The sequence below is a fragment of the Castanea sativa genome, chromosome 10 (genome assembly GCF_040712315.1).
Source record: "Castanea sativa cultivar Marrone di Chiusa Pesio chromosome 10, ASM4071231v1".
NCBI lineage: Eukaryota > Viridiplantae > Streptophyta > Magnoliopsida > Fagales > Fagaceae > Castanea > Castanea sativa.
The window spans coordinates 22,587,148-22,648,095 of NC_134022.1; the positions used below are offsets into that span (position 1 = coordinate 22,587,148).

The window sequence follows — 60,948 nt, forward strand, 5'->3', positions numbered from 1 at the left end:
AGCAACTCTTGGAATCACCCATGCCTCTCAGAAATGTTAAGAGCATTTGTTGTGGAGTACTAACATCATCTTTGTAGCCTCACAATTTTCAGCTAATGATGCAAAATCCCTAATGTTTTACAGTAAAATGTTTCCTTTTGTTTTTTTGGATGAATGAGAAGATTGTATTGCACCAAATGAAAAGAGTAAAAGTTAAAGTAACAACACCTAATAGCAAAACTGGAATTCCCCATACACAACACAAAACTCTGTTTTGGACAGAATTAGTAAAATAGGGTCCCTTCAATTCTACTTCTAACTTCCCATTTGATCAAGTGAAGGATATTTTCATTAACATAAATTCTTACTTGATGAAGCACACCATTTCTATTGCATCCTCAAACAGATAAGATGCTGCTTGTTGATTTGTTGAATCTCTGCAAATTGAATCTAGTACTTGTATGTGTCGGTGACAACTGACAAACCAGTCAATGAGACAAAACATCATGGCTATCTCATCCTTAACCAAGGTGCAAGACCTTTTTAGATGATTTACTAAGCCATGTGTGGACAAATCAGAATTTGTATGAACAATTTCACATTTTTAGAACTTGTATAAAGTGAGAGGAGTAGAGGACAAATCCAATTGCTTTGAAACTGTCAAATGCCAAAAGTGCACATATGATCAATTGTATGGGTATCCAACAAGTAAAAGGTGAGACAAAAAAAGAGAAGAAATTAAAATAGGGGTAAATCCAAAACATGATGTTTTACTTTACAGAAAACTAGTGAGCATGCGCAATTACCTCGACCAAAAAAACAATTTGACTTTGTCATGATATGATTTCAGTCATTGCCACTAATTTCTGTCATTCTGATTTTTTATATTGGCTTTATGGTTTTGCCAAAGTGATTGGTGTTTCGGTCCCCCACACCACCCCCCCCCCCCCCCCTGCCACACACACACACACACACGAACGTGTAATTCAACTGACACTTGAGATAAGGAAATGAAACTGAATAGGTTGTGTTAAAGGGCACTGAAAGGTGTCCGTTAACAACAAATTTTTTTTACTTTTTTTGGTTAACTTTTTTTTTTTTGCAGCTTTATGTCATTTTTTTAGCTTTATTATAAGTAATTTTATGCTTTTTTTTCCTTCATTTTTCTCATTTTTTATTACGTAAGACCCACGTTAGAAAAACCTTAACAAGCACTGAACACATTTCAAAACTGAATATCAGTGTTAGTTCCCCATGTTTATGCAAGCAAGACAAGTGATAGAATGCATCATAACAAAATCAAAATGGTGTGCACTAGTATTTACCAAATCAAATAAATATTCATCTAGGAACAAATCACCATCACCATAAGATTATATCCACATAAAGTGGACTAATAACAAAAAGAGTTCTTAATGAATGAAGAAAAAAAATAACCCAAAACCTCACCTCCAAAGACACCCAAAATTGTATTGGTATCTAGGTGTGAGTCCCAGACCAGACTCCCAGAATATATTCAAAACTTGGGTCAAATCAACGAAATATGCTATTAGTGTAAAAAGGTGAAGCTTGGCATCAACAAAGGACTTCATGGCCCAATGGATAAGGCGCTGGTCTACGGAACCAGAGATTCTGGGTTCGATCCCCAGTGAAGTCGAAGCTCATTCGTTTTTGGATTCTTTCTTTTTTTTTTTTTTTAACCAAAACGCTCCGTTTTGGTTATTCGAATTAAACGGCGTCGTCTCAAACTTTAAGCATAAAAAACTCAAAACGCTAAAGCCAAAAGCCATTGATACTCCCTGAAAATCTTCAGCACTGAAACGCTGCGTTTTGTGGCAGTAGAATAGACATGCCGATATCTATATCTCGTATCGGAAACTCCTTGCCCTTTTCCAAGCTCTTCAGGTACTCTCAAATCTCTGTTTGGATTCTGAGAAAATGTCGGAAAATATGTTTTTATAAGTACCAGACCTTATTCTATTTACTCATATTAGGGTTCTGCAATTTCTGTGTGTGTGTGGAATACTTTCAATAATAATAGAAGATACATTTTGAAGAACTAGTAAGTATGAATTCCATGTTTGTAGAATTTGGAGGACTCCATTTGGGGGCTTTACTGGCTTGTAAAAGTGTGGATTTATATATAAGAAATGTGATGTTGTACTACACCTCTAACATGTTTGAGGATTTGACGCCGGTTAAGAACCCGACATACATACATGTGAGAATGATGTTGCATATAGCCGTTACATAAGATATCACTTCTTACTAGATGTTGTCATTTTAAAACTATTGCTGACAGTTGTTTTTTGATGACGTGAATCTGTCAATTGAAAAAGGGTTAGATTTTTCATAGAATTTGAAATGATGAATTGGGTCTTTAGTCTTTCCTGGTGTTTTGTATGTTGTGGGATCACATAAGATATGTCATGTCATCACAGAAGATCAACTGTTTTGATGGCTTTGGTTTTGTTTAATTGCTGCTGCTTGACATTTTGGCATCCAAGAGATACTACGTCCCAACAAATTATAGCCGGTTAATTGTCGTTGGTTTAAATTTGAATCTAACATTAAGATTACTTTTTTATCTCAACAATAATAACCAATAACAACATGTCACTTAGGATGTGTTGTAAAAATGTTATGAAAATGTTATGGACATATCATTTCTCTTTGGCATCCTGATGTATAGTAAGGTATGATAATGACCGCTGTATGTTTAAAGAGAAATGTTGCCATAATATTTTCACAACAAATCATGTGTGGCAAATTGTTACGGTTGTTATTGGTAGGTAGAAAAGTAATTTCAATGGTAGGTTCAAATTAGAACCAATAACAATTAATTATCTATGATTTGTTGTGAAAATGTTATGGACATAACAACTCTCATGTTTAAATGACTGGAAGGGTGAATGTTTTGTAGAATTTGAAGGGCTTCATTGAAGCGTGCATGCATTGTCTAGTTAGCTGCTTGGTTTGGTTTTAAGGTTCTGTTGGATTTCCTTGCTTGAAACTTAGTTCTATCAATGATTTTGATGGCTTCCATTTTGTTTTATTGCCCTATAATACATACACACTCTCGCGCAAATGAAAGTGCAGCAATCGTTCCATGTTGTATTTGAATTGTGCAATGGATTGTTTATTTTCTTGTTATATTTATGCAAGTTATACTCTTAAAGGATCTAGTGCTTATTCATTGCATATTTTCACTCATTTGTACAAGATGTTTCCTGTTGGTGCAGGCAGCTGGAGCAAGAGATGGAAACTGTGGTAAAGGTTTTACAGCCTGGACCTTTGGGAATTATAGAACACAAGTTCTCTGCTGAGGAGATACGAGAGGCAAATGCTACAGTTCATAGAGCAGTAGTGAATTGGCAAAGGAATGCAAAGCTAGAACCAAAAAACCATATCTTAAAAGATTTCGTGCATAAGTGAAGCCGTGAAGAGTTACCCAAAAAAGAAAAAAGATTTCGTGCATAAGCTGTGGAGGAATATTTTTGTTGATTTTGGATTATTAATATTCAGTTAAACATGTAAACTCTTTTCTATGAGAACTCTCTCTGTGGCACCACATCAAAATTTCTCTTCCTTTATGATGTTCTAATAATTTTCCTGTTAGATACAGACATCTGAATTCAAAATTCTCTTATATGATACTACTAGGATCATACCCGAAATTCGACAATGCCATTTCGCAGTTGGTTTGGGCAAAGAAATTTTTTTTTTTTTTTAAGATCCTGCTTTAAGAATAATTTTTGTAATGGTAAGTTTAGGTAAGGTTACGAAATAATTTTGTCAAGTCAAAAAAATTGGAGATGCAAGACAAATTTTCATAATAAGTCTTTACATTTTTCATTCTCTACCAGAAACACCTGAGGATTTTCCATGCATATTTTTTACTCTAAGAAAAAGGACAACCTTATTACCCTAAAAGAGTTAATATATTTCTTAGGCCTGTCTTTTCCCATGCAATTAACTTATAATTGTTTTCTCATTGTTCCTGATCAGATCCGTGGTTGATGATAAATTTTCAATACACAATTTCCTAATTTTCAGTGCATATATTAGCAATCATATATAACCAAAAGAATCCTAAACTCAATGTGTTACGGCCTCCAACCATACAAAAATTCTTGTTTATAAGGCCTTTTTTTTTTTTTACTAAACCACTTTTCAAAAACACTTACATCACAATATCTATTCTAAATTCTATTTTATTATAATATTAATTCTTTAATTTTTTTTTAATTGTTTCTTTTTCTTCATACACTACCGTCATTATTCATTCTTTTCCTTCACGTAAAGAAAAGGATTTTTTTTTAAAAAAAATAACTCTGAATAGGTTTTGCACAATTTTACGTAACTATTTTGCACAAACCGATGCAAGTATTTTGCACAATCTGATGCAAGTGCTCACAAAGGGAAGATTTTTGAACAAACTCAAATGCTAAAGCTAGTTACAGTTATTTCAAACTTTTAGGGTAAAAGTGAAACAATAATTCTCATCTCAATAGTTAGACTTCCACCTTTGATTTCCTAAATTAAGTACCTATGAGTTTGCCTCTCATCAGTCATCACCACTAACGTTCTCTCATTATAACACTTCAAAATCAACATTGATTTTCGGAGCAATTAATGGATCAAAATGGAAAGCCTTGATGATCAACTGTCACTCATTCATCAATTACGACACCACTGTTCTTTCTCTGTTGCAAGTGTGATGGGGTCTGGGTTAGGACTTCTTTTTTTCACAAATCCTTGTATCAGTGTCTGTTTGATATATAAGAATAAAAAGCTATAACTCACTACCTCCTATTGGTGAGGTTGTAATCATAACTTTATAATGACTAATGTTCTTTGACATTTTTTTCAAGATACTTTGCATTTGTTAATTGAAGTTTTGAACTTTGAAAACTACTTCAAAAATATTGCTCTCTCTCTCTCTCTCTCTCTCTCTCTCTCTATTAAAAAACCCCTCCTTTCATTACATGAAAAAATAAATGAAACCCCATCACCAGCAAGAAATAGGTTTTGGACTTTTCCTCCAGTTAGCATTCATGTAAATAGCAGCAACCACCTCAGGCCTTCTTGACAATGTCAGCAAGTGGGAAACACCTTTAAAGACACTTCCTCAGTTTTATATAAATGTATGAATACTATAACGTATAGATATTCATGGATGTATATAGATGACATGAGATGATGAGTCCAAGTGTGAGGTAAACCAAATTGGTTGATTGTCCTTAACAGTGCAAAATGAAACTACACAATTGAGAGAATTGACTAGTAAAGACTTACAGAGATCTATAAACAGAAGCACAATTATGCTGCTGAAACCATATTCAGAAGATAATGAAGAATGGCTCTTTTAGGTTTTGCATTAGCTTGAACGACGAACCTCACCACCTTGTCTTGTGCTTCTGCCACCGCTTAAAGGGGAAGAAATTTGACTTGAATGTTGCACTTCAGAAAGTGAAACTGACCCAGTTTGAGAAAAAATTAAACCAACTGAACTACTGGTATTCCCAGAAGAAGGCATTCTGGTTGGATAAGAACCTGAAATCAGTTCAGGTCGAAGCTCTGAAGAAGAGGATGAAGGAGCCACAGTAGCTAGCAAAGACCCAACTGTGTAGGGAGCAATTGGGATATCGATGAGAGATGATGCTGACGGACTATATGTCTCCATCGGATGATCAAATTTACATGTTGACCCAAACTTGCAATGACCATTTTGCATGTAGAATGCACAATGTTGTATCCCCTGTTTAAAAAATATGAAACAAATATTAAAAAATGTTCCAAAAAAATCATTTTGATTTGGAAAGCCTCCACGGCTAAGCATAATTAGAATATAGTCGGAAGCAAGGGATACATTCGTTGTTCAAGGCATCAATATGAACATTGGAAACTAAAATGGTGCAGAAAGAAATAGTGAATAAAAAATTGAAGGCAATCTGTTCATAGCTAATTTGAGGTGTAATACATTATTGGGAGACAGATGTGGTGCACATATGAGGTGTAGAGCTTGATAAGTTCATTTCTTTTTTCTTACCCAACAGAGAAGAAGGGGGAGGGGATGTACAAAATAGCAACAAGGTATACTTATGATGAGATTGGTAACCAACCTCTTCTACTCTCTCTCTTCTTCCCTATTACAAGTCATGCCTATAATAATGGAAAGAAATTATCACGAAGTTTCAATAAGATTATCCCGAGGCTCAGCACTTAACAATCCTTATGTTTATACTCACAACTCACAAGGGTGGGGGAGAAGCAATGCGTTCAAGACCACTAGGGCATACATCATACGTATATTTACCAATAAAAAATGAACTATAACATGAAAGCATTTTCAGAAGCAAAAAGTGTTGACAACAACAACAAAAACAAAAACAAAACAAAACAAAAAACCCTCAGTATTATAGTAGATCTATAAATTGAAGAAAGAAAAACAATATTTTGTTTTGTATTGCCTTTTTTATTACAACAAACTATTATAATAGCAACATCCAACACAACTGCTCTTGTGAGTCAACTTGGGTTTTTTCTTCGATACATCAACTTGCCTTAGTAAACAATTCATCCAGGGCCACAGTAATTTTCTATTACAATGTCTTTTTAGCTCACTAACTATTCCTAGTAAACATAAAGACCAAGAAATAAACATGATTGAGTCAATCATTTAAGAGTGCCACTCATAGTTTTTTTTTTTTGAGACCACACCTGCCGCAGGGGGAAGGGGGGTGGGGGGGTGGGGTGGTTTATAAGATGGATTTTGATAGCCAAGTCAACCTGAATTCACATGCTCTCTAACATACCCTCCTAATCCAATCAATTCAATTGCTCCAAAACAAAAAATAAAATTGCTAACTTACCACCACATACTCATTCCCCAACTATGATACCAGAGGTCATTTTCAATATTAAGTGATTTCTCAAAACAATTCCAGTCAATGCTAAAGCCCCATTACATAAATTTGCATGCTCTAGATTTTGTGGGAAGCAGTGGGTGTTATTCATGGACCAAAAATGCAATGCTATGAAAATAGACACAAGCTAAAATATAAACCATGTGATTGATAAACGATAGAGCTACCTTCTTGTCATCCTTACTCTAATATTCAACCAAGCAAAGCAAAACCAATCTATATTCTAACATATAATTCTTTTTTTTTTGTTTTGAAAGCACGTATACAGATCAAAACCACTTCTTTAACATACAAGAACAGACATTCTTTTTGATAAGTTACACATACAGCTAGTGAGCTACAAGCATGACTTCACTCTCCACCCCATTTCATGGAAGGAAGTGCTATTTATATTACAGCTCATTGGCAAAATTTCATTATTGACAAAATCCCCCATTTAATCAAGATATTACCAAATGTCTTGTAGTGCACCCTTCATTGAAATATAAGGCACTTCTAAGTTCAAATTGATATTTACTGCTTCATAAGCGTTACATGTTCAAAACAAAATGATATTATAATCTACAAAGAAGAAGAATTAGTAAACCCATATTTAGTGGAGAAGCACTAATGACTAATGAGTACTGAGCTTCAAATCAAATGGCACTTTCCCCTCCAACAAGAATGAGACTGGAGGGTAAGATTGTGGGCTCAAAACCCTTTCATTGTGTACATAACTTACCAATCAAAAACAAAAGAAAGAAAAAAAAAACATTTAGTAAAAAAGAAGCAACTTCTCAAACCTAATAAAGCATAATCAAGAAAACAATTGTGCCAATTCAACAAATGGCACATCTTCCTCTTGTAAGAATAAGGTAGAGGGTGAGGTCATGGATTAAAAGCTCACCAGGTGTGTGTGTGTGTGTAACTTCACAATCAAAAGAAAATCAAAACAGAAATTTCACTTGCACTGGTACAATGCAAGTTTTCCAGGCATACTAATTGAAACAAGAGACATATATAGCACAGCAAGACGATACGCCTCAAAAATCATTGTCCAGGACTTTGATACAGCCTCAGCCATCAAACATTTTTCTGAACATTTTTTTTTTTTTTTGATAAGTAGCCATCAAACATTTTTCTGAACATATTGATATGCTCTATCATTTTGAATTCTTTAAAACATAGAAAACACTTTACAAGCTAGAAGGGGAAAGTATTGGTCTAAGTGAAACAACTAACATTTCATACCGGACGCAAGGGGAGACCATTGGGACTGAGAACAGTACTGGGAACAACCCGGTCACGAGGATGATGATATCGACAAGATGATCCGAATTTACAGTCCCCTGTTCTCATATAGTACTGGCATTGAGGTTCGCCAGGTCTCTCAGGAAACGACTGTTGATTTTGGTTACTGCTTGAAGGATCAGCCGAAGAAGGGAACGAGGGATAAGGTCTTGCAAGTGCAGGAGTTGATGAAGATAATGGTGTTACTCCATATAGAGGAGTTGGTCCAACTGCAGGTTGAGCACCAGGAGATAGTACAGGGCTGAGAGGTGCCTGCACAAAATACGCCAATGGCATAAAGAAAAAGGTACATACTTTTGGCATATCTCAATCTCAACATGTACTTTATAGCATACCGAATAAGGATTCCAACTCTGAATAGGAACAACCCCTGGGGGAAGTAGCAGAGGACCATAAGTCCCTTGCACAAAAGAACTGGGTATTAGAGGAGGCCTAGGAACTCTCAAGCTGGTAGATGCACCCCCATACTGGTCAGGCGTAGGAAGCGAAGGAGACTGCACCGGTGGATAAAACTGAGGTGCAGACGCTGGCATTGAGGTGCCAGCTGGTTGAGGATGATGGAATTTACAAGTTAGACCAAATTTGCAGTGCCCCGTTTTCAAATAATAGGAGCATTCTTTCTCACCCTGATGAAAACATAAACTGGTGATTCGATTGTACTATACTCAAGCTTCCACAACATATTGATATTAGAGTGTGTGTGTGTGTGTGATAAAGAAAAAAGGAAGTCAAACCGGTCGTAACGGGTATCCATAACTATTTGGTGGAGCTTGGCTCAAGGATCCACCTCCATCTTTTGGATGGTGAAATTTGCAGGACGCACCAAATTTACACGTCCCAGTTTTCAAATAATACTGCACATTAAGTAACAAACACAATAAATATGAAAGATATATAATGATTCCACAGTATACAAGCCAGATAACAACAATTCTAAGTAGATTCCCCAGGAATCTACATTGTGAAGTTATCAACCATTACAAGCCCATTTAAGGTGCCACAATCCATAATTACAGAACTACATACCTGACATGCAGGTTCCCCTGGTCGCTCCGGGTACTCCCCTGTAGCTCTTACAGCTTCTGCAACCTATGAAGCATTAATCCCAGTTTACATTTAGAAACACAATTCTCAAACTTTAATGTTCAAATACAAGTTAATCCAAAGGAATGAAAACAATTAATATTTGAAACACAAACTTCTGCTTCATTGAGCCAATCATACAAAAAAACCATTCTCAACCCAGATGAAAATTTGTTCTCTAAAAACTAAAACAAAACAAGACAAATAAACAAACAAACAAAAAGGCACATAACTCATTAAATTCCAATCTTTACTTCCTTTCTCTATCCTCAGATTCCACAGCAACCAAACATACACCGAGTTTCTGACAAAACTTCTCACAGAATCAGAGCACAACATTCCAATTCTACACAATTAAGCTAGATAACATAACTCATTGCATCAATAACACCTACAACTTCAAAATTGAGATCCACAAACACAATATCGAAAACCCACATTAAAAAACACATCCAATTCTGCACAAATAAGCTAAATAACATAATCCATTGCAGCAATAACACCTAAAAGACTTCAAAATTAAGTTCACTAACACGCACAATATCGAAAACCCACATTAAAAAAAAAAAAAAACACAAAAAGAGCATAAATTTACAACAAAAAGAGCTCAGTTTTACCGCAGCGCGATCATGAGGGTGATTGTAACGGCACCTACTACCATATCCACAGAACCCAGTTCTCATATAGTACACACAATTGGGTACCCCCTGTCTCTCCGGGTACGATTCACTACCCCTCAACCCCAAGTGCCACATCGACTCTACAAATTTCACACACAAACAAAACCTCAAATTAGTATCAATTATCACAAAACCCTAACCACATTGCAAAAACCCTAGAAAACAGCCCCAAATTCCCAAAAAAAAAAAACGAAATTCGAATTCAAAAGGCGAATGAGGAAGTACCTTCGAGTCCAGTCTCAGTACCAGAAGGGGTCCACTCGGGTTGCTGTTGTTGTTGACCCGATTGGGACCCATTTCTCGCCGAGTTTCGTCCATACAATTCCATTTCGAAACGGGTTTCGTTTCTTCTTCTTTTTTTTTGTGGGGGGGGGGGGGGGGGGGGTTTTTTGCTTTTCTTGTTTCTTGTTTTGGTTTTGGGTTCTGTACAAGGTTTTAACGAAACGTGTGTTGTTGTTTTTGTTTTGGGTTGTACGAGGAATTCAGTTCTACAATGGTCCTATAATGTTGTGGGAGGAACAGAGAGCTCGATCTCTAACTAGAAAAAACGCGTATTGAAGAAGCAGAAGAGAGATTAGTAAGAGTTTTTATTTCTTCTAGGTTTCACTGTAATGGAGCTCTCTCTCTCTCCTCTCTCCTCTCTCCTCTCTCTCTCTCTCTCTCTCTCTGTGAGTGTGTCTTAAAACTGTACGGTCTGGTTTTTGTGCTTTTTAAGCTTTGTGTGTGCGTGTGTCACTTTTTTTAAGATTTTTTATTTATATTTTTTTATTATGTTTGTTAAATGTAAAATATCTTCCTCCAATATTCATCTAGGTAGGAATATTAGGAAGAAAGTTTGTCAAAAATGACAGATACTTTAATTTTTATATTATCATATAGATTTTTATATATATATATATATATAATTCAACATCATTTCACATCAACAACAAAAAAAAATCAACATCAGTTAAGAGGAAGATTTTTTTTTTTTTTTATGTGAGTTAAGAGGAAGAATTTAAATCCTGATTTATTCGTTGGAAATATTCAAAATGATCAATTAAGTTATAATAATATTATTATATAAATTTTACATACATATGAAAATAACATTGAATATGTATAACAATTTTTGTTATTTATATATCTCCGTTGTGGTATTTATCGAATTATGAAAAAAAAATTGTATACATGATGGATAAAAAATCATAAAAATACCATCTCACTTGTGTTTTTTTTTTTCAAAGTGCTGATATATTTTCAATTTATTTTGTTGTTTTAGATATATTTTCAATTTACTTTTGTTAATTGTTAGTGTTCAAATGCACGAATTGAAGTGCATTTAATAGCTTATTATTTAATGACTTATTTTTATAAAAATAATATCAAATTATACACACATATATATTTGATAAACATTTAGGGTCTGTTTGTTACCTTTGTTTAAACAACAATTTTTTGTATTTAAACAACATTATACATATTTTTACATACTTTTTCACACACATATTTTTAATAAAATATAAATAACGTTACAACAACAACGTTATCCAACGGGTCAATATTTTCTTCCGGAAATCCTTTTTAATTTTTTTTGGCACGTGTGAGTGTGTTAGTTTTCGTACCCGCCAAAAGGGTGCAAACACTGACCTAGGAAAGGGCAAAAAATTTTAAAAAGCGAAAATGGGTTTCATAGAATAAATAGATGACCGACACTGTATGAAAATTACGAGAATGTCCTTGTCTCACCAACACGTGTGGTGGGATTGGCAGTTTATACTTTTGGGTACGAAACAAACAAGAAGTGGGGTTTGGTGTTAAATAGAGTTGTGATGGTTAAAGTGGGACAAATGTGTCATTTTGGGGGTGCTGAGCAGAAAAAGCAAAAAATGCTTCTATTATTGGTCTGTCTTTATTGACAATGAGGGACTTGGTGGTAGACTGGTAGTCAATGGCATATTCATTGTGGGCATATTTATTTTGGAATTATTTTAGCACCACAAAATCTTTCTCACATTTGTACGAAAATTATAGCGTAGTGAAGTGGGATTGGCGAAAGGAAAACAGTGGATTCATACGTAACAGTAGGAGTGATAGTTAATTATTTACCGTTTGTCACGTTTGAGTTGTGGCAAAAAAAATTATAGAATAATTCGTGGTCTTGAAACTGATCTTCATTGTAGGTTTCCCTAGGTTAGTCTATACTCGTTTAAAACTTAAACACTTTACAGACTTTTTTCTCATCTTCACAGAGAGAGAGGGCCAGGAATTTTTTGCACTAGGTTGTGAGATGAAGTGCCTGTCTTTTCATGTCTTATGTGGCGTGGAGGTTTAATAGTTAGCAAAGCAACAAGTGCATGATTGAACCATGAAGATGATAAGCTTTTTTTTTTTTTTCTTGATATATATGTGTAATAAGTGGGGTATGATTATGGCTTTGAGTGGAAGGTACAAAGTTTATGTATTCAATTGCACAATTATGATTCCATCAATATTGATTTAGATTTTTCTTGAGATGGGAAAAAAAGACATTGAAAGATTTTTGTTTTTAAAGTAAATAGTAATACATATTAGAACCACTACAAGAAAAAAGACCTATTATAATAAGTAATATTGCAACAACAAAAATAATTGAAATAATATATATACTATTACATCTGTAGGTTGTTTTTTGTTGTAATTGTAACTTAAATTTATTACATCAATTAAAATTGTTGCAAGAATTACCTCGTTACATCTAAATGTGTTGTTGTAATAACTAAACCTTATTTTATTTTGAAATATGTCGTTGCAATAAGTAACCACTTATTTCACATCAAAAATATTGTTGTAATAAGTGAAAAAAGACTTGTTACATGTTTTTGATCGTAAACTCAACGTGTTATGTATATATTTGTGGTTTTTGACATATTAATTTGATGAAGTACTTTGACTTTTGCATTTTTTTATTTGTATTCTTAATTTGTTATTGTAGTTTCTCAATATAATGTTTATATTGTCTTATAATGTGTATATTGCAAGATAGGGTAATTGACAAATTAATATTAAATAAATAAAAAAACTCAACCTATTGCAATAAGGTTGTTTGTTGTAATAAGTAATGACATTTTTCATGTATTACAACAAAAGCTTTGAAGCAGTAAACTATTGCCACAAAGTTATTTGTTCTAACAAAGACGTTATTGCATCAACCTACATGTTGCAATATGTAGAATTTATTGCAATGAGATCTTTGTATTGCGTAAATCTATTGCCTCGAAGTTTATTACAACAGCTCGCAACAACTTTTTCGACATTACAATTACACCTTATTGCTACGACTTTGTAGTTATTGCAACAATTTTTCCCATTGTAACAGGCCTTTTTTTTTTTGTAGTTAACAAAACATTCTTCTTATCCCTGTAAATGATGTACAGTACCATCTGAGAAATTCCGAATGTGAAACCTAGTATGTTTAGTGTCTAATAACAAAAAACAAGAAGAAACAAATTAATGAATTTCTAAGGAAAGAAATTAAGGAAAAGAATAAGTATAACATTTTTTTTATAAAAGATAGAATTCTACTATAGCCTAATCTAAGTGTATATGTGTGTGAAGCTCTCTCCTGGATACTTGAACTCCGACCTTTGCCCCCCACACTCCACAAGTATAAGTACTTGTGGGGTGACCATCGCACCAAAGGTGTGCGGCGTCAATTTATTATTAAATGGACGGTTTAAATTTTACCACATTATCAATATTTAAACAAACATTAATTAGGACTACTTTTGTACCCTTATTAAGATATTGATGATCATTTAAATATGAATTTTGAGGATTTTAAGAAGTACACAACGGAATCATCCTAACATATTATCATGGGCTAAGCAGAATATATCTTGGTCTTTGCCATGATACCATGACTCTATGACAAATACTTTTCAAACTTCATTTTCAGCATGCTGATATCTGACTGTTTTGCATTGAATACTACAGAATTTTAATTCGATAGGGACAAAAAAAATCATAAATCTTTTGTCACTACCTTTCTATCATTGTTGCAAGTTGGATAATACTATCCCATTCAAAAGTTATGACATGTTGAGGCCTAGGCACTTGGCAAGTAAATTTTTCTGCACAATAATGACAGTACATAATGTTTTTGGAAGGAAACCCCAGTGCTTGACCAGCTTGGTCCTTATTATATCTGCTCTTAACTATAGAGGAAGCTGCCATGGTACGTAGCAACATAAGAGTAAGCGATCATTCTTGAAACTTGAATAGAATAATATCATATATACTTCAAAATAATCTCACTTACTTTAAAATAATCTCACTTGAGGGAAGTCGGAGACCAATTCATGTATTCAAAATTATTGAAAGGATACCAAAAATCTAATGGTTCAACTTATTAACACTTTTTAATATTTTTAACTGGAATATTATAGTTCAAATTCGTAATTTCTAACTATCGAATTATATATTATAGGGGAGATGAGCTGTTAAAGCAGTACTAATGAGAAATGAAAGCAACAAGGTATTATTAGTGGGCTAACCTATTATTTTTCAAAAGTAATTGCCCTTTTAATATTTTGATTTGTATATTAATTTAGCAATGAGCCAAACAAATATTTATAAAATATTGAAACCCAGCACGCAGACATGGGTACCAACGACCTTTTCTACTTTCTTTCTTTCTTTCTTTATTTATTTTTTCTTTATAGTTCTTTTTCATTCAGGCCAAAGTTGTCGAGGGCTTTTGGACCATACCCAATTGGAAGATGCCACGCAGGGAATCACAAGTCAGCAATTTGGAAACTTTTAGCGGTTTTGGGAGAGAAGAAAGGTATTACGGCGGCTGGCATTTCCAAATCTCATTCGTAGTGACATCATTTAGCAACATAGACGGCTCCCAATCTTAATCACAAAATTAAAGTGACAAAAACCCATGCCTTTATGGGGTACATTAAAGAGTTTTTATGATGGACCAACACCAACTCTAAAGCCACCAACTTCGCATTATTAAATGCACTAAAAAATAAAATAAAATAAAAAACTTCACAATATTCATCCACCACATAAAGAGTTCAGAAGATATTCCCATTAAAGGATGTGTACACTATATTCAATTTTTGCAAGACACTTGTGGTGTAGTTGTATTATTCGGTTCTCTCAAAGGAAAATATTTAGGTTTGAATCTTACCTTTGATCATTGAATATTTAAAAGCCATATATTTTATTACATCTTTTTAACAATTATTTTATGTGATTATCTGTTTGCCATTTTAATATGGATCCATCACTTTTTTTCAACTACTCTTAAGGGTGTCTAACTAGCCCCATAAACTAATCAACTTGCCCGAACTTTCCAAGCCAACTCGAAAATTGGCCTACCCGACGCCGATAAAAATCATAAGTGGGTCTCCAGCTCCAACAACTGATTCATGCAGGTTGGTTGGCAGGTCTTCTCATGAAAATTAGATTTCAACCAACCCAACTGATATCTACGTCAAAATCTTGTCTATTTCTACAAGTATGAGCAGTTTTCCAGTCAATTTTGGCCAAATTTAATGAGATCCGTCAAGATCTCGTCAAGACCTAGCGAATTCAACCAGTTCGACTTCGATCGAAGACTAACTATTACCCGAGTAGGTCTACCTGAACAAACTTCTCGAATTGCTCAGCACCAAGTCCAGATCTTGGAGACCCAAGTGATCGAGTCGATTTCAGCCCTTCCAAATTGGATACAAACCCAGCTCGGCCTAACCTGTGAACAACTCTACTCACAGTTTGTCATATTAGAGTTGATTGCATTTTTTTGTTTTTCCTTAATTCTTTGGAGAAGTAAGTTTTGAATTCAACATATTTATTAATACTAAAAAAAAAAAACCAATTGAGGTATAACTCATGACAGCCTCATTACACTTTAATGGGTTGTTAATTGTGTATTTTGCTATCATCATATCAAAGATTTAAAGATTCGTGGAGGTTGAGGAAGGGGGGGGCCTCACCACACTTTAAGCTTTAAGGTTCAAAGCAACAAAAGAAATCAGAAGCAATAAACATGTGATCATTAATGGTTCTATTGATTTGATTATTAGCTCGTGGACTAGCACTAAAAGCTCTATATAAATCTTATCAAGCAATTTTGGAATGCCCAGTTGCCCACTCAAGCAACAAAAGGAAAAAGAAAATTTCCATGTGCTCAAATTATATGCAATAATTATCAGGGGGTTAACTTAAGATGATATCAAGATACTACAACTTTCTGAAGGGACCATCCTATACTATCTGTGACATCAAATGACAGTCCATTTATTGAAAAGAAAAAGGCTTATTGAGTGACGTGGGGTGTCGTAATTAATTGTGAGCCACTTCTCTTTTTTTTTTTTAATAACAAAACGACTTTCGAGATTTTTTTTAATAATAAATAAACAATGGATGGATGTACAAAAAATATAAGCAAAAAGTGAGATACATGAATTAGGGATTTATGCAGCAACTTAATTTGGTCATAGTTTCAAAGGTGATTTGTTTATTTTTACTAAAAATTCAGTATGTTTCTATTAACAAATAGAGCTTCATCTTAGATTCTTAATTGATATAAATTGTTGAAATTCTTATTCGTTTGTGAGTTGTTAAACCTACTTTGGACAAAATATATTTATTGCAGTTATTGTTGAAGACTTGAAGTACGTTTGTTTGGAGGGGTTAATGGAATTGAATGGAATTGAATTTTTTAAAAAGATATTTTTCTATTGGGTTTGGTTTATTTTTAGTACTTTTTTAACTGAATGTGTTATTTTGTTTGAAATATACAATAACAAGTAATAGTGTGTTTAATTTCCACATTTTATTTAATTAGTGAGTAATGCGACAATTTCGTATTAAAACAAAAGAAGATTTCAGTTAAAAAACTACTGGAGGTAAGCCAAATCCTTTTCTATTTCTTTTGTTTGGGAGTTTTAATGAAGATAATGAAAAATTATTTCCTTGTTTGGAAATTTAAGTGAGAGAGTATGAAAATGGTAGAAGGGGACACTCATTCATCTATATTCCCTCAAAATATTAAATTTTTATTCCCAAAATTAGAAGGAATTGGAGGAAATGAAATTATATTTAATCAATTTTTTACCAAAATTCCCAAAATACCTCTATGTATTTAGCATTTAAAAAAAAAAAGGTTTAATAGTAATATTGTCATAAAATTATTCTATTTTATTCTTTTATGTTACTCCCAAACAAAGTTACTTACATTCCATTCATTTTTCATTCATTTATTTTAAAACATCCAAACAATATTACTTAATTTCATTTCATTATTTTCAATTCATTTCCTTAAATACATTCTATTCTATTCAATTTTTTTCCATTCATTTTTTTTTACTTAAATACATTTTGTCAGACCGTGAGCTGTGCTATTTTATCTCAAAACCAATTGGTGATAAGGAAGACACAATCAAATCTTTTATGGCCTTTAACATCACACCACGCAGGCATGTTCTTAAAAAGGTTGTAGAAAGTAAAATTGTAGTCCCTCCAGTAATCTCTCCCTTATAATTACACTTTAGTGACTTGAACTCGTGATCTTAACTTTGATACCATTTATCAGACCATGAGTTGTGTCATTCCATCTCAAAACCAATCGGTGATAAGGAAGACACACTCAAATTTTTTACGATCTTCAATATCACACCACTCGATCCTATTTTTAGAATAGCTGTAGGGAGTCAAATTGTTGTTTCCCAACACATTTCATTCCATTATATTCTTTTTTTTTATGATTATTCTATTCAATTCTTTTATTAACTCCTAAACGAAGACTTAAAAGTAGTGAAAATTTTTGGTAATCAAGAAATTGTGCTCTTCATGTTTTTGTTGCGTCTATCTATTATAAATTCCATTATTGTTGTAAACACATTGTTTAAGTGACGCAAATTTTAATTTGAATAGATTCCGTTGTTTTTCTTTATCGTTGGAGGTTTTTTTTTTTTTTTTTTTTTGTCCCCACTCAAAACGTCAACATCTTGCTTGGGGGTTGGTAGGTGTTTTAATTTTAATTTTAATTTTATTTTATGGTGGTGGTGGTGTGCTGTAAATTATAGTTGTCTATTTAATTTGCATAAAGAGACGTTGCATATTGCTAATTGGTGGTCATCCTAAACAATTCTTTGACTTTTTATGCATATGATGCACTTGACACTATGATGCTTCCAAAAGAAAAACAAAACAAAACCCAAGATATGGTGTTTATAATTAAATGATTTGGTATTAAGAAAAATACTAAAATAGTTATAAGGTTTAGTTTGAGTCCTCTCTCTCTCTCTCTCTCTCTCTCTCTCTCATTAGGGGAAATAAAAACTAAACCTCAAAGATTTGTTTGTTTGTTTGTTTTTTTTTTTTTAAAGAAAATTAATAATAATTCAGCAATTACAAAGGTAAGAAAAATTTGAACCATGATTCTCTAAAAATAGGAGAGCAAGTTATGCTATTAAGTTAGACAAATCGAAGTCAGCAAAAGACTGTACCTCTTGGATAGGTATTGAAATCAAGACAAATCTCTAGTTTGCCTGTAGGCTAGGCTAGCCAAAGCATTTGCACTCTTTATTAGCTTTCCATTATTTACATGTGCTTGACTTTGATCTTCCTTACCATTCGATGAAGGAGGTACAGCAATCAACAATAGATTTTAGAATTAGTTTAACATCCTCAGGTGTCTTCATAAGCATAACGACTAGTCCAAGGTGTTCAATTCAACTTCAAAACTAGTAAACCTCGTACTCTCGCAGTGTTGGAAAGATGCTAGCCATCCCTAAGAACCTGCAACTGGTAGTAATTCAAATTTGCCTCACACAACTACAAATCCAATGACCAAGCTGATTCTTAATAAGATTGCCACCTCTAACTAATCTTAGGTTGCTCACATATGAGCCATCGATAATTCAGATGGCAAAAATGGCCCCACCATAGGTGGGTTTTTCGTTCATTCGATAGGGGACAAGAAGATAGGAGCATATTTTGTATCTGGAACTCTCATTAGTCGTATCGAGTTTTGAGTCTAATACAAGCTTAGCACTAAAGTCAAAACTCTTAAGTGTGAAAGTAATTTGTGTTAGTAAGTTGTGTTTATGTTATGTCCATGTAAGGATAGTGGAATGACCTATTTGATAATAGTATCAAAACCTTATAACTCTAACATGACCCATATATTAAGCATATTGATCAATTAGTACACAAGTTGTATTAAGTAATATGGACATGACCCATTTCCATTCCTTTAATAAACATGTATTGGGTTAATGCGAACATGACCCATTTCAACAAATTTTAAAATGACTGAAAATGAAGAATTGATCAATATAATTATTAAAATCCTTTTAATTACTCAATTATATTTGGAATTCAAATTTGTTGTATAAAATTAGAAATTAAATTCAATAAAGATGTAGTGTAAAACCCAACATGGTATATCATCATATTAGATATTAAAGAATAGACACAATCACACTCAATTAATTCTAATACTCATTTGAAAATTTAACTTACTTGAGAGTTTATTGAAATATTATTATATGTGGTATGCTGTATTGAATTTTAAGTAAAAAACTGATATAATAATTTTTTTATTGAATGGTGTAAAACATAAATTTTACACTCCATTCTTATCAAATTTGAACTATAGAATTAACATTTATATGATTGGGTCATTTTGCATTAAGCAAGTCAATAGTCAACACAACATCAAGTCACTTTAATAGAGACACTTTAATTGGGTAACAATGGGTCAATTCGTTCCACTAAACTTCAGGGGTGTTTGTTACTATTGTTTAAATAACAGTTTTCAGTATTTAAACAACATTATATATATTTTCATACATTTTTTTACTTACATGTATTTTCACAAAATAACAACATTATTAAAAATCTCTTATCAAACAGGTCTAAATTAGAACGACTGACAGATTTAGATACACCTGACCTGTATGGGTATTATCTTGAGTTCCCAAACTGGGATTACCGTAACTCACTGCCCAAACAGAATACCAAACACTCCCACTCTTTTTCTTTTTGTTTATCCTGAACTTATAGCATAGAAGCTTTATATGTGCGCCTCACAATCCTGCTAAAACTGTGAAGGCAATGGATGGCTTAACAATGAGCTCAACAGCTCGGATTTTGACTACTCTGACCCAGTTCCCAACACGACATGACCACCGACCCAGAAGAGGTTGTCTTGTCCTTCGACCTTCTCATACACTTCGCAGAGCTCCAAGTATCGTTTGCATGGCGGTCAGTACAAAAAATCCCAGAAAAATTTTGTTTTGTTTTTGTTTTTGTTTTTTCACTTGGGTTTTATTTATTTTGGTGAAATGCAGGAACCATATTTGATAACGAAGCTGGAGTCTGCTGAGAAGACTTGGAAAGACCTATCGGTATGCCTGAAAAGCTTTGAGTGAATTGTTTCACTGTTAATGTGTATCAGTGTATGTGTGTGTTTTTCAAGGCCAGTCATATATTTTTTGAATTAGTTGTTGTTTTGTACTTGTAATTGTTTTTTTAATTGCTAAGTTCTACATTTAATCAGTGTGTTTTGGACCCACAATCTCACCCTTGGCTCAGAGGAAGTGCCATATGAGTTAGAACTTATTGGCAATTGTACTCATAGGATATGGAAGTTTTGTGATGATTTGCTATAAAATGGTCTAAGAGGGAATTTGTATTTCCAAATCCGAGTATTGGGGGTTTTTTTTTTGGGTATGGTTCGTCTAATTGGGATTTTGAAGTAGTTTGCAAAATAATGGGGATATAGTCTTTTGAAGATTTGATTGAAACTTAGCAAAGTCCTCGAGAAGAAGGTGGGGAGGCGGATGATAATTTAGCTTAGGAGATGGTGGAGATGACCAATTATCATGGACCAATTGTTAGAGAATCATACATACCATTTCTGTGGAAGGAATCACATTCTATGTAGAGAGATAGTTTTAAATAGGATGTAATGGTGGGAAAAAATACATGTAGCCGATTCTGATTAGCCAATGAGCATAACCATCTCAACTTTAATAAGGATTCAGGCTTTTCTTGAATTCTGCTGATTTGTAACAAATCACATTTTATGCATAAAATATGGTTGATTGAAGTGATGAATCACAAAGTAAGGGTTAATTTGTCCTATTGAGAACAAGAGAATGAACTGTCAATAAACACATGAAAAGTGCCAGAGTTAGACATGATTATGTTACTGAAAGCAATAACCTATAAAAAAAGAGTGTATTATGTTACCGAAGGAAATTATGGAAGTATAAAAAGAGCTTCCACTATGGGGACTAGATTAACATATATTGTAAGGTTAAAACCTAGGACTTAAATGTACTTTTGAATCAAATTCAAGACTATTTATTTCAAATTTGGTTGAAGGTAGACCCATTATAGTTAAACCCATTCATTGTGTCCTTTCCTCAGATAGCCTTTATCCCTTTGGAACTCTTTGCAGCCACTGGTATGTGCAGATCATGGGCTTAATGGGGAATCTGAAGACAAGTATAAAACTAGTGTTACTAATTTTGCAAGGCAGATTAGTAGATGTATTATCTTATCTACAATCTGACCCCTTATTTTTTAAGGAACTTTATTCGAGGCTTTCAGTGATTGACCTATGAAACCTAGTTTCTTATATCCACAATGTATAGTCCCTTGTTATGGTGCTGCCCTGATAGTTGATCTGGTTTTTAACGCTGGATTTGAATTTACCCAATAATATTTTTTAGGTCAAGTTAGCTGATCCAGAAGTTGTCTCAAATCCCAGTGAATACCAAAAGCTGGCACAATCTATGGCTGAGCTTGATGAGGTACTGTATTTCACTTTACTTTTTATAAGGGTGGGTTTTACTTTTAACACTGTGTTGCAGTTAGTTGCAATTTTTACTGACATAGTTGTTCTTCTCTTCTGTACTTGTAGGTTGTGTCAACCTTTCGAAGTTTGAAGGACTGTGAGAAGCAGTTAGAAGAGGCAAAAGGTTTACTCCCTCTTGTTTACTTTTGCAAAAAATAAAAATATTAAGGCTTGTGTTAACAATCATCTACCTTCCTCTGCTCGTTTCTCATTTCAGCTCTAGCAAAAGAGAATGGCACTGATGAGGATATGGCAGAGATGATAACTTATGAAATTAAGTCTTTATCCAATCAACTCAAAGAGCTTGAGGAGAAGCTAAAGGTTATCCACTTTGTATCAGTGATATATGTTTTAAATATATGTATACGTTTTTGAAATGTTTTATAATTATATGCTTCTTCAAATGCTTCATATTTTGTTTTATATATATTCTTCTCTCTCGCTCTCTCTCTATTCTTCTTCTTCTTCTTTTTTTTTTTTATTATTTTTTTTTTTTAATGTTTTTTATGAAGCTCTTTCCCTAAAATTTTATTTGACTAAGCAGTATATATTTTTACTAGATTCATTGTTTTACCTGCTGCTTCACTCATGAAATGACAGCAGCTTCATCAAATTGGTACTAATAGACTTGATCTGAGATCAATAAATTATTAATTTAATGAACATTCTAAAGTTGAGCTTTAGAGAAAACTCCAAGCTTTTTATCCTCATTTTCATTTTGATACTAATCTTTCTCTTCTCTGAACTTGGAATGCCCTATTGTTTTTCATCCTCCCTTTTTTGCATTTCTCCCTAATTAGGAAGCTAAAAACATGGAATTTCCTTTTACATTAATAGGTGCTACTGCTACCCTCCGATCCTCTTGATGCAAGAAATATAATGATTGAAGGTATGTTCTCTTCTGCCAGTGATAAATTGTACTATCTGATCAATTTTTAACCAAATATCATTTAGGCTATAGCTGTAGTAAAAATGGATCCTCATATGTGGATTAGCTGATCTTGATTATAATTTTTACTTATGATAATGAGCCATGGCTTGGGTGATGTAATCCATCTATCAAGCATTGGTCTAATTTAGGCCGAATGCCTTAGAGGTTATGAATTGGTTGATTTCAAACTTTGGAATTGTTTTCTAATGCTAAACATGCAGCCTTAGCTCTGCTGACAAGACATTAAAAAGTGGTGTGCATATTTCCTTGTGCTTAACTAGTGTTGCTTATATTCTGCAATTTCTTCTGTTTCATCCAGTCATTCTTGAATTTTTCTTCTTTTACAGTAAGGGCGGGTACTGGTGGCGATGAGGCTGGAATATGGGCTGGTGATCTTGTAGGTACATGCTTCTTTTATCCTTCCAAATTTATGGCATTGATTCATTTTAGTTGCACACAGAATTGGAAAATAGAAAAAATATTTACTATTGACATATGAGGAAGATGCTGGCCATGCAGTCAAAGTTTTTACCATTGACAGGAGATTAATGGGTCTAGCTTACAGAATATATAGAATATACTTGTTTTGTTAATGATTTCCTGGAATACGAATTAGTCACATGCTTCTGTACTATGTTTCATCCTTTCTGAAAGTGCTTCTGCATGCATTCTAATGCTCCTTCCATTTGATTTTTTTGCTCAAGGTCCGTATGTATCAGAAGTACAGTGAACGAAATTCTTGGAAGTGCACCCCCTTATCAAGCTCAGATGTATGTCTTCCTAACTTTCCATCAAAATTATGCGTCTTATTGTTTCTATGTGACTTGTAGAATTTTTATTTATGTATTTATTTCTCTATTATTAAGGCTGAAAAAGGAGGATTTAAAACTTTTGTGATGGAGATCAAAGGGAATCGTGTCTTCAGCAAATTAAAATATGAGTCCGGTGTTCATCGGGTTCAACGTGTTCCTCAGACAGAAACGCAGGGTCGTGTGCATACATCTACTGCAACTGTAGCCATAATGCCAGAGGTAGAGTGCATTTGGTGTGCCACTTACATCTGTGGTTTTGAATAAAATTCATATCAAATATTTTTAGCTTCAACTGGAATCTTCAATGTCAGAAGCAGTGGGAGGTAATCAAGTTTTACTGGGTTTTTATTGTCTAGTCTGGGGGATGGCAACCATTTTCTACTAGAAAATTTTGCATGCAATTTCTCTTTCTTAAAATGACTCACAAATCCTTAACAATACCTCATAATGTTGATATTTGGATGCATATTTGCGGACAATGCTTTAAAAAACATTAGTCTAAGGCTGCTTCAGAATCTGGATGCTTGTTCTTGTGGCTGTGAATGTGTTGTAGTTAATGCTGTTTGTCTTGTCTTTTATTTTCTCTCCTTGATGCCTATTTATTTTACTATATCCTTCGAGCTTATGCTAATTCTTGATTTAGGTGGATGACGTTGAGGTAGTGATCGACCCAAAAGATATTGAACTAACAACAGCAAGGTCTGGGGGTGCAGGAGGTATGAATCTGCAAAATTGCAAAAATAAATATTCATATAGTGATTTGCTTTTCCATGCTTCATTTTCTGGAGGAAAAAAAAAAAGGAATGAAAAATCCTCTTTAAGTCATTTCTTTTGCGTGATCATCATGCAGGCCAAAATGTCAACAAGGTGGAGACAGCTGTTGATCTTGTCCACAAACCAACAGGAATTCGCATCTTTTGCACTGAAGAAAGGACTCAACTCAGGAACAAGGATCGTGCTTTTCAGTTGTTGCGAGCAAAATTGTGAGCAATTCACCATGTGCTAATTCTCATTCTATCATTCTCTCTCTCTCTCTCTCTCTCTCTCTCTCTCTCTCTCTCTCACACACACACACACACACACACACACACTACAATTTGAATTTTTAGTATTCCCCTCATTCCTAAATGTTTCATTTCTCCTGAATGTGTCCATAAAATAAAGGTTTGAATCTTCTGTGAGGTGTGTGTTTAATATTATTTTTAATGGGGACTGACCCATCATATATGGTTGTTTCTTGTTTATTAGTTATATCTTGAAGGCCTGGTCTGTTATATCATACATGCAATTGACAACTATGAATTCCATATATTCGCTCTAAAATTGCATGTTTTGTCTTCTTCCCCCCTTTTTACCCTTTTAAGTATTGTTGTTTGTTTATGATGATCCCCGAACTTGCTACAGGTATGAGATGAAAGTAAGGGAGCAACAAGAAAAGATAAGCAGTCAACGGAAATCACAGGTATCTCTCAGCTTAGAAAATATTTGAGATGTGTATGAGATTGCAACATTAAGGAAACAAACAACACTACCTTGGCATATTAACATACTTTCAATCATCAGTTTGATTTCACATTGAAAGTTACTTTAATATACTATCAATCTTTAGTGTCTCACATTTCACATTGATTTCTTTAGGTGTTGATTTGAGTATATTATTGATAAGTTGACCTAATGTACATTAGTGACTCTTAAGTTAAGAAACATATAATATTTAGCAATAAGTTACTTTAACATACTTTCAATCTTCAGTTTGTCATTTTGAAGGCATTATTGCTAATTTTATCATTGTTCAGTTGCAACTAGTGCAGAGAAGTTATACTATAAGCTAACCACTGGAAGAAACATTTAGATAACTAGAGATGTAATAGGGGAACTTTTAAAATGTTGTACATGTGTTTGCACATCAATGTGCTCTAGTATGAGAGTCACTGACATTATTTTTAGTGCTTGTTTCCTGCCTCTTTTTTAACAATCCTATCTAGTATACCTCCAAATGCATCAAGAACTACATAATGTTGTGCCCCTTTTTTAAAAAATGTTTTGGATTGACCTAGAGAAGATGAATCTTGATATGTACGCATCTAGCTGTTCCAGATGAATGACGATAGGAGTTGTATTGCTTTATGTTATCAGGCTTAATTGCTTTTTTTTTTTTAATACAAATAATCGATGATAGTGAGATCCTAGATGACCAGCAGTGTTCTTGCTAATTTCCACCCAGTTGCCATTATATATGCACTCTCCAACTTTTGATGTGAGGTTATAGTCCTTATGGAATGAGCTGTGGAACTTGTTTGCCCAGATATTATTTGATTGTGTTTTGGATAATTCTTATTTTCTGAATAATTTTTTGTTCAAATGTCCTAAGATGATGCTTTTTGACATTGGATCAAAGTATGATTTATGTTTATTTTGAAATGCAGGTTGGCACAGGTTCTCGTGCAGAAAAGATTCGAACATATAATTTTAAGGTATTTATTATTGCATTTACCATTTTTCTTTGAGATTACTACTGGGACCAGTTTCTTGAGATTGAGGAGACCACTTTATACCCTAATTACACGTAATGAAAAATTATCTGAATTAATTAACAGTAAGTGGAAGAAAGGCAAGAAATGCATGGATAGTGTAAAAAGAAAAGAACCTTTTTATCAGTGTATTAGTGAATAAATAAGACATTTCATTGGGAGTCACTCAGTGCAGCTAATCACAACCCAATTGCTCATTGAATTATAAGCCTGTCTGGCTGTCTTGTCTTGAAGAAGGGTAGTTTTATATTGAGATAAGTCATATAAATGTCCATTTTGGTGTTGATAAGCTTGGAAGGTTTTGAGGAAGTTTATAACACCTCATTATTTTTATCAGGACAATAGGGTTACTGACCACCGGCTAAAGATGAACTTTGAGCTCACCTCTTTCCTTGATGGTGATATAGAGACTGCAGTCCAGGTACTGTTTTTGGCAGCCATAGTCTCTTTTTATTGATGTGCAATTTCTTCTGTTTTTTTTTTTTCCCTAATTTTATTTTAATCATAGTTCATGTTTAGAAATGTAATACACATATTAACATTATTTAGAAAAGAGAAACAGCACAATGATTTCCCTGCCACTGAAATGCTTGTTTCAGGACTCAATTTTTTTTTTTTTTGCTTGTTTCCTGCAGGCTTGTGCTGCTACAGAGCAGAAGGAACTACTAGAGGAACTCGCAGAGTCCACAGTTGCTCCAACTGGCTGATTAGCAGCATTTATGGCAAGTGATTAGTAAATTCAGGTTATTAGATCAGATACGTAGGGAACCATTAATCAAGTTTCTCTTACTGATCAAAAAGAAAAGAAAAAAAGTTGCTCTTAGCAAATGAAGGAAACGAAATCTGCTCCCAAAACCTGTTTACATGAAAACATTCTCCTGTAATTGGCTGATATGTTTGATTAGAAGACCCTTATTTTATTTTATATGTATGTACAGATGAAATGAGGAAATGGTTTCTGTTGAAATTGTAAGATAAAGGGTATTCATATCTGAAACAACCCCCCCCCCCCCCCCCCCCCCCCCACCCAACAACAATAATGAACTTATTCTTCTTCATGAACTTTGGACATTAGCTATCACATGTATTTAGCTCTATTTTTGCAAATTTGCTTAGAAACTTGCATGTCTGTGTTGTTTCACCCTGGCCTGAAACACTGGCTAGTATTTAGAACTTGGAAGAGCTTTGTCTAATCCCAAAACAATTAAAATCCACAAATTGTCACCGCTAATTCAGAATCTATTAATCACATAAATTAGAGCCTGTTTGAATTGAGGGGGGAGAGAAGGGGAGTGGAGGAAGGTAGAGTAGAATTGGTTAGAAATAGAGAGTATGGTTATGACTTATGAGTCTTATGACACAGCTTTACAAATGGTCAATACCTTGCCATTATGGGCCTACTCCTCTCCCAGATTGCAGAGCAATTAGTTGGACCCACAACCTGACGCTGGACTATTGGTCTCTCTGTTGAACCGGTCCTACTGCCCAACTTCCGAAATGGCCCTGATGGGCCCATCCCAGCAGATTGGACTGGGGTACCCACCATGATTTAATAAAATCATGTAAGTAGAGAATTAGTCAATTAATGCACTTCTCTTGAATGAAAAAATAAATAAAAAAAAGAATTTAAATTACATACTACAGTATCTTTTAATTTTGTTTCAGATAACCCTTATATTTTAAAAAATTCTTATCATGATTTATGGATGTAAAGGTCATTTTAATGATATAGGGTTAATAATGTGACATAAATTCATTTGAAAGGTTATCATTTTTATGGATGATAATAAAGATCTTTCATTTTTTTTTTTCGATGGAAAACAACTTTAAAAATAGGTAAAAATGCAAAACTCACTCTCTAAATTTCATCACTTTTTATTTGAGTCATTTAAGTTTGAGTTTTGTCATTTCAGTTCTCTAAGTTTCATTTATTCTCAATCAAGTCCTCTTTTAACAATCTGTTAAATGTTGTCGTTATCTACCTGTTTTGTCATTTTTTTAAAATTTTAATTTTAATTAATTATTTTAAGAAAACGTTAATTTAAAAATAAAAAAAAACCCCCCAGAAATTATACTAAGAAACGACAAACAACATTGAAGAACAAAATTGAATCCCTACCTCCATACCCAGCCCAATACCGAGAGATTGAGAAAGAGAACGGGAGATACCACAAAATCTCACCGGAATTGAAAATCATGAAACCCATTTTGTTGCTTTAAGAGAGAAGAACTTAACACCCAAAATTGAAAATCAAGAAACCCATTTTCCAAAATGTAAATTAGTTGCTTTTAAAGAGCTGAACTAAACACCCCTAAGATTGGGTTTTGAAAACAAAAGGCAAAGTAGTTCCAAATAACAAAGTGGGGAAAGAAAGAATAGTAAACAATTACTGGATCTCTTGGTCCTCATGCTCCCACTCCTCGGTTTCCAAGGCCCAGGCCAGCGTCGTGGGCACGGAGTTGTGGTGCGTGGCGAAGAACTACGCGGAGGACGCGGCGTTGCAAACGGCACTGGACTGAGCCTGCGAGCTCGGCGCCGTCGACTGCAGCCCAATACAGCAAGGCGGGCCCTACTATGACTCAAGCGACATAGTGGTTACGGCTTCGTATGCGTTCAACGACTATTACTTGAAGCACGGCTTAAGCACCAACAGTTACTCCTTCGATAACACTGTTGCCCTCACTTCTTTGAACCCTAGTTAGTCCCAAAAACTCTCCTTCTTTTTATTTTCTTTTCTTTTTTCCTAATTGGGAATTTGAATGTTTGGAAGGTTATTAGATCTGATTTTTGTAAAACCTTTGTCTGTTTTTTTCTTTTTCTTTGTCCTGTTAACACCCAGAGATCCGGCAGTCGAGAACTTCGTCAATGAATTCCAAGGAATCGGTGACGATCTTTAAGAGTGGTTTTGCATTCCGAGTAGAGTACAATGTAATATCCCTGTTTTTTAAGGGAGGGAGTTTATGATATCCGGAATGGAATTCCGGTGGGATTTTGCGGTATCTCCCGTTCTCTTTCTCAATCTCTCGGTATTGGGCTAGGGTATTGGGGTAGGGATTCAATTTTGTTCTTCAATGATGTTGGTCGTTTCTTAGTATAATTTTTGGTTTTTATTTTATTTTATTTTATTTTTTGTTTTTGAAATTAACGTTTTCTTAAAATAATAAATTAAAATTAAAAATGACAAAACATGTAGATATCGACAACATTTTACATATCGTTAAGGGGGGACTTGATTGAGAATAAATGAAACTTAGAAGACTGAAATGAAAAATTATGGAACTTAGAGGGTGAATTTTGCATTTTTACCTTTAAAATACATAGACATTTTTATTGTTGGCAAAACTTTGTGTTAAAACTTAAAAGTTTCAGTTGTAACTGCAATTTTTCCTTATATTTGAATTTCATTTAGTTTGTAATTGCATCAAGTCATTGAGATTCAAGTGCAAAAGAAGTGATCAAATTATTACAATTGGACAAACGAGATTCAATATGTTAGACGAGATTATGAGCGAGATAGTTAGAATTTGAATCTCAGTATACTAAAAATAGTTCAACTCAAATTCACCCAAAACTTATTGGAGCAAGTTTGTCTAGGAAATCAATTTTTATTTTTCCACATTATTCTTGCAGACAACCAATCCTCAATTGTAACTTGAATAAAAACAGAAATTTATTACCCTAATCATATAGAATGAAGCAGAGACTACCAAGAATCTTGAGAGATAAATCCTTTTAACTTCAATACCTTCACCCTTTCCAAATTAACATACCTTGAGAGGAGAGTTTATCCAAGCACTGTTAATTAGTTATGAGTGTAGAGGATTGTTGCTGAGAACCACAAAACGAATCACAAATATTCAAATAACATGGGAGTATTTGAGAGATTGATTTGCAATTATTGATACTTGAGTCATTGGATTGCTATGAAGATAAGCAATTGGGGTAGCTCGTTGCTAACAAGAGCAAGGAGCTCGGATACATTTACGTATATTAAAAGTTTTGTAAGCTGTTTTGTATTCACGTTTTTTATAAAAATGTGCGTTAAGTCTTTTAGAACAGCTTATTCAAACGGGCTCATATACAAACTATCTTCTTAGTTGATTTGGCAAATTGGACATGGGCATTGAGTATTTTTAACATACATTGTCCATGTTTTGTGATTGCTTTATGATTTTCACGTTCCCATTATCCATGAAATGAGTTAACTAACCACTTTGATCATATTTTATAAGATGTTTAATTTTTTTTTTTTTTTTTGGAAAAGAAAGCATTCATTCATTCAATAGTATGTAAAGAGTCTTGGTACAAAGCCTCCACCGCCGACGGTAGTGAATCCTCTATCCAATAGATTACATCATCAATATTTTTTGCATACCTAGCTAAAGAATGCGCAGCCATATTCCCCCCTCTCTTAACACAACTAATTGAAATCTGCCTCATCCTATTCAGATAAACACAAATATCATCATAAATATGTCCAAGCAAGGAGTTACGGTAGGACATACTCGATATAGCTCTCATTACTGTGTTGTTATCGCCTTCAACTACAAGCTTTGAAAATCCAGCTTCCATGGCAAAAACTACTACTTGTCGACACGCCAAAGCTTCAGCCTCCTTGCTATCTCTCACATAGGACCCCTTAGCCGACATCCCAGCCATTACTTCCCCTTGAGCATTTCTAATTATTGCTCCAACCCCAGAACACTATTGTTCCATGAACACAACTGCATCAAAATTCAGTTTATACATATTTTGAGGTGGAGGCTGCCAATGGTGTCCACTTGATGTTGTGTTCAAAACAGCCAGCTGCTTTTGCGCTGTTCTATACTCTTCCATGTAATTTGCTGCTCGTCTGTTCAACCAGCAAGGATGCTTCATCTGTCTGCCATGCACCAAAGTCAAAATTTAGAACTAATGCGAGTATAGTATGCCACTTAAAGATAAATAAAAAACTATTTAAGTTTAGCTATAGTAACATAGGACACATTACCTAATCTGTACTAGGTGAGATCCCATTTTTAACCTAACTAAACATGTTGCATTTGAAAACTTAAATTTGGATTTGAATTTGAATTTTAAATTAATAGAATTGAATTTCTTTAATTTCAAATCTTAGGATTATAAAGATTTAAAATATTTGGTAGATTATGCCAAATCTAAAAATCTAGATTTTTTAAAACTATCTAAATTCTTGATATTTTAAAACTATCCAAACACACCATAAAATCACACTACAACTTAGGACACTTGTCTACATGTATGCCACTCCAAGAGTCGAGTACAACCAGACTCCACATGGCACTTCCGAGTTCCGACTCACCGTTACCTTCTCACATATGGCAAGTCCTCCTAGGACCAACAACCTCTTCCTTTACAAATGCCTTGTCTCTCTTATTCTTTGCTTCTCCAAAATTCTATGAAAAGGACTTTACTCCTTTCTCCTTCTCTCCACCGCTTTCTCTCTCACAAAACTAAGTTACTATCATCAACCTCTACAGGGTACCCTTGTGCAGCTTGTACTCGCTTTCCTTCACTTTCTTTGCCTTTCTCAACCATTTTCCCTCGACCCTTTCACTCCCTCAAGGTCCTGGCCATGGCTGAACGACCCTCAAGTCCAGCAACATCATCGCATTCTCACAAATTTACCAATCGTCTAGCTGCTGAGCATAGTCCTTATCTTCTTCAACATGCCCATAACCCAGTAAGTGCAATTCATCTTCATATTGGTTTATTTATTATTGTGTTTTTACTTTGTGCACAAAGGGTAGGAAAAGAAAAAGAATTTTGATTAGTTTTGGGATATTTTTTTAATTGGGGAGGAGAAAAGATTCCACCTTGATTGAGGCTAATGATGTTTGTTGGATTGGTTGAGGTGGGTTTTCCATGATTTTGATTCTCAGTGAGTATTTGAGATAGGATATTTGTTTTTCCTTCGCTTTTTCTTGGTTTTCTCAGCAATCCAACAGGGATAATTGGATAACTTATATGAATTTCTTGGTTTTCATAAAAAAGGGGTACTTTAGTTTGTCACACTGTGTTTATTATGCATTGAAGGTTGATTGGTATCCATGGGGTGAAGAAGCTTTTGCTGAAGCACGAAAGAGAGACGTGCCCATCTTCTTGTCAAGTAAGCTCACCCTTGATTTGAATGTTTTATTTTCTTATAATATCAAAGTGAATGCACTGAAGTGTAATTTATGTTTATCAATTTGCTTGTTGGTGATGAATGACATTTGTTTTTTCATTTGAAGTTGGATACAGCACCTGCCACTGGTTAGTCTCTTAATCCGTTTCTGGGAATTATTTAACTTCTAGCTTTCTATATCTGATATCGTTGAATGAATGTTGGACTTAACTATTGCATGGAATTATTCAAAAGGTGTCATGTTATGGAAGTGGAATCTTTCGAGGATGAAGGGGTTGCCAAGTTGTTGAATGATTTGTTTGTCAGTATTAAGGTGAGTTTTCACATCAGTTTTATGTTCTTTCTTACTTGCATTGAAGGATCTAATTTATAAAACAGTCAATTTGGTAAGGTGAAATAATTTAGGGAAGAATCCTAAATTATCATACTTCCAGTTAAATCAACTAGTAAACTCTCCCAATGGACCTGCACTTGCACCCAAAAACCTAAATAAAGATTAATCATCATATGGACGCCATAGGTTCAAATCCTATCCTAATTATAAAAATGTGGGGTGGGGGGGGGGAATGTTCCACTTTATAACTATAATTATTATACTATTATTCATTATAATAATAAATTATTATCATTAAATAATGAAATTGAATGATCAGGTTTGTTAACTCACTGAGCCAGGATTGCTAACTAATACTAATATAATAGAAAATGCTAATACAATAGAAAAAATTTCTTCTCTAATGATTCTAACATGTCAGTGCAACAGGTGGATCGAGAAGAGCGACCTGATGTTGATAAGGTAAATCAATGATTTTGTAGCTATATCTCTGTGAAGATATCATGATTATTTTCCAATAGTTAATCTATACTCTAATTGAATTTGTGTGTTCTCTTAGTTCTTTATCAGATGCTCTTTCTTGTTGAACCATTTTATGTGATTGTGGTGACCTTCTTAATTGACTATATTATTTCATCTTGATAGGCACTTGAATGTTTGTGAAGATTTGTTATTTTAATAAAATTCTTCTAAACTAATCCGGTATTTATGGCTGAAGCTGCTTTTTAGTTAATTTCATTAACAGTGATTAACATAGACCCTTGGGTAAGGATAGGGTTGGGATTACTTTCAAATTCTGCATAGCGTCATAAGTGTAAAAATAAAAAAGGTTGAATTTACATTCTAATGCAGTTTTTAAATTCCCTGGTGCTCTTGGGTTTAGTATTTTCAGATTTGAAATTTCACCAATTACAATAATTTGTTTTGGGCTGTTCATCTTTTCAGGTATACATGACTTACGTGCAGGCTTTGTACGGCGGTGGAGGTTGGCCACTTAGTGTCTTTCTTTCACCTGATTTGAAGCCATTAATGGGCGGAACTTACTTTCCACCAGATGACAAGTATGGGAGACCAGGATTTAGGACTATACTTAGGTGAGAATAAATCATCCCTTGACGGGTTAGCATTTTCCCACTGTCCATCACCCTCATGATGCTGGTTGCTGGTCTTTTGTCATTCTGTGTTCCATCGAGTAGCATTCTTAACTGCAACAAAAGAAAATGTTGGAAGTCTGGGCTCCTGAATTAAAGTGAGTTATCTTTGTGGTTTTTTGTGACTGATCCCTTTATTATTTTGCTGGTCTTGTGTTGTTTCAGAAAGGTGGAGGATGCTTGGGATAATAAGAGGGATATGCTTGTTAAGAGTGGAGCCTTTGCTATTGAGCAGTTATCGGAGGCATTATCAGCAACTGCAAGTCCTACTAAACTGCCAGATGAACTTCCACAAAATGTGCTGCGTCTGTGTGCAGAGCAAGTAAGGTTTCATCATAATGAGATCTGCTTTTTGTTTATTCTATGACTAAGGTGTTAATTGCATAGGTGGGATTTAGTTTACTATAAGTTTGCAGTATGTCAGAAAGTGTCGATTGCATGAGCAGTCTAATCTTTTATTATGATTTATGAGTTTGCAAAATCGGAAAGTAATAGGTCTGTTGCATTCAACCATCCTGCTCCTGATTTTTTTTTTAAGGGAGCAACCTGTTCTTTAGACTCTCTTTAAAACATAAGCACGAAATGCAATATTTTTGTCAAACAACTTCTATAATATTTTACCCTTCCTTTTGGACTATTCCAATTTAGCATTTGTGCTACCTTTAAATTTTTATGTATTTATTTATAATTTGATTATTAATGTTTTAGTGAAATATATTTCTTGTTTCATTTCTATTATAGCTTTCTGGAAGCTATGATTCAGAGTATGGGGGCTTTGGTTCTGCCCCAAAGTTTCCTAGACCAGTCGAGATTCAGCTGATGCTTTATTGGTCCAAAAAATTGGAGGACACTGGAAAGTTGGAAGAAGCAAATGAAGCTTTGAAAAAGGTCTTCTTTAGCTTGCAATGCATGGCAAGGGGGGGCATCCATGATCATGTTGGAGGTGGCTTTCATAGATACAGTGTGGACGAGTGCTGGCATGGTCAGTTTTTCTTAAAAAATAGCTATTTCTCACAAGAACCTAGATCTTTTAACTCTAATTGAAATGGAAAACTCGTTAAGATATTATTTGGTCCATTTCTTTCTTTCTCAATCTTAGTTGATGGCTCATTTTCTTGTTGGGTATTTTGATATTTGCCTTAAATAAACCCCCTATCCTCTCTCCTCTTTCTGGGTGGTTGTGATGGAATTGTTGAGGCAGTATTGTTTACTTGCAGTTCCCCACTTTGAGAAAATGCTGTATGATCAAGGCCAGCTTGCTAATGTTAATTTAGATGCTTTTTCCATCACCAAAGATGTCTTCTATTCACATGTATCTCGGGATATTCTTGATTATTTGAGGAGAGAGATGATCGGACAAGAAGGTGAAATATTTTCAGCAGAGGATGCTGACAGTGCTGAGTATGAAGGTGCTTCAAGAAAAAAGGAGGGAGCCTTCTATGTATGGACCAGCAAAGAGGTTTGTTTCTCATCACCATTTTCTTAACATGTGCATGTTTTGTCTTTATCTTGAATGCTGATATGTAAATTTTGTGCATGATCTGTACTCCACAATGTCTCATTTCTGAAACTACCCTTTAAACTGGTATTATGTTGTTTAATTACATCTATTATGCTTTGCATGTGAATATTGACTCCTGTCTATAATTTATTTTCTTGTTTGTGCCCATTGTTTTGCTTAATGGCTGAAATTGAAATAACTACCCTTTAATAAGTAGCATTTGGTGCACTCTTCACCATTGTTGCTTGCATTTTTCCTTGATTAATCATTGGTTATATATATATAGAACAGCATGAAAGTTTGGGTAAGTAAATGAATATCGTAAACTTGTATCTTTAGTATTTCAGTTGCTGATTTATGCACTCTCCAGAGAGTCTAATGTTCAGCATAGATGCTATATAGATGAACTTTCAAATCAAGATAATTGTTTCCTAGAGTAATTTTCCATTGATGCTAATTTAGAAATGAGTGTCTATATTTTAAAATTTTTCCTACTTTTGTCCACAAATTTTGTCAATCTCAAGGTGATACATCTTCTGTGAAACTGGGAACCTTTTTTTCCACTCTTTATTAGTGAGATTAGTGGTTATTTTATTCTGACTCTATTTTTTAACCTGGTTTCTCTCTTTTTAGGTTGATGACATACTTGGAGAGCATGCAACTCTTTTCAAGAACCATTTCTATATAAAGCCTGTGGGTAACTGTGACCTTTCTAGAATGAGTGACCCTCACCATGAATTCAAGGGAAAAAATGTGCTCATTGAGAGACATAGCCCTGCTGAAATGGCATCAAAACTTGGTATGCCTGTTGAACAGTATCTTGATATTCTGGGTGAGTGTAGGCGAAAGCTCTTTGAAGTAAGATCAAGTCGACCCAGACCGCATTTGGATGATAAGGTAGTATTTGTTAAAATAATGAACATAAAGAATACATCCATCACTTTTATTAGCTTATCTTTTATTTGTTATGCACAATTTAACAGAATTGGTGCTTGGTAGGTAATTGTATCATGGAATGGTCTGGTAATATCATCCTTTGCAAGGGCTTCTAAAATTCTGAAGGGGGAAAATGAGGGGACCAAATTCAACTTTCCTGTTGTTGGCTGCGATGTAAGATTTTATCATCTTTGGCTTAATTGTGCTGGAAGCTGTCTTATATGCTTTTTTTTTTTTTTTTTTTTCCTGATAAGTACCAAAAAATTTCATTTAAAAAAGAAAAGAAAAGAAAGCCAACCCAAGCACACTGGAAATATACTATTGGGGGCAAAATAATCAAGAACCCAAATACAATGGTCAATTAAAATAGGAAGGGAAAAATAAGAATATATCTGTAAAGCTAAACTCCACTCTAGGAGAACTTATATGCTTTTATCTTTTGGAGTAAGATGCTCTAGCTGCAGTCATCATATCCGTTGACTAATCATGCTATCAATTTGAGCAATTTCCACTTCATATCAATTGCTTTAAAATTTAGATGTTTAGATTAGAGATAAACTCTCTAGCTGAATTCTCCATTAGTGTGACTTCTGTAGTGTTTAGCATATTATTAAATTTAAGCGCATTCATTTACTCATCTGATGGAAAGGGAAAGTATATGAACAAGTATCAAAGTTGCCATTTTGGCTGTGAATTCTCCATCAGATTCTCCCAAACTTGTGACTCTACTTGAATGTAGGAGTGAGTAATTATTTCAAATGAATTTACAACTCCAGAGGGTGGAAGTCCCAGAAGTTTAGTTGTATTTTGAACTCCAATGGTTACAACATGATTGTGGTCTAAATGTACTAAACGTAAATGTCTTGCATTATTACTATTATATTGATTGAGTGATTTTCATTTCGTGTTATTCAACTTCAAAGTTTCTAGATTGGGCGATTCACATCATGTATTATATTTCCAGCCTCAGGAGTACATGGAAGTTGCTGAGAAGGCAGCATCTTTTATCCAGAAGCAACTTTATAATGAGCAAACACGCAGGCTACAACACAGCTTTAGGAATGGCCCATCTAAAGCACCTGGATTTTTAGATGATTATGCTTTTTTAATTTCTAGTTTGCTGGATCTCTACGAGTTTGGTGGGGGAATTAAGTGGCTACTCTGGGCAATGGAACTGCAGGACACCCAGGCAAGAACTGATAACCATTCTTTTTCAAGTATTAATAGCCTCCCATTTTCTATTTTGTACTTCTGTCAAATTTAGTAGAGAACTTTCTTTGCAGGATGAATTATTTCTTGATAGGGAAGGAGGAGGCTATTTCAATACTGCAGGGGAAGACCCTTCACTTCTTCTCCGTGTAAAGGAAGATCATGATGGGGCTGAGCCCTCTGGGAACTCGGTTTCTGCAATTAATCTCGCAAGACTGGCCTCCTTGGTTGGAGGCAGTAAGTCTGATCGTTACAGGCAGAATGCGGAGCATCTTCTGGTATGCTGTTGCTTCACCATAATGTATTGTCCAATCAAGTTTAAGGCTTGCAAGCCCAATGAGCTATAACTCAACTGACACTTATTTCTCTAGTTCTCCTATAGAAAATAGAAATTGGTTGGAGAGTGAGGATGTGGGTTCAAGACCCACTCGGTGCGTGTATAACTTACCAATAATAAAAAAAAAAACTTGCAAGTATTCCTGATTTGAGCTTATTGTCTCTCATATACAGGCAGTTTTTGAGACAAGACTGAAAGATACGGCCATGGCAGTGCCTCTGATGTGTTGTGCAGTGGACATGGTCACTCTTCCCTCGAAGATGCAAGTTGTCTTGGTTGGCCATAAGCCTTCTGTGGAGTTCAAAAACATGCTTGTTGCAGCTCATGCATCATATGATCCAAATAAAACAGTGAGTGTAGAATGTTGTTATCTCAAGTATATACATATTCACTTGATCAATGTGTCTCCTAATAGTCCGATTAATGACAGGTCATTCACATAGACCCGTCCAACAAAGAAGAGATGGACTTTTGGGAAGGAAATAATAGCAATATAACCGTCATGGTGAAGAATAATTTTGTTGCAGATAAAGTGGTTGCTCTCGTATGCCAAAACTTTACTTGCAAAGCCCCTGTGACAGACCCGGAGTCTCTTAAGGTTTTGCTCTCCGTGAAATCCCCTTCTCCATAAATTGCCATTTGCTAGTAAGTTCAATTACAATGTAATACCATGTAGTGACGTATATAAATGTAGAACCACAATGATAATTCAAGATGATGGTGTGTTTTAAGTTTAATTCATCATTTTGTATGTATTTCTGAAAAGATAGATGGATCAGGTTCATAGCTATCTGTTGGTAGGAATGGGTGGGATCACGTATCTTGCATTTGTTTGCAATTGGTGGTCGGAATAAATGTTGGTTTCATTTATGTGGTGATGACTTCAACTTGCAATACACAATAATTATACAATAAATATTCAGTTGGTATCAAATGTACTTGTTACACTATCTTTTCTGCAACACTTCTAATGTATAATCTAATGTAAGCAAAACAATCATATTTTTGAAGGAAAATTTTAAAGTTATTACTAATTTTATTACATGTTTACACATTGATTTAGCATTAAATGTTATTGGTACATTAGTTGTAGCATGCTAATTTCATTTTTAAAAGTTCTGATATGTATACATTTAAGTCTTATTCCCTTTTACGGGAGAATGCCCATTGCTCATATATATATATATGTTTGTATGGGGATAAGAGAACCGAGTAAAGGTATTGGGTCGTGGACCATGCTTGAGGACGCTAAGGAGCACGAGGACGGTTGAGCAGTAAGAAGGGTAGGTGGGTTAGTGGGCTGAGGACAAGGGCCAATAACGAGTAAGTGATGTCTCTTGAGGAGCTAGACTTCCTCGAAAAGCATTGTGAGAGTTGGGAGCCTAACCACCCAGTGAGTACTACGCAAGAGGCAACCATGCTTGGGAGGATAAGCTTCAAGGAGAGAAGTCAACAGTAAACTAAGAAATATTTGAGAAGAAGGTTGCTACCACCACATTAAATGCTTTGCACTTAATCAGCTGGCCACATTTATGTGAAAGTGATGTCTGAACAGTGATATTCAGCCTTACAACTACACACAGAGGCCTCATGAAGGTTTTGATGGGACAAGCACGCAAGCAATCGCCTATTTGATCAACAAGTGGAAGGTTAGGATGTGAAGAAGGGGAAGAGTATATAAGGAGGAGGGTTCCTTGACAGAGGTGAGGGTGAGGGTGAGGGTGGGGGGGGGGGGTTCTAAAAAAAAAGAGAGAAACAAGAAGAACTTTGTGTATTGAGAACATTTGTGTACTTAAAGAAGGTGGGAACATTTATAAGAACAAATCTTCCTCGGAGTTGACTGAGGAATATCTTTCTCTACAAATTTACTTCTTAATCTTTCTAACACAAATCTAATCCATTGTGGCATGTACTTGATCCATTAAGTCTTCGCCTGTAAGATTTACTTTCTAACAAATCTATTGGGATTATTGGGCCGTGACTCCCTTTCTTAGGACTAAGGACCAATCTCAGTCCTTACAATATATATATATATATATATATATATATAGAGGAGAAAATGGTCTTTTGCCCTTATTTTTAAAAATATCTAGCACAATGTGTCTGTTTTGAAATTATATAGAGATATGTCCCTATTTTGAAACTCAATTTTCTCAAAATCGAGTTATAGCCAAATCAAACTTGAAAAAAAAAAAAAAAAATTTGTGGAACTCGAGTTTAACTTGAAAATTTTCAAGAAACTCGAGTTCCAAGAACTTGAGTTTTACACTGAAACTTGATTTTAAGAAAATCGAGTTTTTTGCCCTTATTTTTTAAAATATCTAGCACAATGTGCCTGTTTTGAAACTATATAGAGATACGTCCTTATTTTGAAACTCAATTTTCTCAAAATCGAGTTATAGCCAAATCAAATTAAAAAAAAAAAAAAAAAATTTGTGGAACTCGAGTTCCATGAATTCGAGTTCAACTTGAAAATTGTCAAGAAACTCGAGTTCTATGAACTTGAGTTCTATGTTGAATTCGATTTTAAGAAAATCGAGTTTTAAAACAGGAACATATCGCCATATAGTTTCAGAATAGGGACATTGTGCTATATATTTTAAAAAATAAGAGCAAAAGCCCATTTTCTCCTATATATATATATATATGTACATCTTATTATTGCTTATACCTAAATACATTCCATTGTTTTTTTTTTTTTCCATACCTCCATGATTTATTCATTCCATTCCATTCCATTTTATTTTATTCTTTTATGAACTTCCAAACAAAGTTTTAGAGAAGAAAGAAGTCATTGGCCATAATTTTTCTCAAAATTCTTTTGCTCTCATGCTTTTAAGGGCTCGTTTGATAATGTTGTTTTAGTAACGTTGTTTATATTTTTTGGAAATATGAGTGGGGGGAAAAAGCGTGAAAATACGTATAATGTTGTTTAAACACTGAAAGCTATTATTTAAACAACAGTAACAAACGAGCCTAAATAATTTCATCTCTTCTACTTACAGGAGTTAATCCATAAACCCCACAAAGAATATTTGTCAGCAGTTAATGACCAATAAAAACGTTAATGTTTTTCCAAGATTGCACTTTATTGTGACTTATTGAGTATGAGGTTAAAGCTTCAAATATTGTTATAACAAACACAATCTGTAACGAGTCATGCAAAAACTTCTTCTCTCTATAACGTCGGGTATGTTGACATTACTTGTCGTAGTAGTTGACTCTAACTCTCATTGCTGACAAGAAATTAAGTTACACAAACTATGGTGTGTAGGTAAGGAAAGCATGACTGTGATAGAAGCCACCGTTAGGTTAAGGGAGAAAGACGAGGAGTTGCAGCGTAGTACAAAGAAAGTCAAGGAAAACCATAGCACTAAAAGCGTTTTAGAGAGCACCTTTCCATAGACTGAAGGGAGGCGAGGCTCTTACAAAGAAAGGCTCATTGGCGAGATCCCTGGGGCTTATGAACGAGCCTTCAGATTTGAGTATGATATGGAGACAGAAGTTGACTCTAATGATGAAAGTTCTGATCTTGCAGCAGGGATAGCAGCGGTTAATCTCTTTGGAGCTAGGAAAGCAAGCATCAGAGCACTATGGACTAATGCACTTATAGTCAAAGTGGTAGGTAAGACAGCAGGATACCAATTCCTTACTTCATGTATTAGTAGCCTGTGGAAACCCAGCAGTAGGTTGGATTGTGTGGATTTTGAGAAAGACTTTTTCTTAGTCCGCTACTCGTTGAATGAGGACTATAAAAGAGTGTTGAAGGATGGTCTGTGGTTTGTTGTAGGACATTACCTTTCCATTAGAAAATGGGAGTCAAACTTCAAGCCATTTGCAGCCAGTGTGTCGTCGGTCGCTATCTGGGTACGGTTGCCTGAACTACCCATTGAGTACTACGAGCCCTCAGTGCTACGAGACCTCGGACAAGCCATAGGCCCAGTTTTAAGGATTGATATGCATATGACATCAAAAACAAGAGGGAGATTCACCAGGATATGTGGTTAAGTTAATCTTGAAAATTCCTTCATTAAAATCATCAAGATTGGAGGTGTCGAGCAATTGGTGCAATATAAGGGGATAAACCCCTTATGCTTCTCTTGTGGCCGGGTGGGGCATAAAGTGGATGGTTGTCCATACATGGCTAGGGCAACATGCAAAGATGGTAAAGACAAGGTTGAGGAGGATAATTTAGCAGTAATATACCGTTCTACCCCTACTAAAGAGACCTATTGGCCATGGGTACTTGTTACACGGAAAAAGCAAGCGGTTAGAAAAGGGTATATAGACCCAGCCCAATCCTCTCAATTTGGCTTACATCAAGAACCAAAGGCGAGGGCCCAATCCCCTATCCATTCTAGAAACCCACCAAACCCTAGGTTTGACTCATCAGGCTTCTTAGATATAGTTGGATATTCCTACCTACAAAGATCAGACCCTAAGGGAAGGCGAGGAAGCAATGACTACTGAAGATTCAGAATCAATGCCGTCCCAAGTTCCTCTGAAGGACATCTCTAACGAACCTACTCTCTTAAAGGGGAATATGAAGGATCCTGTGGCCTTAGCATCACTGAAGGTCTCCAACACAATCCTAAAGAGGATTGATCCCAAGCTCAGACTTTCAAGAACGGGAGCTAAAGGTGGTCCAAACCTAAGCAGTGACCAAGAAGAGGTTTTAGTGAACCAAGTGATCGAATCCGATGCCTCCCCTTAGGTGTGTTAGAATGAGGACACTATTGGTATGCAAGTTGATGATGGAGGTGAATTCTCTACCTCTGTTTGATCTAGATCTCCCTTCTCCCCCATATTTAGATATGAATATTGTCATTTGGAATTGTCGGGGTGCTTTAAACCCCTCCTTTCAAAATTTTGTTCATGATATAGTTCAGATACATTCTCCTGCTATTATGATCATCACGGAGACTAAGACTAATGGTTAGAGGGCTAAGGATATTACTGATTGACTCCATTTCGATGGGGCTATTCATGCCAATAACATTGGATTCACCAGAGGTATGTGGGTTCTGTGCTACTTAACCCAAGTGGAAGTCTTTAAGCTCTCCTCTACAAAGTAAGAGATTCATACTTTGGTGCGAGATCTCTCCTCAAACTCCTCATGGTCAATGTTTGCTATTTACGCTAGTCCCAGATACGCAGCAAGACGGTTGCTCTGGGATAATTTGTCAAAGGTTGCTGAGCTTCATACCTTACCCTGGATTATTGCAGGGGACTTCAATGAGGTGCTTATTGGCGATGATAAATTTGGTGGCAGGCCAATAAACATCTCCAGAGCAATCAAGTTTCAAGAATGTCTATAGGATGATTGATATGGGGTTCTCTAGTCCTCATTTCACATGGACTAATTGGCAGCCTTTATCCCAACTCATCCAAGAAAGAATCGATAGGGTTTTTGTAAACACTGACTAGAATGTGCTATATCCAGAAACACGTGTCAAACATTTGGAACGTTCTTACTTTGATCACTGCCCCATTGTTCTGTCTTTGTGCCATAATCACGGGACTCTTTTCCCTAGGCCATTTAGGTTCCAACCAATGTGGCTATCCCATTCCTCCTTTCTTGATCTGGTTAGAGATGCTTGGTTAGGCCCCCCCCCCCAACCTTTCCAATGCAATCACCTCATTTACAGCTCACGTAAAACTCTGGAATAGGGACCACTTTGGAAACATTTCCCATAGAAAGTATAAAATATGTGCAACGCTCAAGGGAGTGCCATATGCACTGGGGAATAATCCAAACAACTTTCTGATAGACCTGGAGAAGTCTCTCTTAGGAGAATTATCTTCTATTGCTAATTTGGAGGCTGAGTTTTGGAGTATTAAGTCAAGAATCTCTTGGGTGGTTGAAGGGGATAGAAACACTGCTTTCTTTCACAATTCAACTTTGATCCGCTGAAGGAGAAATCGTATTTCTAGTCTGAAAGACCGCATGGATAATTGGTTGAATGGGGATCATAAGATTGCTAGTTTTATTAGGCAAGGCTTTCTCGACCTTTTCACTACTTCTCAGTGCTGTGCTCCTAGGCAGGTTTGGCAACCCCCTTTTTAGAGGTGTAGATTATGATCTGAAGATATACTCAAGTTAGAGCTCCTGGTCACAAATGTTGAAATTCTTGTTGCTCTTTAGTCTCTCAAACCCTACAAAGGGCCGGGACCTGATAGGCTACACGTAGGTTTTTTCCAGTGTTTTTGGCTGATTATGGGTAATTCATTTAAGGATGAAATCAAGAGAATTTTCAGCTCTAGGATAGTTCTTGAGTATCTTAACAGAACTTTGATTACACTCATCCCCAAATGCAATAGTCCGGAATATCTTAATAACTATCGCCCCATCAGGTTGTGTAATACGGTATACAAGGTCATAACTGAACTTATTGTGGGCCGCATCCAACCATTATTGGATTTTTTAGTCTCTCCTCTCCAAACTTCCTTTGTGCCTAAGAGGAAGGAAGTTGATAATGCCATTATAGTTCAAGAATTGATCAACTCCATGTCCAAAAAGAGAGGCAGAGAAGGAGTCATGGCTATCAAAATTGATTTAAAGAAAGCCTACGATCACCTCAAGTACAGCTTTATTAGGGACGCTCTAGCTCTATTCAAGTTCCCTAATCATCTTATATCTCTCATTATGAGTTGCGGCTCCTCCTCATCTATTTCGGTCCTCTTTAATGGTGGGGCTTTGGATCCATTCCAGCCATCAAGGGGTATAAGGCAAGGGGACCCCCTCTCTCCATATCTATTTATCCTGTGTATGGAAGTGCTAGTAGCTCTCATATTGGAAAAATGTGAGGATAAGCTTTGGGATCCAATTCCGGCCTCTAGAGGTGGTCTAGCTTTTTCTCATCTCTTTTTTGCAAACGACCTAGTCCTCTTTGCTAAGGCTGATACTAAAAATTGTCAGGATGTGAGGGATGTTTTAGACACCTTTTGTGATCTTTCTGGCCAAAAGGTGAGCACAGAAAAATCCCGTGTTTATTTCTCCCCTAATCTATCTTAGCATTACAAGGAAGAGCTGTGCAACATCCTAGAGTTTAGGTTTACCCCTTCCTTGGGGAAATATCTTGGCTTCCCCATAAAACACACGGCGATTCGTCAAGATTTTGGTACTGTAATTGAGCGTGTTCAAAGTCGTTTAGCGGGTTGGAAAACTCATCTACTATCTTTTGTCGGGAGACTTATTTTGACTCAAGCTACACTATCCACTATCCCAAATTATGTCATGCAATGTAATGCCCTTCCTGCAAAGGTAACTCAAACTGTGGATAGACTTTGTCGCAATTTTATTTGGGGCACGACGGAGAGTAAAAAGAAACTCCATTTAGTTAGCTGGAAAAAAATCACTAAACCTAAGGTAGATGGTGGTCTTGGCCTTCAATCAACCAAGGAAAGGAACTCAGCCTTGCTTGCTAAACTCAATTGGCGTTTTCATCTAGAAAAAGATTCCCCTTGGGATAGATTTATCTCCCATAAGTACACTAGGCAGCCCCTAAACAAATCCAGATCTTGCTTTCCCATTTGGATTGCCCTCAAGAGATGAGAACCAATATTCAAGAAGGGTATAAAATGGATAGTGGGTAAAGATAGCAGCTTATCCTTTTGGCATGACAAGTGGTTTAGTGATGGTCCCCGTAGAAGCCTCGTTGCAGGTCCTTTTCAAAGAAATGAGGAGTCTTTGCTCCTTAGGAATGTTTATGTAGCAAAATTTCTGGAACTTGGGAGGTATTTCTTTTGTCTTTCCAAATTCCTTAAGTCAGAATATTAAAGCAACTCCTATGCCAATGGCAGCGACATGTGTAGATCGTATTTCTTGGTGTTCATCACCTAATGGGGAATTTGACCTAAAAGGAGCTTATAATCTGGCTTGTGCAGACCATGACTCCCCCTTGTATGAGCCCTTCATGGGAAATTGGGTTTGGAAAGTTCTCACACTACCCAAGATTAAGTGCTTCCTATGGCAATGCCTTCATAAAGGTATTCTAGCGAGAGAAATTCTTGGTGCAAAGGGGTTATCTATTCCCATCTCTTGTCCATTATGTAATGCGGAAGTTGAATCAATCATCCACATATTGAGAGATTGCCCTCTAGCTAGGGGCTTTTGGGACTCTTTTCCTGTTCCTATCCATCCCAATACGTTCTACGGTGTTAATTTGGTGGATTGGCTTCGAATTAACTGTACCACTCATCATGCTTCCACCTCTGGCATATCTTGGAGCATTCTCTTCCCTTTCGGTGTTTGGTGCCTCTGGCTCAGGCTCAACAAAGCGATTTTTAGAGATTTATCCACTCAAAAATCCTTAAAGGTGGAAACTCTAGCAAAAGCTTCTAAATTTGCTTTTGGCTTGAATGAAAGGCTCCAACGCTTGTTATCAGTCATCCAGGTGCAGTGGCATCCTCCCTCGAACAACTGGTTTAAATTGAATTCAAACATTGGGAAATTCGGGCAGAGTTGGTGGAGGAGGTATCATTCGTAACTCCCGTGGAGAATGGGTGAGTGGTTACGCTAGGGCCATTGGACATACCACCAGTGTGGGTACGGAGTTATGGGCACTACAGAATGTGATCAACCTTTGCATTGATTTAAATTTGACTGATATCATAATTGAAAAGGATGATAAGCTTGTGGTGAATTTGATGCAAAATGGTAGAGAAAGACCATTCGGAAATGATGTGATCATTGCAGACTGTAAAGAAGGCTTGTAGAAGATCCCAAGGGCTGGAATACAACATTGTTATAGGGAAGCAAATAAGTGTGCCGAGCCCTTGCTCAAAGAAGCGCCTTACTGTCTCAAGATTTTGTAATTCTCCATTCTCTCTGCTTATGTTTCTCTTTTGATTAACCTTGATACTGTTGGGACTATGTATGAGCGAAGAGATGTTTTTTAGTTGATGAAATTATCTTGTTTACAAAAAAAAAAAAAAAAAAAAAACCTCTCATTACTTCCATTACGCCTTAACAAATAATATTAGTATTCATTACAAAATAATATTTATTGAGTCGAAACTATGTCATCGAACAAGCTAAAAGTTGCCGCATTACCAAATGAAGCCCAAAAGGCCAGGGAAAAAACAGAGTCTTAAAGCATCTACATCAGTTGGTGGATAGTCATGTATAATACAAAAATTCCTCAATTTTACACATTTTGAGCAAAAAATCTCCTACATCAGTGGAGTTAAAACTATGTAAAATCATTCAAAACCATCCACGAGCTACAGTAACCGTGTAAATACACACGGCTACTGTAGCTCGTTTATACAATATTTTATCATTTTCTCCTTCGCTCCTTTTTTTATCTCTCTGATTCGTGCTCAACCAACTCAATTTTCTCATCTTTTTCTCAACACAGAATATACACAGGGATACACTTTGCACACAAAAAAAAAAAAAAACACAGACATACACAATCACAGATCGGTGCTTGACTGGTCGGAGCTTGTGGGTCTTGCCGTGGATCGGAGCTCACGGATGCCAGATCGAAGCTCGCGAATTGCGATTGGAGCTCGCGGATCGGCGATCGGAGCTCGTGATCGGAGAGGGAGAGGTGATCGGAGCTCGGGATCGGAGAGAAAGAGGTGATCTGAGCTCGTGATCGGAGAGGGAGAGCTGATCTGAGCTCGTGATCAGAGTGGGAGTTGATCGAGAGGGAGAGGGAGAGGGAGAGTTGATTGAGAGGGAAAGGGAGAGGGAAAGGGAGAGTTGGAGAGATGGGTATGGAGAGAGAGAAAGCAAAAATCAGAAATGAATAGGGAGATAGAGAGAGAGAGCGCTAATTATATCCGGTAGTTAGGAAAATAATAAAAAATTGAAGAGAATTGATTATTTAATTAAAAAAGGTGGTAGGATTGATGAACTGATGTGGGTGTTTTGTAAAATTGGATGTGTAAAATAAAAAAAGTGAGTTTTTAGTGTAAAAGTGAATGTGTAAAATGAAAGAACTGATGTGGATACTCTTGGTGATTGATTTTTGAATGACAAAAAGTACAAAAACCAATTGATCTTTGTCATCCACTCATTCTAACGTGGCCAGGGAAAAAACAAAGAGTCCTCGTGAGTGTTTTTTGAACGACAAAATGTTCAAAAACCAATTGATCTCTGTCATCCACTCATTCTAACATGGAACCAATCCAGAATTTCCAGTTTCTGAGATTTGATTGTCCTACAACTTCTTGCATATTTCTCTCCAAGAAACCATTGCCAACCAAACCATTTATAGGATATTCAAAAACCCAACTTTGTTTCTCTCATCAGCATCACTCACTTCACAAACCCATCACTTCAAAAATCTCTACAAACCAACAAACTTCCACAATCTCTTACCTCATAAACTCATGTGGGTTGCTTCCAGAGACAGCTTCTCTGGTATCCCAAAAGGTACACTTGCAAACCCCAGAAAAAGCAAACTCTGTCTTGGCCCTTTTAAGAAACCATGGATTCTCCCAAACCCAGATCTCAAATCTTATCAGGAAACGCCCTCTGCTTCTTTTGGCTGATCCTGAGAATACCCTTTTGCCCAAGCTTGAGTTTTTCCACTCTATAGGTGCTTCAAGCACTGACCTTGCTAGAGTTCTCACTGCTGACCCAACCCTTTTGACTAGGAGCTTGGAGAACCAAATTGTACCCTGTTATAACTTCCTCAAGAGTGTGCTTTCAAGCGATAAAAAGATTGTTACTGCTTTGAAGCGCACCTCATGGATTTTCCTTGAAGATCATACAAAGAATTTGATACCAAATATTGCGTTTTTGAGGGAGCTAGGTGTGCCTGAGTCTTGTATTGTGTTGTTGTTATCTCATTTTCCTGAGGCTTTGATGCAAAAGCATGATAATTTTGGTCACATTGTAAATGAGGTTAAGGAAATGGGGTTTGATCCGATGAAATCAACATTTGTGTTAGCTATACACGCTATATCTGGCAAAGGTAACAAATCCATATGGGAAAGGTGTTATGAGGTTTATAGGAGGTGGGGTTGGTCTAAGGATGAGATTCTTTTGGCTTTTAGGAAGCACCCTCATTGTATGATTTTGTCAGAGAAGAAAATAATGAGAGCTATGGATTTTTTTGTGAACAAGATGGGGTGGCCATCTAAAATGATTGCCAAATGCCCTGTAGTTTTGCTTTTCAGCTTGGAGAGGAGAATTGTTCCGAGGTGTTCAGTTATTCAAGTTTTGTCATTGAAGGGATTGGTAAAGAAAGATATGAGCTTAACTACTGTGTTGCTGCCTGTTGAAGAGTCGTTCTTGGAGAGATTTGTGACCAGATTTCAGGAGGAAATACCTCAATTGATGAGTGTGTATCAAGGGAAGGTGTATCTTGAAAGCATCATTTGAACATGTAGAATGGGGAGAGAATGAGATTATTAGTGTCTAGCCTGTTAGTGTTGCAAGTCAAAGTAAAATTCTTGTCTCCACTGACGGAAAGTTGCTTGTTTTTTGGCCACTAATTTGTTCAAATATGCAATGTACATGTGGTGATGTTGTGAGTCTGAGAAATACGATAGCTTTGTTTTTTAATCTGGCTTTATGTTTGTTGTCCATTTATCAGTGGTATTTGCAATAGCTTTCTATTGACAACCTGAATCAGAATTCAAAACTGCCGAAATACTTGGATTCAAATTTCAACGATGCTACAAATACAATAAGTTTCACAATTTTACTCAGCAATTTGTTGAGATGGAAGACCATGATTAGTATAACATTATTTTCATATGGAACCATCATCGACAATCTGACATTCCTCTTATTATACACCAATTATAACATACCATCTCAAAAGTTATGAAAAGAGCTATGACATTTGTTGTCTTTAGATTTATTGTTCAAAATTCAAACCAGGTCACACCATTGGCACTGAACTTCTGGTTGCAATCGGTCTTAGTGAGACCATTTTTAAGATCAAATAAATAAATAAATAAAACATGGATGAAATATGTCTTAGTAAAACAAATCGATTCTGTCTAGGTAAGACCAATTTCAAAGTTTTAAAGTAGGTTAAGTTTCCAACAGAAATGATGAATGTCGCTGAATGTTAGAATTGAAAAATCTTAAGGAATAGTTTAAGTAATTTAAGCCTGTGCACAGTGCACTACTATTCATAAAAAACAATCACTATCCCTTCATATACTTGGTCCTACTTTGGGAGCCAACTTCACCTAGCAATTAAACACTTAATAAACAATCTGAGTCAGATTATCTGACTCAGCCCAGCTCCCACTCACCATCATTGCCATCAACCTCATGTCTATAAACACTCATGTAAGTAAACCCTCATACTGCATAGCTCAAATAGTCAAATGGCACCCTGTCTACCTACATAAGGTAAGAGCATAGCATTGGAATAGCCAACCGGCTCGTCTAGCTAAAATACGCTTAGCAAGTCCAAAAAATTATCCACATTGGATTATTAACCCAGTAACCAAAATGCATTTTAGTTAAGAGTGCTAATCCAAAAATACAAAATAAAATATATATATATATATATATATATTTTTAAGTGATAAACAAATATGAAGTATCCTTAATAAAACCATGAACACAACCATCCTAAACCAGCTGCTTAACTTACAATCGGGCTTCCAAAGACCCCATTTTTTATTGGCTGTTGACAGGCTTCCCTCCTATATCTCATACCTACATTCCAATCTTTGACACCCAAACACTTATCACAGCAGGAACAAGCAATTAATATTCAATCCCAATTCCCAACCAAAGTCTCCAATATATTGTCCCCAACCCACCCTCAGTTATTATAGAAAATTTTCAGTGGTGTTTGTAGAAATAAGCTTTGCTTCTGTTCTTGCCTTTGTATAACCCAACAGGATTCAACAACCCCGTTGCTTTTCTTTAGAACTCCATAAAAACACATCATCACTCTCCAGTAGTTCAGTGCCAATGGTGTCTGTACTTTCTAGGAGAGTTTTCACTTTTCTGGGTAATTGACATTGTTGCTTGTAGATAATTTGTTGTTTCTTTTTGTGTATTATACAACCTGCTCCGGGACTTGTATAATCCAACTGGATTACACAACCAAAATGCATTTCAGGTTGTTTCTTCAGATCCTTCTCCGCAGATACTTGTCTGCATTTCAGGTTGCTGGCAATGGTGTACATAGCAGAGTGTTTCAAGGGACCACAGAGCAAGTTGATTAAAGAAAATATTAATGCTAATGCTAGTAGCTTGCTAATGTGCAAATCTAGTAACATATAAGAGATACTGACTTTTGTTGAAAAATTTTTAACATATGTAAAAGCATAATAATTTAGGTTGTTATTTGGAAATTACCTAGATATGTTAAAAAAATATGGGTTAATGCAAATCCAATATCTAATAAATACAAAAACAAGCAACGATGATCATCAACGTCAAGAATAACATTATATTGAAATAAAAAAGTTACAGCTGTTTAGTCTCACCTACCTTCTCAAATTGAATTTCTACATCCAGAAGATCCATCTTATTTTGATACAAACTCAACAATTGGGGAGCAAAGTCCTGAAATTTGCTCACATATTTCTTCAAAAACGACTTCTCATTCACTAGTAAGAAAGATGAAAAGCTAAGATCATCCTTGACCAGATCCTTGGCAATCAAAATTTGAATTACTGAACATCTAGGGATAATCCTCTTCTCCAAGCTTAAATGCAGAACCACAGGATTTCTGGCAATATCGGTTGATGGCCGTCCCAATTTATCCACAAGGAAATTCATTTTTTTCATGATATTCTTATCTGATAATCCCATAAAACTTGGATCCTTTTTAAATGCTATGAGAGTATCCTCCTTAGACCAACCCCACCTCCTTGAAAATCTCGAGTTTATATTCCCACATTGGTTTCTTTAATGACAAAACCATTATGATTGCTTGCACAAATACAATTTTAGAAGGATCAACACCCATTTCCTTAACCTCCTGGACGGCTTTTATAAATTTACTAGGTTCTGTGGATGCTACGAAGGGACAAGTAGTCACCAAGAAAGAGATGCTGGATTGAGGCACTCCACCTTCTCTCAGAAGTTCAACATTTGGAACCATACAGATAGTCATGTAATGTAAAGACCAACGCGAGCGCTTCAAAGTTGTAATGTCCTTCTCCTTCTCAACAAGCAGACTCGTGAGGAAATTATAGCAGGGAATAAGAACGTTGTTTAAGCTCCTTTGCACTAGGTCAGGGTTTGAAGCGAGAGTTCTAGGCAGGTCGGAGCTTGAAATCCCTATAGAAAGGAAAAACTCAATTTTGGGCAAAGGGTCTTCTTAGGATCAGATGAAAGGAACCTTGGGTTTATCTTGATAAGTTTTGTGATGTGGGTATCGTTGAATCGATTCCGTTTGAGAAGATTAAGCACTGAATCTGGTTTATCCGGGTTTTCAAAGTGTACATTTTTGGATGCTGAAAGAGCAGATTTTGGTGAGAACCCACATGAGTTTATGAGATAAGACACTGTAAAAGAATGTCTTTGGGCTTCATTTTGTTGTTCTGGTTCAGATAAACCTAATGATGTAAATGATTTGATAAAAAAGAAAGCATTTTTCTGAAGAAGACCCAATTGGGTCCTCCTGTTCCTATGTGTGATAAAAAGTAACCGTCTTGAAGAGAGAAAAGCAAACATAATTGACTCACCAAGTTTGCCTGAATCAGCTTCAGCTGCGGGCTTGATTGTCTGATTACTCCTTCAGGGAACAATGGCCACTGAGATATGCATTACGATTCATGGGCATGTGAATCTTAGAACTGTGAGAGAGAGAGAGAGAGAGAGAGAGAGAGAGGAAAAGAGACTTTTGGTTTGGGACTGAGCTACTCACGTGACCCTCTTCAAGGTTAATCTCAAATCCCACTAGTCTCGACTTGAGAGTCCTTGAGACTCCGACAGTTTTAGGTTTAGGCAGCTATCACGTTAAAGCTCAGATAGACTCAAAGCCAAAGCCTTGAAGTCGTTGCTAGGATCGCCTCAGTTTAGCAAGAGGACTTCAGATTGTTGAGACGGGAGCACCAAGTTTGTTTTCTTTCTTTTTTTTGCCATAAAGCTTGTTTTCTTTCTTATTGGGCTTATTATCTGATTCAAATTATTGTAATTGACTATAGAAATCCAAAATTTCATCCACAACATTTGATAAAGGTTAAGTAAAGCATCGCTAATTAGCTATAGGGAAACCAACGTAAGTGCCAAAGCCCTAAATAAAATTGGTTTTTTTTCCCCCCTTCTCTCCCTCTTTCTCAAAAAAGAAAAAAGAAAAAAAAAAGAAAAAAGAAAAAAGAAAAAAGAAAAAAGGAAAAACAGAAAAGAGTTTCTTCTCAGGTACTTATTATAGGTGCAGATCCCTCGCCTCTTCGGAAGGGGAAAACTCAATAGGATCAAGAGCAAGGCAGGTCCAATTTGAGACAGATTTGAATGTATTCTATTAAATTTAAACTATAATTATAAAATAATTTAAATATATATGCATTCGAGGTAGGGCGAGCAAAAGCCATTCCTACCCTCACCTCTTTGGGGTTGGAAAAATCCAAGCAAGATTGTACAGATTAAGCCGAGCAAAGAGTTCTTGCCATCTCTATTCTCAAAGACCAAATTTTATTTTACAGCTTTTAAAAGCTTTGGGGTATAAAAGCAAAAATACTATCATATTTTATAGGGGTGTCAATGTTGGACCTAACCTACAAACACAACACGAACTCAACACGGGTTTTTTTGGGTTAGGGTTGAGACTTAATGAGTTTGGATCATAAACGGGTCTACCCGAAAGCGACATGATAAGAAACGTGTCATAAGTAGGTTAACCCGTGTAACTCGCAATAAACACATTTGACACGTCAATTTATTTGGGTCAACCCAAAATGACCTACTTAACACAACCCGTTTAACTCATATAACAAATACATATTCATTTTATTTTAGATTTGTTAATACCTTTTATATCCAACATTTATTTTAAATTTAAAAAGAAAAGTGAGTAATTACAAAAATTTACAAGAGATATAATTAAAAAATGAAACTTTACAAACCCTAAATCTCTAAACCCTATAAACGCTAAATCTCTAAACCTTCTTATAAATATCTTCTTCTTTTTTTTTTTTTTTTTTTTAAATTTCAATCGTACTAATTGTGGGATAAAAGGCCTAAGATACGTTTTTGAGCCATGGGCTTGGTCTGAGGACGGATTGATGGTAATAATGATATCAAACTTGCAGACCCAAGAGCAAATATGGCGGACGAAGCGAATGTAAATAATCCGAGGAGGGGTACATCCTGAGCTAGTTGAGATGGAGGTCGGATGGTAAGTCATGTTGACTAGAATGATCCTATAGGAGGTTTTGAAGATGAAGATATGTTTCATGGGGGCAAAGAGAGCAAGAAAAGTTGGGAAATATCTTAGAGAAAGCTGCTACCACCGCATTGAATGCTCTGTACCTAAGTTTCTGGCTGCATTAATGAGGAAGTGATATCTGAACAGTGATTCTTAGTCTTACAACTGTTACCTAAAGACTTCAGAAAAGTGCTGATGGGACAAATATCCATGTTAGCAGTCTAGATCTATACGTGGAGAGCAATGATGAAGTATAAGAAGGAAGGAGGCCTCGGAGAAGAGGAGGTCGAGAAATAAGAAGAAAAACACTATAGACTGGATATTGGTAATTAATTTTTAAGTGGGGAGAAATATAAGCATCTGGTCCTTAGCTTGAGTCCAAGGATAAGTTTCATCATATAAACTCGTTCATCCTTGTTGTTTTGTAATCCTGTGCCATTATTGTTACCATCTAAGCTCATTAGAAATAAGAGTTCTGACCCACATTCTATAAATTTATTGTATTGGGCTCTTTGGGCATATACCCTCCTTTTTATTGGGCTTAGGTACAAATTGCGACCTTACACTACTCTCCTCATGCCCAATTCTCAAACTCAAAGTGTCAACTCTTAAATCGGTTATTGCTTTCTCTCTCTTTGTCTCTGAAGTGTATGCACTTCTTTTGGAGTGTAAAGAACTTATTTCTAGATGAATGTTATATATTTGTTGAACTATATTATTTTGCATGTGGGTTGAAGACTTGAAGTGTATGCACTACTTTTGGGATGTAAAAAAAATTATTTCTAGATAGATGTTATATTTAATGTTATGCAGGTTAAAATGGGTTGTGTTACATTCGTGTCAACCCAACACGACTCGTTTATTCAGCGTGTCAAATAGGTTAGGTTAGGTCAATCCGCCTTATTAACAGGTCGGGTTATGGTTGAAGGATCATGACACGATTATTAAATGGGTCGGGTTAGGGTTGAGCCATTTAGTCGAATACCTCTACCTCGACACGAACCCGACACGCTAACCCGAATTGACACCCCTAATATTAGGTTGGATTTCCATAATATGATAAGATTATTTCCTATTGAATCATTTAATTTCTTCTAATTTTTATCTAGAAGACATGCAAGTGAGGGAATTGGCTAAAATAAATGACACGTGTTGAAGATAAGGCTAAAAAAGTGAGGGAATTGGCTAAAATAGATTTGAAATAGTTGAAATCAGTTTTTTTTTTTTTTTTGGAGAAGAAGTTGACATTAGTATTAATGGAAAAAATTTCAAGATTAAAATAAATAAAAAAAGATGGTTAATATATGTCTTATTAGTGAGACTGACTTTAGATCGGAACAAAAAGGGTTAGGCTTAGGTCTAGTGTCCAGTGGCACTGGATCGTTGAGATGATAATGCGTGTCCACTTTTAGGCACGTGTCACCATCTAACTGGGTCCATTGCATTGGATGCATTGGACCTAAACCAAGTCCAAACAAAAATATATATGGTTAAAATCAGTGTCAGAAAGATCTATTGAGAGATTTAAAAAATAACAATAAAAAAAGTTGCAATTGGTCTTAGTGTGACCGATTTTAAGATTAAATAAAAAAACAAAACATGGGTGAGATTAGTCATAGTAAAACAAATCGATTTTGTCTTGGTAAGACCAATTATGTGCACTATCCATTAAAAACAATCACCATCCTTTAATATCCTTGCTTGGTCCTACTTTGGGAGGCTTTTGCCCTTATTTTTTAAAATATCTAGCAATATGTCCTTATTTTAAAACTATTTAAGTCTGTGTCCTTGTTTTGAAATTTGATTTTGGAAATCGAGTTTTAATGTAAAACTCGATTTGTAGAAAATTGAGTTATAGGCAATCAAACTTAAAAAAAAAAAAAAAAATTATGGAACTTTGGAACTCAACTTTCATGAACTCGATTCCACAATTTTTTTTTTTTAATGTTTGATTTGGCATAACTCAATTTTCTAAAAATCGAGTTTTACATTGAAACTCAATTTTGAGAAAATCGAGTTTCAAAACAGGGACACGAACCTAAATAGTTTCAAAACAAAGATATATTGCTAGATTTTTTGCAAAATAAGGGCAAAAGCCCAATTTCTCCCCAACACTTCACATAGTAAACCCTTCAGAAATATCTGACTCAGCCCAGCTCCCACTCACCATCATTGCCATCATCCTTATGTCTATAAACACTGATGTAAAGTAAACCTTCATACTGCATAGCTCAAATAGTCAAATGGCACCCTGTCTACCTACATAAGATAAAAGCTTAGCATTGGAATAGCCAAGCGGCTAGTCTAGCTAAAATATGCTTAACTAACAACAAAAAATGATCCACATTGGATTATTAACCCGTTAACCAAAATGCAATTTTAGTTAGATTGCTTATACAAAAAAACATATATAAAACTATCCTTAATAGAACCATGAACACAACCATCCCAAACCAGCTGCTCTCTCAAGTCTCAATCACCATTAATTCACAATTGGGCTTCCAAAAACCCTATTCTTTATTGGCTGTTAACAGGTTACCCTTCTATACCTCATGCCTACATTCCAATCTTTGACACCCAAACGTTTATCACAGCAGGAACAAGCAATTAATATTCAATCCCAACCAAAGTCTCCAAAATATCGTCCCCAACCCACACCACTCTCCAGTAGTAAACCAAAAGCTGCTTCCCCAATGCAAATGGAACTTGTCATTGCCCATTGCCCAGTGCCCAGCTGCTTCCCCAAGCTACACGACATTGAATTATTTAACTTAAGGACCACCACACCATTTGTGCAAGTTGGTACCTCCCCAAGTACTAGTGCTTTGGGGAGCAAGGGGAGAGCATGGGTTGGAGCTGCGGGGGCAGCATATGGAGCATGCAAGTGTTTTAACCGTTGTCAAAATATATATTCAACTTAAGACTGTTAGTGCATTTCTGAAAATATTAAGGTAAGAAAATTTTGATTTGCCTCGAAGTCTCTAACTGACAACACTTGACAAGTTAAAACCAAAGCATGCTAAACAAAAAAATAATACAAAATTCAAAGGACAGTATGTACAGAGTCAGTGATTCAAGACTAGACAGTGGTAATGAAGCATTCCTATAATAGATGAGTCTGTAATCACACTAGAAAAATTTAAATACTGAACATCAACACAATTCACAGCCATACACATTGATAATGCAAATCAACATGCTTAAAGATGTACCAAACATAGTAAATTATGACAACTGAGTTTTGAGTCACATATACTAAAGTGGCATTTTTAATTATAAAGGAAAAATAGAAGCCAGATACATGAGTTCCCAATTCGAGAATACTACTTTTAGCTCTATCTGCATTAGAGTGAGTGAGTGACTTGTTAAGAGAACAAGATTGTCCAAAGACTCCATTTATTTGAAATCTTGCAACAGGTGTGACCATCAACGTCAAGAATAACATTATATTGAAAACAAAATGTTACAACTGTTTAGGCTCACCTACCTTCTCAAATTGAATTTCTACATCCAGAAGATCCATTTTATTTTGATACAAACTCAACAATTGAGGAGAAATGTCCTGAAATTTGCTCACATACTTCTCCAAAAAGGACTTCTCATTCAAAAATAAGAAAGATGAAAAGCTCAAACCATCCTTGACCAAATCCTTGGCAACCAAAATTTGAAGTACTGAACACCTAGGGATAATCCTCTTCTCCAAGCTTAAATGCAGAACCACAGGATTTCTAGCAATATCTGTTGATGGCCGTCCCAATTTATTCACAAGGAAATTCATTGTTTTCATGATATTCTTCTCTGATAATCGCATAAAATTTGGATCCTTTTTAAATGCTAGGAGAGTATCCTCCTTAGACCAACCCCACCTCTTGAAAATCTCAAATTTATATTCCCATATTGGTTTTTTTAATGTCAAAACCACAACGATTGCTTGCACAAACACAATTTTAGAAGGATCAATACCCATTTCCTTAACCTCCTGGATAGCTTTTACTAACTTACTAGGTTGGATGGATGCTACAAAGGGACAAGTAGTCACCAAGAAAGAGATGTTGGATTGAGGCACTCCAACTTCTCTCAGAAGTTCAACATTTGGAACAATACTGATAGTTATGTATTGTAAAGACCAATGCGAGCGCCGCAAAGTTTTAATGACCTTCTCATTCTCAACAAGCAAACTCTTGAGGATATCATAGCAAGGAATAAGATGGTTCTTCAAGCTCCTTTTCAGTAGGTCAGGGCTTGTACTGAGGATTCCAGGTAGGTCAGAGGTTGAAATCCCTATTGAACGGAAAAACTCAATTTTGGGCAAAAGGGTATTCTTAGGATCAAATAAAAGAAACTGTGGGAATTGCCTGATAAGTTTTGTGATGTGGGTATCGTTGAATCCATTCTGTTTGAGAAGATTAAGCACTGAATCTGGTTTATCCGGGTTTTCAAAGTGTACCTTTTGGGATGCTAAAAGAGCAGATTTTGGTGAGAACCCACATGAGTTTATGAGATAAGACACTGTAAAAGAATGTCTTTGAGCTTCAGTTTGTTGTTTTGGTTCAGATAAACCTAATGAAGAAAATGATTTGATGCTAAAGAAAGCAGTTTTCTGAAGAAGACCCAATTGAAATTGGGTCCTCCTATTCCTATGTGTGATAAAAAGTAGCTGTCTTGAAGAGAGAAAAGCAAACATAATTGACTCTCTCACCGAGTTTGCCTGAATCAGCTTCAACTGGGCGAGTTCGATTGTCTGATTAATCCTTCGGGACTAGTGGCCACTGAGCTATGCATTATGCTTCATGGGTATGTAAATCCCAGAACTGATTGAGAAAAAAAGAGACTATTTTGGGCAGGAAGGGTTTGGGGACAGGGTATATAAACGTTGTGTGTCGTTTATGTGTAAAAGGTGTGTCGTTTAAAGGAACTGTATAATAAAGTATAAATGTTTTGTGCCGTTTATTTTACAGTTATTTGTTTAGCTCAAAGTTTCCGGGTTTTGAACTTTGTGTGCCTGGGGCTTCTCTCTTCACTGTCATAAGGGGTGGCCAACGAAGCAAGATACAGCCTTTATTATCAAATTGAAGCTGTTCTCCATCAATATCTGGAAGAGGGTTCTTCCTATAGTTGAAGCTTACATAGCCAAACACCGGTGAGTCAAAATTATGTTTGGTATTCTTTGTGAAAGACTACAAATTTTAGTAGTACCTAGTAGGTGTATTGCTATGCCGAGCTTCCCATCTGGGTTTTCCTCAAATTCCCTTATTTGTTGTCAATTATTTCTCATCAGGTCTCATAGATGATAAAAAACACAATTTTACTGTGTCATTCCTTGTAATCTCATGTGGGTTGTCTTTAGAAAGGGCTAAACATGCATCTCAAAGGGTAAATTTTGAGACTTCTGAGAGACCAAATTTGGTTCTTAATCTTCTCAAGAACCATGGATTCACCAATGCCCAGATCTCTAAAGTTGTCAAGGCTGAGCCATATTTGCTTTTGTCAGATCCTGCGAAGACCCTTCTGCCCAAATTTGAGTTTTTAGGTTCTATTGGGCTTTCTGACTCAGAATGTGCTAACATAATCTCAGCTTGTCCATCTGTACTGGGTAGAAGCATTAAGAATCATCTTATGCCCTTGTATGACTTCTTCAAGAGTATAGTTGTTAGGGATGAAAAAGTTGCTAAAACTTTCAAGCTAGCTCGCCGGGGTCTTTCTCAGGATGTACAAAAGAATCTTGCTCCCAACTTGGCAATCTTAAGAGAAATTGGAGTGCCTCAGTCTTCCATCTGTCTCTTATTGAGTTGTTTTCCTTCTACAGCATTCGTTAGGCATGCTAAGTTTGATGAGATTGTCAAGGAGGTAAAAAATTTAGGATTCAACCCCAAAAAATCAGCTTTTATCCATGCAATTCATGTACTTGCTTCATTAAGAAAAGTGAACTGGGAGCACAGGTTTGAGGTGTATCAGAGGTGGGGTTGGTCCAAGGATCAGACTCTCTTAGCATTCAAAAAGCATCCGGGTTGTATGTGTTTAACTGAAGAGAGGATCACCAAAGCAATGGACTTCCTTGTGAATAGAATGGGTTGGCCTTCAGAACATATTTCCAGAAATCCAATAGTTTTACTTTTCAGCTTGGAGAAGAGAACTATACCTCGGTGCTCAGTTTTTCAGATCTTGTTATCCAAGGGGTTGGTGAAGAAAGATTCGGCACTATTCACTATCTTAAGACGAAAGGAGAAAGACTTCTTGGAGAACTATGTGACCAAATTTCAGCAAAATATCCCTCAACTGTTGGAGGTCTATCAAGGAAAGTCAGATCTTCTGGATCTAGGAATTGGATCAGAGAGAATGTCTGAAATTAAACCATTGTAGCATGTTCATTTTTGAAGTCAAAGTACTTGTTTCTTTCCTGTTTTCCGCTGTTTTTAGATTTAATGAATGATTCATCTATATTACTTTACCTACTAGTGCACTTCTACTTGAGCTATCCAACAAGAATATTGACATGGGTTTTGGGATTTTGTTTGGCACATTGGCAGCGAATTAGTACTACAAGATGTCTTGAGTTTACAAAGCTTGATTTAAGAAGATAGTTGCATTTTATAGTTTCTAGTATAGTATTTATTGCTCAAATTACTTGTTGCTACATGACCCCCTTGTTCACTTGGTTACAATAACATGTGAATGGATGAGCAAAATGGCAGTTTGCAATGTTACTTAATTGCAGGACTGTTTCATGCCTTCTTTAGTGTCCGATAACAGGCCCTCTTTTTATAGGCTGCTACTTTAGATGAAATAAACTCATTTAATTGGATTATCATATCATCCTCCATTGAAGTGCCATTGCAGTATTACTCTCCTTTTCCTCTCTTTCACTGCTCATATTCTTTGTGTCAACATAGGTAAAAGCTTGAGTCTTTAGGTGCATTGTTGTTCAATCACCTCCCGGGATG

General features: G+C 35.6%; 8 protein-coding genes and 1 non-coding gene across 11 annotated transcripts in view; 7 read left to right on the plus strand and 2 right to left on the minus strand.

Annotated features, from left to right (window-relative positions):
• Positions 1-17, plus strand: part of LOC142611632 (BTB/POZ domain-containing protein At1g03010) — a 4,480-nt gene extending 4,463 nt beyond the window's left edge. For both annotated transcript variants that reach the window (XM_075783725.1, XM_075783726.1), the window contains exon 4: positions 1-17. This exon is cut by the window's left edge and continues 811 nt beyond it. The gene's annotated coding sequence lies outside the window, so the exon portion shown is untranslated.
• A 1,546-nt stretch (positions 18-1,563) lies between these two features.
• On the plus strand, positions 1,564-1,636 carry TRNAR-ACG (transfer RNA arginine (anticodon ACG)). Its single transcript has one exon. It is a non-coding gene; the product is annotated as a tRNA-Arg (tRNA).
• A 95-nt stretch (positions 1,637-1,731) lies between these two features.
• LOC142613775 (uncharacterized) lies at positions 1,732-3,664 on the plus strand. Its single transcript, XM_075786268.1, has 2 exons — positions 1,732-1,884; positions 3,222-3,664. Exons 1-2 carry the CDS (start codon positions 1,829-1,831, stop codon positions 3,412-3,414), a joined length of 249 nt encoding a protein of 82 aa, XP_075642383.1. The 5' UTR covers positions 1,732-1,828; the 3' UTR covers positions 3,415-3,664.
• Positions 3,665-4,937: 1,273 nt separating this feature from the next.
• On the minus strand, positions 4,938-10,642 carry LOC142613838 (zinc finger CCCH domain-containing protein 32). 2 transcript variants are annotated; one of them, XR_012840315.1, is made up of 8 exons: positions 10,187-10,642; positions 9,899-10,041; positions 9,225-9,287; positions 8,933-9,052; positions 8,534-8,824; positions 8,139-8,450; positions 5,278-5,740; positions 4,938-5,094 (listed from the first exon to the last, which is right to left on the minus strand). XR_012840315.1 is itself a non-coding variant. In XM_075786350.1 (7 exons), the coding sequence occupies exons 1-7, from the start codon at positions 10,287-10,289 to the stop codon at positions 5,360-5,362; spliced, it is 1,413 nt and encodes a 470-aa protein (XP_075642465.1). In that variant the 5' UTR covers positions 10,290-10,642; the 3' UTR covers positions 5,096-5,359. The 2 variants fall into 2 exon arrangements, 1 of the variants encoding a protein (XP_075642465.1); XM_075786350.1 differs by lacking the exon at positions 4,938-5,094 and having other exon boundaries at positions 5,096-5,740.
• Positions 10,643-20,008: 9,366 nt separating this feature from the next.
• On the plus strand, positions 20,009-27,056 carry LOC142612609 (peptide chain release factor APG3, chloroplastic). The gene is made up of 15 exons (XM_075784714.1): positions 20,009-20,209; positions 20,296-20,352; positions 21,685-21,765; positions 21,876-21,933; positions 22,027-22,130; positions 22,647-22,698; positions 23,088-23,137; positions 23,445-23,510; positions 23,607-23,771; positions 24,196-24,268; positions 24,403-24,535; positions 24,957-25,014; positions 25,979-26,026; positions 26,421-26,504; positions 26,719-27,056. Exons 1-15 carry the CDS (start codon positions 20,060-20,062, stop codon positions 26,788-26,790), a joined length of 1,251 nt encoding a protein of 416 aa, XP_075640829.1. The 5' UTR covers positions 20,009-20,059; the 3' UTR covers positions 26,791-27,056.
• Positions 27,057-31,359: 4,303 nt separating this feature from the next.
• On the plus strand, positions 31,360-38,631 carry LOC142614276 (uncharacterized). Its single transcript, XM_075786861.1, has 15 exons — positions 31,360-31,785; positions 32,139-32,211; positions 32,336-32,357; positions 32,464-32,542; positions 32,993-33,025; positions 33,509-33,657; positions 33,880-34,036; positions 34,456-34,696; positions 34,932-35,173; positions 35,849-36,112; positions 36,215-36,325; positions 37,116-37,340; positions 37,435-37,638; positions 37,871-38,047; positions 38,128-38,631. The coding sequence occupies exons 1-15, from the start codon at positions 31,462-31,464 to the stop codon at positions 38,326-38,328; spliced, it is 2,502 nt and encodes an 833-aa protein (XP_075642976.1). The 5' UTR covers positions 31,360-31,461; the 3' UTR covers positions 38,329-38,631.
• A 9,091-nt stretch (positions 38,632-47,722) lies between these two features.
• LOC142612806 (uncharacterized) lies at positions 47,723-49,221 on the plus strand. The gene has a single exon (XM_075784964.1). It carries the CDS (start codon positions 47,827-47,829, stop codon positions 49,036-49,038), a length of 1,212 nt encoding a protein of 403 aa, XP_075641079.1. The 5' UTR covers positions 47,723-47,826; the 3' UTR covers positions 49,039-49,221.
• A 1,787-nt stretch (positions 49,222-51,008) lies between these two features.
• LOC142612238 (uncharacterized) lies at positions 51,009-58,876 on the minus strand. The gene is made up of 3 exons (XM_075784357.1): positions 57,473-58,876; positions 51,980-52,196; positions 51,009-51,541 (listed from the first exon to the last, which is right to left on the minus strand). The coding sequence occupies exons 1-3, from the start codon at positions 58,689-58,691 to the stop codon at positions 51,100-51,102; spliced, it is 1,878 nt and encodes a 625-aa protein (XP_075640472.1). The 5' UTR covers positions 58,692-58,876; the 3' UTR covers positions 51,009-51,099.
• Positions 58,798-60,367, plus strand: LOC142612239 (uncharacterized). Its single transcript, XM_075784358.1, has 2 exons — positions 58,798-58,801; positions 59,286-60,367. The coding sequence occupies exons 1-2, from the start codon at positions 58,798-58,800 to the stop codon at positions 60,365-60,367; spliced, it is 1,086 nt and encodes a 361-aa protein (XP_075640473.1).
• The last annotated feature ends 581 nt before the right edge of the window (positions 60,368-60,948 follow it).

Coding starts and splice junctions, on each gene's coding strand:
- LOC142612609 (XM_075784714.1), top strand. CDS start 20,060: ATGGATGGCTTAACAATGAGCTCAACAGCTCGGATTTTGACTACTCTG. Junction 22,131..22,646: donor AGCTTGAGGAGAAGCTAAAG/GTTATCCACTTT, acceptor TTACATTAATAG/GTGCTACTGCTACCCTCCGA. Junction 24,536..24,956: donor CAGTTGTTGCGAGCAAAATT/GTGAGCAATTCA, acceptor AACTTGCTACAG/GTATGAGATGAAAGTAAGGG.
- LOC142613838 (XM_075786350.1), bottom strand. CDS start 10,289: ATGGAATTGTATGGACGAAACTCGGCGAGAAATGGGTCCCAATCGGGT. Junction 9,288..9,898: donor ACCCTCATGATCGCGCTGCG/GTAAAACTGAGC, acceptor AATGCTTCATAG/GTTGCAGAAGCTGTAAGAGC. Junction 5,741..8,138: donor ATGGTCTCCCCTTGCGTCCG/GTATGAAATGTT, acceptor TTTTTTAAACAG/GGGATACAACATTGTGCATT.
- LOC142612806 (XM_075784964.1), top strand. CDS start 47,827: ATGGAACCAATCCAGAATTTCCAGTTTCTGAGATTTGATTGTCCTACA.
- LOC142614276 (XM_075786861.1), top strand. CDS start 31,462: ATGCCTTGTCTCTCTTATTCTTTGCTTCTCCAAAATTCTATGAAAAGG. Junction 32,212..32,335: donor CGTGCCCATCTTCTTGTCAA/GTAAGCTCACCC, acceptor TTTCATTTGAAG/TTGGATACAGCACCTGCCAC. Junction 34,037..34,455: donor TGCGTCTGTGTGCAGAGCAA/GTAAGGTTTCAT, acceptor TTTCTATTATAG/CTTTCTGGAAGCTATGATTC.
- LOC142612238 (XM_075784357.1), bottom strand. CDS start 58,691: ATGTTTGCTTTTCTCTCTTCAAGACAGCTACTTTTTATCACACATAGG. Junction 52,197..57,472: donor AGGTGAGCCTAAACAGTTGT/AACATTTTGTTT, acceptor TTACATCATTAG/GTTTATCTGAACCAGAACAA. Junction 51,542..51,979: donor CTTATCAAGATAAACCCAAG/GTTCCTTTCATC, acceptor TTGTCATTAAAG/AAACCAATGTGGGAATATAA.
- LOC142613775 (XM_075786268.1), top strand. CDS start 1,829: ATGCCGATATCTATATCTCGTATCGGAAACTCCTTGCCCTTTTCCAAG. Junction 1,885..3,221: donor CCCTTTTCCAAGCTCTTCAG/GTACTCTCAAAT, acceptor CTGTTGGTGCAG/GCAGCTGGAGCAAGAGATGG.